This window comes from Pavona decussata, unplaced genomic scaffold (genome assembly GCF_977016875.1).
Source record: "Pavona decussata unplaced genomic scaffold, jaPavDecu1.1 SCAFFOLD_186, whole genome shotgun sequence".
NCBI classification, from domain to species: Eukaryota; Metazoa; Cnidaria; class Anthozoa; order Scleractinia; family Agariciidae; genus Pavona; species Pavona decussata.
The window spans coordinates 1,924,340-1,996,428 of NW_028145595.1; the positions used below are offsets into that span (position 1 = coordinate 1,924,340).

The window sequence follows — 72,089 nt, forward strand, 5'->3', positions numbered from 1 at the left end:
CTCGCCCAAAATATTAGACCAATTTCGATATGACAAAGTTCGTACTTGACTGCGAGGCCTGAACGAAATATTTCGCAATTTTAATTATCGAATCAACAAAAAGCTGTAGCCATTGTCTCTTAGCTTGTTATGTGATTACTACTTTTTGTCTAAAATAAAAATTCACTCAATAAGTAATAAATAAAATGTTGTTCTACAAAATTTGATGTGCCTCTCCTGAGTTCAATTTTTTTTTAACTTGAAACGGCAGGCCTTAATGACGTTCAGTACGGGCTTTCTTGTGAGGTCAATTTATAGTCTCCGAAGTTTCTTTCAAACACATTTTCCGAAACATTTTGGCTCTCACAATTCAATGGAATAGTCAAACAAATCAAGAGAAATGAGATTGAAATTGCTATTTTTCGTTTCACAAGATCCTCTGAAAATACGCGCGCGACAGTAATTTAAAGAGTTTGGCTTCAGTTTCCAAGTTGCGGGTGGGACACATGAACTTCATTTTATCTGAGTGTGATCTAAGATTGCGAGAAAGTTTAGGAGAGAAGGAAAAACTGAAAATATCTTCCTTATTCTTACTAATTTTCGCGATTTCAAAAGAATCACGAAATTTAAAACGCGCGTAAAAAAGATGACGCGCAATTTAATACCATATCATATAATAAAACAAGATGAATTGTAAATGTTTTGTGTTAACTGGGCCTTATTGTGAATTATTCTGAATGAAAACTGTAACTATCTGTCTTTCGGTGTTGTTTTCAACTAGCCGCACTCTTCCTCCGATTCACTGTTTTCTTCAGCTTGTAATTTGGCCAAACCTCTTTTACAAGTACAGTCATCAAAGGCTCCTTGTAGCTAGATTGAACCAGACCTTTGTTCCTCTCCAATATTTCATAATTCTTTATGACAAGTGCCCTCAGCTCAGGGTTTAAGAAAACAAAACACTGACAAAATCGCGCAATTTAGTACACTTTTTGCTCTTATTTTTCTTGCAATCGCGAAAATTAACACAGCCGAATTTTAGCGAAATTAAATGATCATGAGTACGCGCGAAAATCAGTAAGAGGATAAGATTACTGTTAATAATAAATTACATTTGTTGACTTATTCTTCATCGCTCTAATTTTATAGAACAGTTCCAGACGTACTTACCAGTTATCGCTTTAAACTGCCTGGCTTCACTTTGAACAAGATTGTCAACTAAATAAAAGAAAAGAGCAAAATTAATGCTATTCTTATTTGCATTAAAAAGAAAGTTTTTGACCTTGATATGCGAAGTTGTACTGTAAAACATTTATGTAGTTACATTGCTGACTGCCGATTTGAACTTGCCTGCTTCAACCTTGAACAAGACTGTGTTTACCACGAGAAAGAACAACAATATCGTTAACCTACTGACGACATTTTTCTGAGGGCAACTTTCTAGCCTTGCCTACAGCACGCCTCTTCATTTACTGTGGGGGCCAAACTATTGTCCTTCTGACAATTCCAGTAAGATTTACTAATTAAAAGCTAGACACTTGTTTCAGACGGCAGCAAGGATTTTTCCTGCAGACATCTGTTAATTATAAGCTCAATAATATATTTTTATGCTCTTCATTTTTCTTGCAAGCCATTTTGTTCACTTTGAAGCTTTTTATTCTCTAAGTCTGGACTGTCTTATGAGAAGTACAAAATATTATTGTGTACCGCTATAAGGCCTACGCATGGGACTCCATCGCCGCTATGTTGGAGTACCATCAACAAAAAGTCTCTAATTAACTTCTTTTGTCATGATCCACTCACCAAGAGATCTTCCTTGTAAAGTGCTTATTACACTCATATCAAAGAACAAATTTTCCTGTCTTGTCCCCATATTTTTTTTTTTATAAAAGACCTGAGAAGACGTTATTTAAATATCAAGAAAATTCACCTTAAGTGATCATATCCTTAATTCTTATGACATCAGCCAGGGGTTGATTAAGCATTGATATCACAAGGAGAAATTTGAGGCTGATCGCTATTGGGGTTTAAAGGGTTAAAATTGGAGATTTTACCTGAGAATTGATAGTAAAGGTACCTCTTCCTCCTCGGCTCCCCAATCCCCCTTCACCCCCACAGGAAAATGATCTTTGAGTCGATCTTCTGATTTCAACAATTATACGCCATTTCTTTAATGTAATCTCAAGGACTTAAAAGATTAACAAATGACTGTTTGAGAAAAATTAACTAGAATATTTAAGTCTTGAGGTAGATTTTTCTGAGTCTATTTAAGTTCTTAAGGCCTCTTGACGGACGAACTACAATAAACCGATCTTAACTTTACTTCAGGAAATACGGTTTTCGTGTAAAATAGAAAAGGGTATTTTTTCAGTTTAATTTCTGAATTAGGTTAAGCGATCAACAAAAAGCCAGGGAGCCTGCCAATGAACTCGTTCCATAAAGGATGTTTTAAAAAACTTCAGATTTAATTGCGATATTTATTTGTTTTGCAACATTCCTGTCCTGTTCTTGAAAATGTTGAATGGCGTTGGAACCGTTTGAACACTCCGTTCATCCAACATTTGCCAAACATCCGTTCAACTTTTGTTGAACGAATGTTGGGCAAATGTTGAAACCTTTTAAACTGGCCTTTTAAACAGAGTATAGGAGGCCCTCTGATTGTCCTAAGCTACGGCCTAAGCTATGCTTTGTTTAAATTTAAAAAAAAATCTGTTTGAATAAGTGGCCCTTTAAGTTCGCAAGGCCTCTTGGCGGGCGAGCTACAATAAATTATCTTGATTTGTTTTCTCTTATTTCTGTTTTTTTTTTCTTTTTTTTTTTTTTACTTTAGGAAATATAGTTGTTTTTTTTAAATAGCGAATGCGAATTTGTCAGTTTCATTTCTGAATTAGGTTAAGCAACCAACAACAGGCTAACGAGCCTGTCAGCCTTAAAAATGGATTCGTTGTAAAGAATCTGAAAACCTCTGAAAGAGCCATATTTAATTGCCACATTTATTTGTTTTGCAATATTCCCGCTCAAAATATTAGACCAATTTTTAATATGTGACTGCGAGGCCTGACCGAAATATTTCGCAATGTTAATTATCGGATCAACAAAAAGCTATAGCCATTGTCTCTTAGCTTGTTATATGATTACTACTTTTTGTCTAAAATAAAAATTCACTAAATAAGTAATAAATAAAATATCGTCCTACAAAATTTTTTTGTGCCTCTCCTGAGTTCATTTTTTTAACTTGAAAAACTGAAACTTTTTATTGACAAGACAATGTGATCTAATTGACGTAGAGTACGGGCTTTCTTGTGAGGTCAATTTATAGCCTCCGAAGTTTCGTTGAAACACATCTTCCGAAAACATTTTGGCTCTCACAATTCAATGAAATAGTCAAACAAATTAAGGAGAATGAGATTGAAATTGCTATTTTTCGTTTCACAAGATCCTCTGAAAATACGCGCGCGACAGTAATTTAAAGAGTTTGGCTTCAGTTTCCAAGTTGCGGGTGGGACACATGAACTTCATTTTATCTGAGTGCGATCTAAGATTGCGAGAAAGTTTAGGAGAGAAGGAAAAACTGAAAATATCTTCCTTATTCTTACTAATTTTCGCGATTTCAAAAGAATCACGAAATTTTAAACTTGCGTAAAAAAGATGACGCGCAATTTAATACCATATCATATAATAAAACAAGATGAATTGTAAATGTTTTGTGTTAACTGGGCCTTATTGTGAATTATTCTGAATGAAAACTGTAACTATCTGTCTTTCGGTGTTGTTTTCGACTAGCCGCACTCTTCCTCCGATTCACTGTTTTCTCCAGCTTTTAATTTGGCCAAACCTCTTTTACAAGTACAGTCATCAAAGTTTCCATTTGTAGGCTCCTTGTAGCTAGCTTGAACCAGACCTTTGTTCCTCTCCAATATTTTATAATTCTTTATGACAAGTGCCCTCAGCTCAGGGTTTAAGAAAACAAAACACTGACAAAATCGCGCAATTTAGTACACTTTTTGCTCTTATTTTTCTTGCAATCGCGAAATTAACACAGCCGAATTTTAGCGAAATTAACTGATCATGAGTACTCGCGAAAATCAATAAGAAGATAAGATTACTGTTAAAAATAATTTACATTTGTTAACTTATTCTTCATCGCTCTATAATTTTATAGAACAGTTCCAGACGCACTTACCAGTTATCGCTTTAAACTACCTGGCTTCACTTTGAACAAGATTGTCAACTAAATAAAAGAAAAGAGCAAAATTAATGCTATTCTTATTTGCATTAAAAAGAAAGTTTTTGACCTTGATATGCGAAGTTGTACTGTAAAACATTTATGTAGTTACATTGCTGACTGCCGCTTTGAACTGCCTGCTTCAACCTTGAACAAGACTGTGATTACCACGAGAAAGAACAACAATATCGTTAACCTACTAACGACATTTTTCTGAGGGCAACTTTCTAGCCTTGCCTACAGCACGCCTCTTCATTTACTGTGGGGGCCAAACTATTGTCCTTCTGACAATTCCAGTAAGATTTACTAATTAAAAGCTAGACACTTGTTTCAGACGGCAGCAAGGATTTTTCCTGCAGACATCTGTTAATTATAAGCTCAATAATATATTTTTATGCTCTTCATTTTTCTTGCAAGCCATTTTGTTTACTTTCAAGCTTTTTATTCTCTAAGTCCTGACTGTGTTATAAGGTGTACAAAATATTATTGTGTACCGCTATAAGGCCTACACATGGGACTCCATTGCCACTATGTTGGAGTACCATCAACAAAAAGTCTCTAATTAACTTCTTTTGTCATGGTCCACTCACCAAGAGATCTTCCTTGTAAAGTGCTTTTTACACTCATATCAAAGAACAAATTTTCCTGTCTTGACCCCATATTTTTTTTTATAAAAGAACTGAGGAGACGTCATTTAAATATCAAGAAAATTCACCTTGGGTGATCATATCCTTAATTCTTATGACGTCAGCCAGGGGTCGATTAAGCATTGATATATATTACAAGGAGAAATTTGATGCTGATCACTTTTAGGGCTTAAAGGGTTAAAATTGGAGATTTTACTTGAGAATTGATAGTAAAGATACTTCTTCCTTCTCAGCTCCCCAATCCCCCTTCACCCCCACAGGAAAATGATCTTTGAGTCGATCTTCTAATTTCAACAATTATACGCAATTTCTTTAATGTAATCTCAAGCACTTAAAAGATTAACAAATGACTGTTTGAGAAAAATTAACTAGAATATTTAAGTCTTAAGGTAGTATTTTTCTGAGTCTATTTAAGTTCTTAAGGCCTCTTGACGAACGAACTACAATAAACCGATCTTAACTTTACTTCAGGAAATACGGTTTTCGTGTAAAATAGAAAAGGGATTTTTTCAGTTTAATTTCTGAATTAGGTTAAGCGATCAACAAAAAGCCAGGGAACCTGCCAATGAACTCGATCCATAAAGGATGTTTTAAAAAACTTCAGATTTAATTTCGATATTTATTTCTTTTGCAAAATTCCTGTCCAAAATAAAACGAATTCGTATTTTGATGCGAGCCTTTTCCGGGAATAGAACAACACAAATTACAACGAGATTCAGAGATGAATAATTATTATTATTTTTTATTTTATTAACCTAAGCTTAAAATTACGATCACTTACGAAAACTGATTCGCACTTCGTTGGATATACGGAAAACTTAATACCAAATACAAAACTCAAAACATATCCTTTTCCAACTGACAACGCCATCTCTGAAACGATAAGCTCTGCAACCTTGGGACGGGAAGAGCCGAGAGACCCTGGGAACAAGGTTGTAAGATCTTGAGATTCTTGTCTTCTTATATTTCCAGACAGGAATCCTTCACTCGGTTCGTAGCTTATTATTACGCGAAAAACCTGCCGGCAAGCTCTCCCACAGTTTTCTCTATTGAGCCCTCTCCATCTATTACAACCCCTTTGTAACCACTTGTAAAGCCAATATCGAGATGTGTATGAAAGCCAAGCTGAATAACAATAGGAAAACATACTGAAGAAACCCTCTTGCAACCATGGCATTATTGATGCGCTTTTTATTCAAATATATTGTTCCCTAAATCCACTTTCTTAGGTCTCCTTAAAAACAACAATGGTTAATCAAATTCGATTGAAAAATAGGCGAGTTCATTATATATTAGACCTCTTAAGAATTAAATCTAGTAAGCTGTTTTAGTTTTCTTGACTTATTGGATTGAATTTTTGCTACAAATTTAACAAAAGAGGAAATTATTAATATTGTTCATTATATTTGTGAGAGTGTATTTGAGTTTGAGGTTGAGTAAAAATCGTTAAAACTCTAAGAGTCAATTATTAAAAGATAGTTTAGACTTTGTTTAACAAAGCTACGTTCTATAAACCGTTTTTAACTCGTGAATATAAAATATATATAAAATAAGAAAACGTTCAATTAACTTTAAAGATTCAAGACATTTCCGTGGGTGAAAGGCTGAGGGTAAAGTAGGAAACTAAAAATTAAGCTTCGAAATAAATTTCATTCGGGCACCAGAACAAATGTAAACACTGAAAGTTTGCTTCATCACAACGCTTGACGAATTTCTCTTATTCAATTATTTCACGTATTACGTTCACTTGGATAAAGCCAAAATAGCAACTTCAACAACATTAAAAGCTTCATCCGATGTTAAAAAACGCTGAAAGATTTAGGTCACGTGCTAGGCAACCAAAATTGTTCACATGTATCAAGTTTCATTTGGCAAGAATACGATGCGAGAAAAAAATTACACAGGTTCTCGGAAGATAAACTGGACGCTTTTTTGTCGATTGGCAAGCCCTTAGCATTTCAAAATCAACTAATGGCTTCGAGCAGATTTCGCCGCCATCTTGATTTTTCATGATAGAGCGGGCTCAATTATAACCTACGGCTACACAGTTAACTGTTGTATTGACAAATCATGTAATCAGTGGAACATACCCATTATTATTACCTAAACCAGCTCCCTGACATTTTAAGCTTAGTTCTTTAAGTTATTTCAGGGAGCTGGTAAGCCCTTAGCATTTCAAAATCAACTAAATGTATTAATAACTTTTCAATCGGGGTAATAAAGTCTTGTTGTTGTTGTTGTTGTTGAGAATAACTAGTGCTAATGGCTTCGAGCAGATCTCGCCGCCATCTTGATTTTTCATGATAGAGCGGGCTCAATTATAACCTACGGCTACACGTAGGCTACGCATTGGAGAACTGCTGTATTGTTAATTTTAGACCCTATAAAATACGTTCTTAGGGCAGTTAGTCGGGTAGCAGGGATTTTGGTGGGCGAAAATGTATTGAAACCGTTCTTACAGTAAACTTTCGCCCACGAAAGTCCCTACCACCCGACTAACTGCCCCTGGGTCTCCGAGGATGGTGATGTTCAAAACTGACATGTAAATTTCAATACTCCGTTCAAATTTCAAAAATACCGGTCACGCGTGACGTGAATTGACTGTAATACAGTTATCACTATTTGCCTCTGCATTCACGAGTTGGTTCACAGGAACCTTTGATCAATTTTGCCACCAATCTTATCTAAACGTTGGCTGCTGCTGCCGGTAGCAAGAAGGCTTGCATCCCAGACTAGAAAACTATTTATCTTATTAAAGTAAAACCAGATATAAACAGGTTTGGAAGCGTACTGATTTTCTTAAGGCGAAGCCTAAGTTAGACTTTGTTTAAATAACTGGCCGCAAGCCTTTCCAATAATTTATTTTGATTCATATTATTTTATTTTTATAATACAATTACCCTGAAATTCGTTGTAGTTAAAAAAACACTGCTTTTTCCTATCTTCTTCATGTTGTTTTACAATTTATTTACCACGCGTTGAACCCCGCTTTACAGGGACCCCGCTTAATAAGGACACTCGTCCTTATGGACAGTCTTGGAGCCGCTCCATACTTAATAAGAGGGAGTTTAAAAAGCTTTTACGGCGACGGCAACGAGAACGTCACAAAACAATAGGATTTAGTGAGAAAAATGAAGGCTCTGTACGTGCGTTATAAATTTTGGTACATTTCTCCTCCGCGCTCGGCAAAAAAACAACGTGAAGTGACCAAATTCAAGGTTTTGTGGAAAACGTGAGTATATGACGGCAAATTTGTCATTCTCTGTCTCAACTTGCATTGGAAGCCGTTCCTACCAATTCTGTTACTGGATAGTTCGGCCACATTGTATAAGTGCAACGAATTGGAATAATTGCGAAGTAGCAAAAGTAACGCGAACTTATATTTTCAAGCGACGTTTTCGTTGGCGTTGCCGTCGTGGTTTCTTAAAGTCCCTAAGAACATTGTAATACGGACACTTTTTCTGGTCCCAAAGGTCTCTGTAATAACGGTATTTGACTGTATCAGTCATGTTTTCAAGAGATATATTTCCTAAGGCCGGCGACACACCTACCTATAGCCATAGCTTCATAGTGGGTGCTAAATAAATACAAGATGTATACAATATAGCTAATTACAAAGCAACCGAAATATGTAGTGAACTAAATAGCTTAATAGCTTAACAATTACAAGCTGAAGCAGGGTATATTTATAACGAGTAGTATAGAGCTCTTTAAAACAGATTCACAACAAAAGGAATAATTAAACCACCGCGGACGTTTATATTGCCGCAAACGCTGAACAAACTGAAAAAACTCTCATCTTGTTGTAAAAACTTACTTTGATTGAAAGACTGAAATAGAAACAGCAGCTAGAAAAACGGTTACAAAACTCATTGGAACGTTATGTGGGTTGAGTTTGTTGTTGGGTCTCGTCCTTGCTCCAAGAGATTTTTCCAAATTCCAATTCGATCTGGAATCTGAGGGCCACAGGTTTGTCAGTCGCAATAGACTGTCACCCTCGTTAAAAAAGTTGACCTTAAAAAATGTTAATTTATTTGTATTTTTTTTTTCATTGTTCTCATGTGATTTGATACACAAAATTCTATTCAAAAAGCGTATAAAGGTATCCTACAAAACTACGGCAGTCTCTGTTCCATTACGTAGAAGCAAATACACTAGGTCTGTTGTAACTGCAAAAACTAATTTAATAAGGTAACGACGAATACAAAATCTTAGTTAAACGAACAGAGTTCAGCAATATTTCAAATCAAACAAAACGTCAAAACAAGAGAAAATATGCAAATAAAAAAAATGCGAAAGGCAAACACAAGTGAGAGCCTATTGTGTTAAAAAATAAATGCTTGAGCAAACAGTTCAAGGAGTGTTAGGAACCAATTTATATTATGTCAGTGCATATGATCAAGTTTCCTAGTTAAATTCTGCTTAACATATATTTTTTTCTCGTAACATTCCAACCCCCAGCCCGCTATGTATGCTTTGAATATTTGAGTAGCAAAGAAGTAAAGTGGGTCAACACACAAAACTTCCAACTGTCCCTAGTAAACAAACGGCAAATGGCGGCAAAGTGTGTTTGAGAACCAGAGGAAGTTAAGAAAATAAAAAAAATATTTTCTTATTTTTGGTGTCAGGCGTTAATTTTTATTGCATTTTAGAGCTAAATAGGCATTATTTTCCAACCCTACTTTCGAATGGTCAGTTAAAGAAAACAATATGGTATTGTCTGTATAAGGACTATAGTACTAATGCTTGCTCATAATTTTACCTTTAAGTTGCAATTAGGGTTATTATTTGAGAAGCATGTAGTGTGCAACTTTTTGTACTTTTATCATTCTGATTGGCCATGTTTCGATCAGAACATGTTACAAATTCGAAAATGACAAAGGGAGACAATATTGCTTTGTGTTTGCAACCAGGGTTACACTTCTCTTTCGGAAATTATTTCACAAATTATGTCTTTTCATTGTTTAAAAGAGTAGAAGACTCAAAAGCAAATCACAGCTAGTAGCGGCAGCCATGACGGCAATGTTGATCGCTTGTGCGTCTGCACTGTTTGCAAACTGTGTCTTCCTCGCATTTGTAGGTAGGTCAGTCTACTTGAGGTTATACAGTGGGTCCTTGCTTTAACGAACCTCTATATAACGAAGTCCTCGGAAAGTATAACGATATTCTCCAGGCCTTTTAAAATGTATGGAACAGAACCTCGATATAACACACTTTGTTAAATCGAAGTTCCCCAGTAATGTTTATCTGAGTGCGTGGGATACCAAACTTTAACGTCGTCATTAGTTTAAATCCTTGTACCGAGTCTACCTCGTAGAGGTTAAAGTTAGACACGACGTATAAAGATGATTTAGTTAAGCTTAAAAAACCCGGGCCCCTTGCCCCTCGCTTGCGATTTTCGCCGGCGATTAAATTCTTCGCGATCGACGTATAAAATCGCCAGGTTTGTCGCAGGCTTTACACAAGAAACTGTAAGTTAAGGCTGCGTTGAATAAAAGCACAAAACTGCAAGTTACGAGACTTGATAGTAAACTGGTTTAAACAAGTTTAAGTAAGGAGATCGATGGTCTCGTTCCAATGCTTTATCGTGATTATCGCGCGAGCGAGCCGTGCTTCTAGCCGATGCTTGAGACAAAGTTTGAGATCGTTTTTTTTTTTTTTTTAACTATTGGCTTTGCCTTTATGATACAAAAAAAAATCACAATCAGTATGTAGACGTTGGCAGGGACATCGCAACAGCTAAGTAGCCAGTAACTGCTGGCCCATAAAAAATATATATGTAAAAGAAAGAAAAAAAACACATCACATGCAGCACATTATTGGTACGTATAGAAATCTTTTGCAGTTGCATTTCAAACAGATGTTTTTAAACGTTCGAGGGTTGTCCGGATATTAGTTCATTCTGACAGCACGAGAGTAGTAGTCATAGAGGAGAGATTTGAAACTAGTAAGAGAAGAATTAGCTAAGTCCACTCTGCCAGTGAGTAAGCTCCAGATTCTGGTTGTTCTAATAAGAAAAGATTTCTGATATGTTGTAGTTCTACATCTCTTGGGGACAGAGATAGGAAATCTAGTAGCAGATGTTCGAGTCGTTCTAGCGCTTTCGCGCACGATGGGAACAACGGAGGGACTAAGGTGGACTAGGTTATGCTTAGCCTTGTAAAAAAATACCAAGTCTAGGAGCTCATGCCAATAACATACAGGAAGTCTGTCAGCGGGTGACGTCATATTCAACCACGCGCGCCAAAGACGACTTGGCTTGTCCAAGTTGTTAGATTTCTGATCAATCTTCCCAACATTTAACGGCTTCAGTTTTGAGGTTTGATGTCGTAGCATTGCTGGTAACTTTCATACTCTAACATTTTTTTTTAATGAAAGTTACGACATATTTTAAAGTAAACATGTTTCGGATGAAACTTCTTCATTACAGAACCCTATAGTGCGTGCAAAATAAATACAAGAAGTATACAATATAGCTAATTACAAAGGAACCGAAATATGTAGTGAACTAAATAGATTAATAGCTTAACAATTACAAGCTGAAGCAGGGCATATTTATAACGAGTAGTATAGAGCTCTTCAAAACAGTTTCACAACAAAAGGAATAATTGAACCATGGCGGACTTTTATATTGCCACGAAAGCTGATCAAACTGGAAAAACTCCCATCTTGTTGTAAAAACTCGCTTTCATTGAAAGACTGGAATAGAAACAGCAGTTAGAAAAACAGTTACAAAACTCATTGGAACGTTATGTGGGTTGATTTTGTTGTTAGTTCTCTTCCTTGCTCCAAGAGATTTTTCCAAATTCCAATTCGATCTGGAATCTGAGGGCCACAGGTTTGTCAGTCGTAATAGACTGTCACCCTCGTAAACAAAGTTGATCTTTGAAAAAGTTGATGTATTTGTATTATTTTTCATTGTTCTCATGTGATTGGATACACAACATTCTATTCAAAAAGCGTAAAAAGGCTAGTACAGCTACAAAACTACGAGAGTCTCTGTTCCATTGCGTGAAAGCAAACACACTAGGTCTGCTGTAACTCAGTGTAAAACTAATTTAAAGACCTTCCTGAAAATCCATTGCATTAACGTGTGAGTCAGTCGGTAAAGGCGACTGTGGAGGTGTATGCCAAGTTTGAGGCTGAGGAGGAGCGTTGTCGTCATTGGCTGGTCTAGCATCAGCAGTTGGTCCAAACAAATCGCCATCCTGGCGGTAAGGCCTTGAAAACCAGAAAGATCCAGCACAGCTGGTGGTTCTATTGGCGAATACTCTGTGATGCTAAAATTAATTGAGCGCTCTATCATTGGAGTATCCGAAACTACTTGATCGTCTGGTTGATGTGAATTGTTATCACTAACACGGGCATGTGTAACTTGATCAGGGTTAGACATGCTGTGAACATCAGTAGCTTCGTCGCCTAAAAACATGTTAACAGCTGTGTGGAAACTGGGATTTGTAAATTGTAAATTGTGTGGAAAACTGTCATCATTTGTTTGTAAAAACGCGTTTTCATCTGAAGGATTCAAGTTACTTGCGAAATTTTCAGTAAATTCTTCTGTGTCATCATTTAGTCCACTTGATAAATCGATATTGGAATTTTGTATTTCCTCATGTTGAATTTGAGTGTCCACTGGAAAATCGGCCGTACTTTCTGCAATGTGTATTGACGGCGTATTTGAATAATTCAGAATTTTGCTTGTATCAACGTTATGGCCAAAAACTGGAATATCTGTATCCTTAATTGAATCCTCTGTATGTGTGATTTCATCATAATAATCCGTCATAAACTTATTTGTTTGGGTCGCAGTAGCTTCATTTGTCAATGCAATAGTTAGTCTGATGGCCAAATGTTGGTAGGTATAACAACATTTTCATTTTCAATAATTTGTCTGCTCAAGTACTAGACATCTTCTGTTTCGTAAATATAATTGTGGCCATTTTCATCGTTATTTTGGTTATTGGGATTTGAATTAAAGTGCACATTTTCATATGTATTTGTATTTAAGTGGACATTTTCATCTTGTTGAACAACAATTGCATCAGTTTGGTTTTCAACATGTTCACTAATAACATCGTCTCCAGTTGCAACGTCGCACTTTTGAGGCAACTGTAAATTGGCCAATGTATTACCCTGAGAAAAACTGTACAAGTAGAATGCAAAACGGTACTGGCATCAGGTTGACTATAACTGTGTGGATTAGGAGTTCCCGGGTTAACTACATGATTCGAAATAGACAAGCGTGAGTCAGCGGTTCCCACATAAGAAGGATTAGATAAATGATAAATATAGTGGAAAAGAATTTAGCTGATTATCCTTGGACCAATTATTGTTGTTAGCAATGCGTGTAAAAGAATCAAAGCAAGTTAATGCATCAACAGCAGGATTTCCATCAAAAACGTCCAGTTTAATGCCAGTTGAGCTAGGTTTCTTGTCTATGCGTGTTTTAATGTTAGTTAAGTGTGCTCGCTGAGTATGGATTCCTTAGCCATCTCTTCTCGTAAGTTATTGCACATTTCAGTGAACATTGCTTGGAAAGCTTGTTGTTGTTGACTTCATTCACGTTGTCAGTTTGTGTATGGACCGATTCGCTGTGGGAGACGCGTAAGCATATACTAGTATCAGTGTGGGTCTGTGAAGCTGATGCGATCTTTTGTTTGGTTTGAGAGAGAGTGACGATTTTTTTAGGAGAAACAGGTTTATGCATGCACTGAGATTAGGCTACGTGTAAAGTAAATGTTAAAGAGATAACTAAACTAGCTAGGAAGACGCCGTACATAATGAATGGAAATGTGCCTGGCTTTTCCTGCTGGTCCTGACTAGTCCTGGCGCTGTCCCATTGTCCTGTGCTTTAACAAAACTGCAAAGTAACGTAGAAAACCAAAGAAAACGAACAGCTTAACGTCCAGCAGTTCGCCGCAGTTGAAGTCGGGCAAAACGGCACTCTAAGTGGCGAATTTGTACGTTCAACTGTTGAATTTCGAGCACTCGCAGAAGGGAGCGCGGTGGGCATAGTGGTCCGTTAGGTACAGGAAAACCTCGTCCACGGCCACTTATCCACGTACGGAAATCTAGTACCCGGTTCTGTTCACCAGCTTGTTGAAAGAGCCTATTACGGGGAATTAGCTGTGTTCACTTCAACAAATGGAGAAACGTCTTGGGGTTAAAATAGTTAAAGGAATTTTATTTGGTGTTTGGACTTATTACAAATTGTATTTCGGTTTGGGAAATATCACAGAAAAAGACCAGTTGACTCATTTCCTTCGTTACGCAGCTCTCCAGAGATAATACCTTGTAGTTCTCCTGTCATGAATTCGGTATGAGCAGCTGTACGTTTCCGCAGAATCACCTGCAATAGCCAAGATATGTTTAATTAAGTTTCCCACAAATCATAACACCTTGTTTACCTTACCGTGATGAGTTTTTGCTCAACTTTACCTTTCGTCGGTCCTTTCCAGGAAATAGCTATTGCTCTTGTTTTTAATGATTTTTAGTAGAGTTTCTAGCGTTCTTTTACCGAATTCATGGTAGTTGACGTTAATTTTAAAGATGAAGATATCTAAGTAACAATATCTGTAATTTTAAGGTGTTTTTGAAAGTAAATACTTTAATCCTAAAGTAATCCTGCTATCAACCACGTACTGAATATTTAATTTGAGCTCTACGTTTTGTTTACCACGTACTCATTTAATTTATAGAAACGTTTAACCAATCATTTTCGATGAAGAAGGCTAACACCTTAAACGAATCTACTACTTGTACAATTTTTAAACAACAACTTTTAGTGTTTTTCAGATTATCGTTGTGAGACCTTACTGTATAAGCTTGGACTTTGTAATTTTTATATTGCCTTCCCTGTTTTGTATTTACTGGACAACTCAAGCTCCATGGTGATATCTTAGTAAAATATTGTCTTTAGCTCAGCTAACAGATCGAAGACATGGATACAAAATAAGTTTCTTGTAGCCAATCACAGTAGGCTTGCGCAAGATTTAATTTATGTTGAGCAGGTGGTTGTCGAGTCAGTATAAAAATGAGTGCTATCTAGTGTAGCAGAATTGAGTGTAAAGCAGAAGTGAGCTGACTTCGTACAAGTCCAATAAAGTTCAAGAAGAGTCAGTGAAGCAGACGTTTCTCCATTTGTTGAAGTGAACCCAGCTAATTCCCCGCAATAGGTTCTTTCAACACGAAGTCTCAACAAGGTAATGACAAATACAGAATCTTAGTTAAACGAACAGAGTTCAGCAATATTTCAAATCAAACAAAAAGTCAAAACAAGAGAAAATATGCAAATAAAAAGGAGCGGAAGGCAAACACAAGTGAGAGCCTATTGTGTTAAAAATTGAATGCTTGAGCAAACAGTTCAAGGAGCGGTTTGGAACCAATTTATATTATTTCAGTACATATGATCAGGTTTTTCAGTTAAATTCTGCTTAACAGTAACATATATTTTTTCTCGTAACATTTCAACCCCCAGCCCGCTATGTATGCTTTGAATATTTGAGTAGCAAGGAAGTAGAGTGGGTCAACACACAAAACTTCGAACTGTCCCTAGTAAACAAACAATTAATGTAATTCAAAATATTTTCTTATTTTTGGTGAGGCGTTAATTTTTATTGCATTTTAGAGCTAAATAGGCATTATTTTCCAACCTTATTTTCGAATGTTCAGTTCAACAATATGGCATTGTATGTATAAGAACTATAGTGCTTGCTTGTTCTTAATGTTACATTCAATTCGTAATTAGGGTTATTATTTGAGAGGCATGTAGTTTGCAATTACTTTACTTTTATCATTGTGATTGGCCATGTTTCGATCAAAACATGTTAAAAATTCGAAAATGACAAATGGAGGCAATATGGCTTTGTGTTTGCATGCAACCAGGGTTACACTTCTCTTTCGGAAATTATTTCACAAATTATGTCTTTTCATTGTTTAAAATAGTAGAAGACTTAAACGCAAAGCAGATCACAGCTAGTAGCGGCAGCCATGACGGCAATGTTGATCGCTTGTGCGTCTGCACTGTTTGCAAACTGTGTCTTCCTCGCAGTTGTAGGTAGGTCAGTCTACTTGAGGTTATACAGTGGGTCCTCGCTTTAACGAACCTCTATATAACGAAGTCCTCGGGAAGTATAATGATATTCTCCAACCATTTTTAAATGTATGGAACAGAACCTTGATAAAACAAACCAGTTTCCCACTTTCCACTTTAATATGTTCATCTAAGTGAGTGGGATGCCAAACTTTAACTACGTCATTAGTTTAAATCTTTGGACCGAGTATTTCAAAGAGGTTAAAATTAGACACGATGTAAAAAGATAACTTATTGAAGCTCAAGCTCGGGTCTCGGTAGGAAGCCATTTCTTGTGTAATGTGAGTTGTGTGTTCGCCTTTGAAACGAGCATACTACGAAAGTCGTTGGTAAGCTACAGTTTAATGTCGGCTTGTACTAAACCTTGTCATAACGTCTGTGATCCCCAATGGTGATCAGCATCGAATTTCCCATAACAATATCACTACTCGTTTTTATTTATTTAATTCAATATTTATCCAGGGGCATCCAATTTAGCAGAGCTAGTTTAAATGGAGTCCTGACACAGCACAAGACAAAACATTGAAACATAAAAAAACTAGACAAATAATTAAGTTATTAATGCAGCATGTACCGTACTAGGCGTTAGTGCTTGGACAACAGAAAAGATAAGTTACCTTCCTGTTTGAACAAATTCAGTTCTATATAGTACCATATGGACGTCAGTTTATAAGTGAAAAGTGAGAGTATGTGTCTTTAATATGCCCTCATATTCTTTTATAGTGTCCTTAATAACTGTGAAAACTACTCCTTAATTGTCTCTCTCTAACATGCTTGCTGGCTAATTTCTCTGCTTTACATTTTGGTTTTGATTTATATTTATTTCACTGGACGAAATAAGTTTAGTTAAACTTAGTTTAAATTAGCTCTAAAGTTTGTTTTCAATTCACAGAAGGACATTCGGAAAATAATTATCACATAACTTACCCGGAGAGGATTGATGGAAGGCGAGCAAAACGAGATCTCTCAACCTCGGGAAAGGTCAGTTTGCAGTTAATTTTGTAAAGCAAATATTTCTGCCAAAAGGTGAAAGAAAACGTGGGCTTTAAGAATTGTGTTCGCAACATTCGGATAGCTTGCTTGTCACACGCAGAAATGGGTCGAAGAAGAAAATATTCCATTTTTCGAGCCAATAATTTTTTGGCATACAATGCCAAATTTTGCACAAACATAAAGCATATCATAGAGAGATTTACTAATTGAGAAAATCTAAAAATCAGAAATTCTCTATTCTGCACGACAGGTGGACACACACTTTCCGCCCGCAATAATTTGAATTTTACATTTCATCGAATTTTAAGCAGATTATTCGCGAAATTTTAAAAATTCAGCGTAGTGACTATTCAAGGAATACTTATGGTATTATGCAGTTTTTCATACCGTGAAATATTTTCCGAGTTTCTTAAAAGCGTCACGATTATTTGAATGAAGGTAGTTTTAACATTTAGCGAGAAAGCAGATAAGGGCGGGAAGCAGGGACGTCGAGTGGACGCCTTTCAGTTGCCTAGTTATTTTTAAACCAAATTCGAGGTGTATGATAATCGGATGAAACACTCTTTCAGATTTTTGATATAGCTTCTTAAACCATTAATAATTATTGGAGACATAAAAAGCGCACAAAAGTTCCCCAAATTTTTGATAATTAAGATCACTTTACCAAACCCCCTTCACGGTATTGATTTCTTTTGTTTTCTCTTCCTAAATTATCATTGAGTTGGAGAATATAATTTTCGCTCCCGTGTTGTCGCTAGGGCGCCGCGTTCCTCTATTGCAATCAAAAACAGCACTGAGTCTGGATCGGTTACCAGAAGAACAGAACTGCCACTTCTAACTCTCGTTCAGTTAGCTTTTTACTGAAGTTAGGTTGGTTTCTATTGAATTTTATTGATTTTATCTTTTATTTATTTTAACATGTTTTGTTAAAGCCATTGTAAATTTTTGCATGTGTTTTAGGATTAGTCTTATTTCCTATGATGTGCAGTGCACTAGTCTTGATCATTTTATGGAAAGTCGCGCTATATAAATTTTTATTATTATTTTTATTATTATTATTATTATTATTATTATTATTATTATTATTATTATTATAATTAAAAATAAAATCTTTCTTTATTATAATATTCCAAGCAAAATTGATATTTACAAGTTAAAAGTAGAAAAAAGAGCTATTAAAACCTATTTACAATTCAATATTTAAAATTCATTTCGATTAAAAAAAAATTATTATTATTATTATTATTATTATTATTATTATTATAATTATTATTATTATTATTATTATTATTATTATTATTATTATTATAATAATAATTATTATTATTATTATTATTATTATTATTATTATTATTATTATTATCGTCAAAAAGCAGCTTTAGCTATAGTGGTGTGGTACTCTGGAATAACTTCTATTTGCGGCAGGCAGAATCACTAAATGACTTTTGTCATCAGCTATACTCGTGCAGCCTCTAGCGACTAATTATATTCCTTGAAACAAGACATCCATGTAAAGCAGTATTTTTTTCTTTTTAAGGTAGTTTGTAAATCTTAGAGTAAAAGTTTATAGACAGTATATTTAGAATAGTTTTCATAAATTTTTATTCGATACTGGTGAATTTATAACGAGGAAAGTTATCCATCTATGCTCCCCAATCCAATCCAATATTTTTACTGAATGCGTCATTGTAGCCCGGCGCCCCTTTCCCCATCCCCCACTGTTCGCCCCTCGCCTCTTGCTCTTTGCCCAATTCGTCCGTCGCTTCTCGTCCGCCATCCCTCTCGCATTGCACTCAAGTTTTACAATTGCTTATTACCTTAAGTGACTGTCATTGTGAAGGATTTGCATTTAGAAGAAGTTCGACTTTACTGAGAGCCAAGAAAATCGATTCCCAAATAAGTATTTCCCAGTAACATCAAGGTTACCATTTGAGACTTGACAAGCCTGTCCGGCCGGAGAAAACACGCGTCATGGAATTCGGTAAAAAAAATACCACATCGATGTTTTGGAATATTGTTCACTTCTAGAGCAATACGGTATCAATGGATGGCAAAATAACTCCAGTTCAAAGCATCAAGGGTGTTGCACTGTGTCATGTATTTCCACAGTGGGAGTGGGGGAGACTAAGGGGGGTGGGAAGAGGGGTGGAGGGGAAAGAAAGCGTAGAGCTTAAAGACAATTTACCTTACAGGACTCACGTTTTGCTCCGTTGTTTTAGGGCGGCCACTTGGATGAGGCGTCCTATCGGTTGAAAGCTCTCGACAAAGACTGGACCCTGGATATCAAGAAAAATAAGTACGTGAACATATCATTCTTCCCGCATTCTTCCACTCATTCAATCAACTAACAAACATTTTAATTCGATTAATTTCTTTTAGAGAACTCTAAGCTCTCAATGCAATATGTTATCGCCAAGATTATTTTATATAATATTATGTAAACGGAGAAACAAATAAAGAAATTATTCTCGTTATTCGGTGGATTGCCTGAAAATTTCCTTGCTCAAAACATACAGCTGGTACTAAATGTTGCAGGACAGACTTTGGAAAAATTGACAGCTATAGTGTCCATAATGAAATGACTGGCGCCTAGTCCAGGCCAAGGATACTTTTATAGCGTGGGTCCGTATTTAAATAGCAGAACTCGTGATCGATGCCAGTTCGAATTTGGGACTTTGTAGATGTTTTATTTGGCGAGTCTTAAGCACTAGGCTCGTGATCGATTCTTTTTTCTTTGCAGAGAGCTCATTTCTCCATCCTTTGCCATGCGTACGTTTGCTAACGATGGATCGGAAATTATGCATCAGGTAGCTAATACATGTATTCAAAACCTTATTAATTATTCATAAGCCCATTGACCTTTCATAAAGTCGATAATACATCACGTGCAGTGACTTTATATCGATAAACCTCTTCCTTATTAGTATGCGGTGTCTTATCAGCTGAAAAAACACTCCTCATTAGCATACAGTGTTTTTCTCGTATGCTAATTTCCAACGTTTACAAAACGATAATTGTTATGAACTCTATTGACACACCCTTTTCCAGGAATTTTTTTGAAGCCGTTCAAAAAACACGCAGCACGTATTTTATCGCGTCTAAAACCACTCGGCTGCGACTCGTGGTTTTTAAAAATCCGATAAAATACTTATGCTCCTTTTTTAAACATTACTTAACACATGAAACATATAAACTAATTATAATGTACTCGCGACACGAAGGATGTTTTGCGGTTCCACGTTCTCATCGTTGTTAGTCCTTTTCTTCTTTTTCTTCTATCTTTCATATTCGTGTTTTGTCCTATCGTTGGCTGTAATAAGACAGTTATTCCTGGTCTCTCCATTCATAAAATTTCCGGTGTCATTTCCTGGCCAGAAGCTTCTCTTTATAAGTAATCATCACGTAGAAGCCTTTATATATCAGCATTCCTTCTCGTAAAGCGGAAGGTTTTTGTTTGAACACTCGATAACTTTCCTTCACTTGCACATATATCGCTTTAGAACCAACCACTCATCTCTTCCTGAACTCTTCATAACATAAACCTGCCTGACAGCAACGTGTCCTCCTCGATTGTTATATGATCTGTATCATAAAAAAAATTAAAAGTGATGAAACTCTAAGAGCAGCGTCTATTAATTAAATAACTAATACATTCAGACTCATTGTTTTACCTTTAAATGACTAAATATCTTTCCGTGTTTCATTCGTAAACCCATGAAGGGCGTGACCGATGACTGTCATTATCAAGGAACCATCCGAGGTGTAAAGGATTCTACTGTGGTTCTTAACACTTGCAAAGGACTCAGGTAAATTTTTCTTCTTTTCTCAGAAGATAATTAACAGTAACCTCTTCCATTTGTGGAGGTGTAGTGGTGTTGTGTTTAGCGCATTGTACATCAGATTATAAAAAAAGTGTTAACATTTATAACCATGCAGAAAACAATTAGGCCACTTTGGACTTGCTTTGAACTTATTCATAGTTTTGAACATTTCATGGCGTCGTTCTTTGGTCTATTAGAGCATAGACCATAGACAACTGCCGTTGGTCTGTTTTTTTTGCAACAACATGAAAAAATACCAGCGGAATTGGCTTTTACTGACCTCGTTTTTAGTATCCGTACTCTTATGTAGCTTCGAGCCAGTCAGCGCCCAAGAACGTTGACAGTTATTGTATACAGTAGTACAGTTTCTGTGAAAGTTCGTTTAGCGTGTTCCAAACATTCAGATTATGGGGATCGGAGAGGATTAGATTCCTCAAGAGAAAACATTTTATGAAACCAAAAATAAGAAGTATGCATAATGAGTTTTGTCGGTTTTCGTGTTCTAAATTTTTTATCCTCCTACCTTTTTCATTTCTTCGTTATAACAGAGGACTAATCGATGATGGACAAGACACTTTTCACATTGTACCTGAGACAGAAAATGAAGTAGGTTGTGCAAAATAATATAAATATTCAGTACTGACCGAGTAAAAGTTTAAGAAAAACGAGAAGTTTTGATTTTTAAAGACATGTTTCGACGGCTGTTCTGTCATCTTCAGATATCGTAAATAAATACATAATATTAAGTTAATTTACAATAAGTACATAGAAATGCTAATGAGTAAGAAACTGTAACTTTAACTTTAACTGGAACCTATTTACGATTTATAACTGAAAATGATAGAAGAGCTGTCGAAACATGTCTTTTAAAGTCAACACTGCTGTCGTTTTTCTTAAACTTTTAACATGCCTTCTGCCATATCCAGACGTCTTGGCATTAACAGAATACAAGATACTAAAACACGCCAAGAAGCTTGGGAGTCTGATTTGGGGAAAACTGGTTTGTTGGACCCGATCTTAAGATTTATTAGGATCTATAACATAAGCGTAAAAATTTTAAGTAAATCTACATTGGTAAATCATAAATCTACATTGCTAAATTCAATGAGGAAAAGTTCATAAAAGGGTGTAATTTGGACCTCAGCTTATATCATGGCTGAATTTCCGTCAAACTGCTGACGTTTAGTTCAACTTGCGGTAGCTTTTTTACAGTGTAAAAATGGATTTTCTTTTCTTTCTCAATTTGTAGGAGAATGGGGCTCATAAAATTTTTCTACCCAGAGAAGAAGACAGTGATATTCACAAGCATTGTGGTAAACTAATAGACCTTTATCATGGCAATATAAGTGAAGACCAGCATTGATACTGTCGGAAAGAGCACTCAGTTTCAAATTTATTTAGCGAAAAGGCCAACGGTCTCTGTATCTTCGCTATTTTAAAAGACAAGATTCTAAAACTTGGTCAGTTTACTAATTTTAAGGTGCTCTTACCAGCAGTGTAAACTGTTTTGCATTACTGGGCCTTCATATATATTTAACATAACCATTATAAGGGATAATAGACATATAACGACCGTTGATTCTTTGTTTTTGTTGCCCACGAGTGACTGCCCAAGGTCAAACTGGATTTTGCACGCCGTAGTTTTTATTTTTTAGGTGCCTCGATATTTAATTCTTTGCCTTTATGTCTGAGAAACATTAATTCTAGATTTTTATTTAGGAAAGCTTTGGACGATTTTTATCTGTTAATTTTTACTGTAGTTCTAAATTAGTGCATGTTTTGCTTTTACTTATTTTAATTATTCGTATTTGTAAGTTTTTAATTCTTAGTCAACAGGACCCCGTTGATAACAGTATTCTATACTAAAGGGTTATCCTGTATAAATATTCGATTATTATTATTATTATTATTATTATTATTATTATTATTATTATTATTATTATTATTATTGTTGTTGTTTGCACACAGAATACAAACATGCAAATTAAACTGACTGTTTGGCTTTTTAAGACTAATGTAGATAAAATGATCGTGAATTTTTTCATACAAACCACAAGACTTTAACTCACGTAAGCCACAACTTTGTACGTTTTTAGGGCTAGCTTTTTGCCAGAACACCCAAATGTCCTATGATAATATATCATTCAAAGCATTTTTTCGTGTTTTGTTATCTGACAGTAGTTTTTAATTTGTTGTTGCTGCCTATTGATGTTGCCAAAAATGGCGGCCATGCTTTCAAATTTTCCATAATATAACTGCTCTCTAGAGAAGGGGACAAATATACTATACCGAACAGGACCCACCATACTATAAAGTAGATGGTGGTCTCTTCCTGCACCGCCTTCCTCAACCTCAAAAGATGGTGTCTTTATTGCTCAGCCACCCCTTAATCCAGTAGGAAAAAGTGACAGTGAGATTCAAGATTGACGTTTATCTGGCAAAGCTGACTCTTGCTAGCTGAATATTTTTGTATCAACCCACAATTTAAAGCCAATAACATTTTGTCGGTAATGCTCATGAGTCAGGTGGTGTCTTCAATAACCCCCCTACCTCAGACAAGGTGGTTCCTCTTCAAACAAACTTGTTATGACCAGTTCCTGCAGTTCCCTTATAAACAATCGACAAATCAGTGCTAATTGTTTAAACAGTTTATTACTGATTCTGATTTCATTAGGTGCATCCAGAGAGGCACTTGTAGATTCTCATCGTCTCAAAAGAGAAGATAGCCCTGGGCCATTTTCCAAGGTACTTTTTTTTTTTATCTAGAATTGCCTAATAGTCTTAAAGTGTATATATGAAGCAAAATCGTTTTAGGCAGTTGTAAAATATAACGTTTGAAGTGTAAGATTTCAAAGTTTGCGATATCTGGGGTGGAATTTGACGATTTTAGAAGCGCCTAAATTTGGAATATTTTAACCCGAAAAATTGTTCAAATCGCGCGGTCAAAACACCACGTCATAACATCCGCTGACATAATGTTGGGTACAATATGGCGGATAGTGGGAAAGAGAAGGTGGATGAGAGAGATATTGTATTAAAACAGTGGGAAAAAGAAGAGAGTTAGAATGCATCAGTTTCTTTCGTAATAAGAAATCAGTGAGTGTAAACAATTCACTATTGAGCCCAACATTAAGTCATCAGGAGAAAATTCGCATTTAAACGAAACTCAGACTCTAGAGACCATTTTTTGGGTTAAAGTAGTGTAACTTTCAAGGCTGTAAAATCGTCAATTTTCACCCTATACAACTCAAACTTTGGAATCTTACATTTCGTTCATTTTATTTTATAATTGGGCAAAAGTAATTTTTCCTTCATATGCACTTTATATGCTAACGTGATCGAATTTCCAAATTGTATGCGAAAAGGAAAAGATTTTCTGCACAGCCCTTACATGCCTGCCATGTTGATACTTTTTCACAAACAGCGGACGTGAATAGAGTTTAAGTCAGAAAATATAAACATAATTAATGTAAGGCTTGCTCCATTGCAGCGATTAAACTGTTGTGTTAATATAAGTAATTAAGCTGCCCTTAAGTTTGTCCGTCAACTCAGTATATATTGTCATAAAGATGACTCGGTAGGGTAAAAAGTTACTGTATCAACACACATCGCCAATGTAAGCGACGAATTCGTTGAAGTCTTGTAAGACCAAAGCTCTTCAGTAATTATTTCACTTTAAGACAAAATCAAATGAATTTCCTACCTTTTGGTGCCTGTGACATAGTGGATTTTCGTCTTCTCGTGAACCAAAAAGCAGATAAAGTTCTCGGAAATCTAAACGCAAGAGACAGTGAAATGGACAAACAACCGATTATGCAAGAGAAATGAGTCATTTACTATTTCCCAAGGGAAAACGTTTTTGCAAAGGTATAAAAATAACAAGGTTCAATCGTGACAAAGGTTGTCGCTGTTTTGATCAATGATGATCATTGTTTTTTGTTGTTGTTGTTGTTTGTTTATTGCTACTTTTGTTTTGTTTTGCTTTGTTCTTAGTCGCTTGGTAATTATTCCTGGAACATTAAACTCCTACATAGAAATAAATAAACATACTTGTCATATACCTAGACTTTCACTCAACAAAACGAACACTGTGATTGGTTGATTCTTGGTCACGTGCCCCTGATCAAATACAAATGTATCCCGACCGGGATACAATTCCGCAGTTGTTGCACTCTCGGTTTTTTGTTTGTTTGTTTTGTTGTGATTGTTGAAGACAAAGTCTGAATATATAACAAAGTACTTAATGTATGGTCCCTTGGGAAACTAGTTAGTTTTGTTTTCCCTCGAGTCCTGATGTTTCCCGAAACGAAACATCAGGACTCTTGGGAAAATATAACCATACATTAAGTGTATAATGTTTGTTAAATTTCCTTTTTTTGTGTCCTCTAAGCTTGGTGGTTAAGATGAATATTAATATCTCAAAAAAGGCCTATTCATTTGAGTTAACTTTAGTAGTCTTCGAATTTATTAGCTATAAACAAAGGTATATTGCGATTACTTTCGTAATCAAGTTTTAGCTAAATAAACTAACATCCCTAGTCAGGCTCTAATTTTGTGTTAGATGAAATGAAAAATGAAAACATCCTCTTATTTCCTACTAATAATAATTTATTGTTGACATTTTGTTCCATAGTTTTTTTTTATTGCCTTAATAAGTAACGGGGCCTTTTTTTGTTACTGCGCATGCGTTCTGCGCATCTCGTGATACTCGGGTTTGCTGTCGGTGGTGCTTGCTAATACAGGGATATTTTTGTGCGGTTTAAAACTATGCGGAGAAAGCAGAACTTAGTAAGTGCTCTTGGTATCCAAAAGGAAAATTAGGGATAACCATGCATTTTTCAGAGATAATAAAGCTTCAATTTGGCAAAAAACGCCATACATTACTTTACATTTTACTGCATTTTAGAATAATTGTTGCTTAATTATCTCTGAAAAAATACCCCATTATCCCCAATTTCCTTTCTGGATTCCAGTAGACCGTACTAAGATCTACTTTAAATTTCTCGCAAAGTCATAAACTATGCAAGAATACTTCTGTATTAGGAGGCACCGTCCTTTTAAAGTAAGCTTTTTTTTAATGTACTTTATATTTGTGGCAAATTAAAGTATGATTGTTGTTGTTGTTGTTAGTATGACTCCTTGTGTGTTTTATTCCTTTGTTTTAGGCTCGACATACCATAGCAGGTATAGATGACTTCTACATACCGTATCTGACGACAAATGAAACACGATACAATGAGCTTGCGATTGTCGTAGATCAGAGAATGGTTAGTTAAAGAAAAATTTAAACACAGTAAAGTATAGGTCTTCAGGGTCTTCACACAAAAAGTTATATTAGGGAGTGCCCCCCCCCCCCCCCCCCGGGGGATTAAACGTCACGGGGAGATACGTAGGATATTTTTGGGTAGAAAATTTTGGGAGGGATTTTGCTATCTACTAATTAAATGGTTAATCATTTAGTATTCGGTCATTTATTCCTCCATTCCGTCATAAAAAAAATAATTGAAACGAAAAACACATCAAAGGAAATAAAAACAGACTTCAGAAATAGAAAGCAGAAATTAGTTGCAACTGACATAAAAAATATGTATTATTTAAAAATGTTCAGGTTAGCGGGAAGTCAAAAGGTTCGTCAACAATATGCCTTTTTACTAACATCAAATTATTAATGCACTTGCTTCAATGTTTGTTCATTTGCTTCATCTTTAAGTATCTGAAACATGACAATGACACAGATTTCATAAAGGACCGCGTCATCACTTTGGTAAATGCCGTTGATGCGGTAAGTTGTTTTGTTGTTTTTTAAAGCGGTTTTCAGTTGAGTGTCGAAAGTAATTTCGCATTTGCTTGGTTTTGAATTATTTAGCTCTGTGATTGGTTAACAAAACTCGCGCCACTTTCTCAGCCAAAGAGAATCCAAACCAAGATCAAATGGGTTTTGGCCGCACCCGTTTTTCCGCGCTTGGCGCCAGCTACATGTATTTCCTTCGAATTCTGATTAGCTCGTTGAGTAATAACTTTGGTTTTGGTTTTACGACACTCAATTGGAAACCATTCTAAATGACCTAAAACCTTTCATGCTAGTAACTAAAATTCTGCCTCTGGTGCTTAAATGTACTTGAGCGATGACAGCACTAGAACAAAAATAACCCTGAGAGCACGAATTGACTAATCTAGCCAACTGGTTTTCCCGGCGCTTAAGTATTGCCAGATCCCAATATGACTTATGACTTACCCTCACGACGCATGCTCAAGAACACTTGCTTGAGTACTAGTAGTGCTTAAGCTATGTTGTGGTTCGGCAAGAAGAATTTTGTTAGTTTAAGTTAAGTAAGTCGAGTCACGTTAACCTAAGTTAATGCTCGAAATTTTCGGACTTCTTCGGTTTGTTCGGGGTATCTGACAATCTTCGACGGGCAGTTCTTCGTGCGGTACAAAACCTGGTTTATCCCCGTAAGCACTCATTCGTGTTTTCTAAGAAAAAATCAAGTTGAATAATAAATTTCGTTTACTTTGACTCGCCATTTGCATTTGACTCACTTGTTCAAGGTCGTTGAACGGAATAGCCAACTATAAAAGGATTAAGGCCGATGGCTGAGCATAGGAAGGAAATTGCGTTCTGCATTTGATATTCAATCAATCAATCAATCAACCAACTAACCAATAACTCATTCAATCAATCAATCAATCAATCAATCAATCAGGTCGACCTTAATCTGCAATCAGACTGGACGTTCTCCATAATTTCCTGTACCATATTCTATATTCAATTCCGCTACATTGCATCTTGTGATCACATTGTATCCTCCATAAGACAGTCTATGTACATGTAAGTTCTGGCTAGTCTGCTTTTTACCAATTAATTTCAGCCATGCAATTGTTTCCGTCATATCCAGCGCTAGCAGAGCTTGGCGTTCGTAGAAGGATACTACAAATATAGTAACCTTATCTGAACGTGGACTACTACAACGCTTTTTGCCGTTTTGGGTAGCAAATATCATTTTCTGAACTGTTCCGCTTGCTTTACTTTTACGCTGGAAGACTTGAGCCATGAAAAAAATACACCGCAAAGTTCGACATAAGCGCGCGGAAGCTAAATTCGCGTACGTCCTTACTCGCTCATGCTCGCCATGAATCTGAAGCTCTTAAACCGTCATGAATGTGGTCGTTAATTCAGTTAAATTTCCTTTGAAGAATCACATTTAGCAATCACTAATTTTTTCCTATGCACGTGAAAATCTAAACACTCGGATTACGCACATCTAATACGCATAAATCTCAGTTATACCCTTTTCGTCGTCATCATCATCATCACCATCATCATCATAATTATGGTTATTATATAATCATTTCTTGCTTCATTGTTTCTTTACAGATCTATCAGCGAATAAACATCAGGATTGTTTTTAAAGCAATGGAAATCTGGACAAATGGTGATAAGTACGAGCGAAAGATTGGAGCAGGAGATGATTTGTCCATGTTCCGGGAATATTTATCGAAAGAGTTGATACATACATTTGAGTATGATAATGCACAATTATTGAGGTAAAATCTGTTTCCAGTTATCAGGGACTCACTAATCGATGATTGCAAAATCAATTGATGGCAATCGAGTAATATTTAAAACACGGGCAGCAGTGTTTTTGCGGAATTTTTTAAACACCACGAGGCACAGCCGAGTGGTTTTAGACCCGATAAAACTCGTTCTGCGAGTTTTTTTGAACGGCTTCAAAAACGTTGCTGAAAAAGCATGTGTCAAGAGAGTTCATAACAATTATACTTTTGTGGACGTTGGAAATTAGCGTACGAGAAAAAACACCGCATACTAATAATGAGGAGGTTTTATCGGGATTTAAAACAGCTGCACGTGATGTTTTATCGACCATATGATAGGTGAATGGACTTATGAATTATGAATTAGTTTTGAATGGCTGTTAAAAGGACAGTGTCACCTATATTTAGGGTCGCTTTTAAATAGCCAAAAAATATATTTGTATCGCTAGTAACATTAAAATAATCGTCCAGTTTTGTTTCATTAACTCTGGTAGTACACAGAAACTAGTATTGATCATCTTTGGCTGCAGATGGCTAGGATGGAAATGGATTGCAACTTGAAAAATTGGCCAATATTTTCAGGTTTCTTCTGAGTCTTTGAGAAAAATGGCTAAAAGCGGATTGTATCAGTATTCTTCCACGGAGAAATCATTTCTTATTTTTCTTCCGGTGCTCAAGAGTAATTTAATGTTAGAAAAAAGGTTTTTGGGCCATATGTTGCAGCATGTTGCCAGCAGGTGTACTTTGCGCAGGTGCGTTCCGTCACCTAGAAGTTTGGTTTCTGTTAAGGTGATTCTTAACCCTCCTGGCGAAATAAAAAATTTACAAATTAAAATAGACTAGAAAAGGCGGACTTTGGAACTTCAATGTTGTTATAACGCTGTTGCGAATCATTTTGTCTCGGTCTAAGTAGAGCTAAAATATCGCTTTTATAAAGGAGCTGGACTGTGATGATTTCTGACAAGGCTGTCTTTTACACAAATTGTGGTTTAATGATCGTAAACTGCCGCTTATAAGCCCTGGGCTTATAAAACTTCGTAAGGGATTTTTGATGGGCTTATTAACAGAGGGGCTTATATCCGAGGAGGCTTACAAGCCGAATAAAAAAAAAAGTTTTTGAAACGAGCTAAAGTAGTGTTGATCAAAATATATTTTTCATTGACTGGTCAGCTTATATCCGGGGGGCGTATAATCGGATGTAATTTTTGGTTTACAGGTACATGGGGCTATAACCAAGAGGGTAGCCTGCGTAGCAGTCGTTTCCGCGCGCGAGGGCATTGGGCAAAAAGGAGCAAAAAAGTAGGAGAGGGGGGAGGGGCGGGGAAGGAAAAGAAACGCCTGCCGCTGAGCCCAGACATTTTACCGAACGCCCCCAAATGGCTTCGCTTCCTTGGGGCCTACACTGTCAAGTCAAATGTCACATGAGAACCAATCATTTTTAACTTCTGGTAAATCTCAGCGAAAACAGAATCGCAGCGGCCTCTAACTTCAAGTTGTAGTATTTTAGAAGATTTTCTCGAACTTTATGTCGCTTGAACAAAGCGTAGATAAAATTACCCAAGACAAATTTTACTTATGTTTTAGAATATCAACTCATTTGCTCACAGTTGGAATTGCAGACAGAATGAGCTTGTCCCACATGGCTAAAATAAAACTGATACTTCCTCGCGTTTCCAGGATAACTTTGTATTTCGCGTAGCGTGAAATACAAAGTCGTTCTAAATATTGAAAACTTCCTTTTCAGATCTAGGTTAGAACTGAAATTTTCCTGCAAAGTATTTACTTGAGGCCTCCTCAATCTATTTATGATTACAGAGTTTGAATAAAAATTTCTTTGTTCGTACGCGAAACAAGCTTTCAGACCAGCCATTTTTGCTTCCAGCTTTTCGTGTGTTTGAGACCGCCGACAGCCAGAACAAATTTTCTTAAATTTTTAAAAATCTCGGCTGGATTTCGGAAAACGAATACCAAAAAAGCAAAGCGCAATGAAAACTATATTTTGAGCTTGACTGAGAATTTTGATTTTGCTTGATGTTACATGTAATAGACATTCGCTCTTAAAGCAGTCCTTTGCTCCTGTTTCAACTGAATTGACGTATATCCCTGCGAAAGTAGTTTAGTCGTTTCCAAAGCAAAACAAACTCAAAATTGAAAGGACACTCGAGAGAGTTCTTTTCCGCCTCGGCCAAATTTTCATCTTTGATAAACGGTTAACCGGATGTCGTTTTGGTCTATGAGTTTGATTGACAGACGATTGGCCAATGGTAATATATCATTGCCTCCCGTTCGCTGACGAACGGCGTTCGGTAAAATGTCTGGGCTCAGCAGCAGGCGTTTCCTTTCCTTCCCCGCCCCTCCCCCCCCCCCCTACCGCTCCTACTTTTTTTGCTCCTTTTTGCCCAATGCAATCGCGCGCTTACCCCGCTTGGCTTGAAGGAAACGGAAACGACTGCTACGCAGGCTACCAGGAGGGCTTATAAACGGGGAAGCTAAGATTTGCAGTTTACGGTATCCCTTTGGGCAAAAGGACAAATTCTCTTTTGAATTAACATTGGCGTCTACACACAAACCATTTATAACGTCCCCAAATTCCGATCATTGAACCAAAGAAGACAGTTGACGTCCAGCAGGCTCAGTCTGCCGATTTGTCCACTTGTAACATAGAACGCATGCGTAGCCCGTTTTAAAATTATTTAACCTTTATCTTTTTTTCTTTACTTCAGCGAATGGCAGTGGACGGACGACGTTGCAGGCATGGCTTACGTTTATGGGATGTGTACTTCTACTTCAGCTGGTGTAAACAATGTAAGTTACACTATTTAATTGTATAAGAGGGTAGAATGCCAAATATCATTTGCAACGCATCGAGACTGCCTGCACGATAGGCATCAAAAATCTTATTTCTTGCATGACTGGTCAATCTCTTTGCAAAACTGTATTTTTTCCCTTAAAGTGCCTATGAAGCGAGAATTGTCTTTAGGTAGTTATAAAATTTACCCTTTCAAACACGGGATTTCAAAGTTTGAGATTGCTGGGGTAAAAATTGCCGATTTTGTGAGCGCTCAAAGTTGGGCTATTTGGCCTTCAAAAATGGTATTCGAATCACGCGGCCAAAATGCCAGGTAACAATTACCGCTGACGTCACGTTGGTGCCAAGTATTGCAATTCATCATGGCGGAAGAGAAGAAAGATAAGCGACAGCGAGGGCGATATTGCGTTGCTGGCGTCCGTAACAAAGAGAGTTGCCAGAATCGATCGTTCACAGAATCGCTAGACATGCTTTTCTCTTTCTACAATCCTTTTCGGCGGCAAGAACGGAATGGAAGTAAACAAACTTTTGGCACCAACGTTACGTCACAACTTGGAAGGCATAAAACTCGACCCAGTCCTCTGACCATTTTTTTTTTAAAGCAAAATAGCCCAAGTTTGAGCGTTTGTAAAATCTAAACGTTTTACCCCAGTACTCTAAAACTTCGGAATCGTATATGTTAAAGTGCAAATTTTAAAACTACACAAAAACAATTTTCGCTTCATAGGCACTTTAAGGTTTAATAACGGAAAGCGAGCGAAATAACATTTATTTGGTTGGCCATCCAAAAATTAAACGTTAAAAGCACCTTGCAGAGCTTAACATATTAAAAATAACGAAAGAAAAGCACTGAAAAAGTAAAACGAATAAATGTTAATGTTTTCTGTTTAAAACTAAATTCTGTACATTTATCTAGTTTTGTCAACTGTTACACTGATGGCTCTGGAATTCTATGCCCGTGGAATCACACATAAAATTGAAAGGGCTGTTTAATTAATTTGATATGAAGTTTAACCCAATATTCTTTCCTTTTATAGGCAGGTGAATAACATTTTGCTACTTCCCACCCCTATAAAAATGAAATGTCCTTAATCTCGGAGGTTGTTTATTTTGATGCCATTTAAGGCATAAACTGAAAATCTTATCAGCATGATCCTCAACTTATCTACTATCAATATTTTTAACCCGTATTTGGGACAAAACTGAAATCGTAACCAACCCGCAAAACGCGCTCTGAAAGGGGCTTCCCAGGGGAAACAATAACAAAGGCTTATTTGTTAATCAATACTTATCAAATTTTCATTTCTCAATTACCATGGGATTGTCTTTGTTATAGTGGATAATGGGAAGTATTATTGGGCCTTATGTTATACTGGCTCATGAGATGGGTCACAACTTTGGATTTGCACATGACTCAGGTGAGTTTCACAAAAACAGCAAAAGACACGTTTAGTGAAAATAGTGTCGGTGGTGTTGACAGTGCTGGTGGCGATGGTGGCAGTGGTGGTAGTGTTTTGGTGTTGTTGGTGGATGCATTGACGGTGATGATTGTGGTGTTCCTGTTGGTGGTGTAGGGTGGTGATATTGGTTATGGTGGTTGTATGGTGTGGTGGTTTTGCGGTGATCGGCATGTCTATGGTGGTAGTAATTGTGTTGTACGGTGGTATGGATGGTGATGGGCTGGTGATGCGGATGGTGAAGTTGCCGATAAAAATTGATAAGGAAATAGTGATACTCAGTAGAAAGCAACCTCTCGAGGGCAATAGCAGGAAACTTGAATATCTTTGATAAAAAAAGTTAAAGTTAAAGCAAACCCGATGCTTGAAAGACCTACCTACCTCGCTGGTTTCTTGTTATTTACATTTTACGATAACTGATAAGCCGGAAAGCGCTTTGGTTTTTGGTCGCTTTAATCTTTACAGCTTTAGTTAGATTGGCACCAATATCAATTAGATCATATTTGTGGTATTTTGTGATCATGTTATTGGCTTAGCTGTATCGTTATCTTTTCAATCCTTAGGCAAATGCAAATGTTTAACACCTCGAGGATGTATCATGGGCGGGCACAAGTAAGTACACAAAACTGACAAGTTATGGAAGGTATAGCTTCTACAGTAGTATGTACAAAATAGGGAGCTTAAGCAACGACGACGGCAACGGCAACGAAAACGTCACCTGAAAATATATCTTTATTTCATTTGTGTCACTTCGCGATTATTTCAACTCCCTCAACTTTTACAAAAATGGCGAATTATCCAGAGACCAAATTGGTAGAAGTAGCGTACAAGTTAAGAAAGAAAATGAAGCATTCACAGCCGTACGTTCATGTTTGGCCACAAAACCTTAAATGTGGTAACTTCACATTGTTTTTTTGCAGAGGACGGTAAATAAATTTACCAAAATGTAAAACAAGCGTGCAGAGCGATTGTTTTTGCTAATTAAAACTATTTTTTTTGCGGCGTTGTCGTTGCCGTTGCCGTTGCCGTCGCCGTCGTCGTTGTTTACGCTCCCTAATACCTGCAATTCCTACTGTGGATTTCAAGCCCAACGGGTTTACCCTAAAAATTTTTGGGTGGGAGTATACCGCTGGGACTCCGAAACCCTTACCCTAAACCAGATCAAGCTCAGTTACAGTTTGCAACCCTATTAGACTAAAGACCAAAATTCCCTACCCTATCCCAGACCCGCTATTTTGTAGAAACTCGGTCACTATATCACAGTCCAGCCACACCAAAATCTTTTACGTGAACAGCAACAACTAAAACACGTTTTTTAAGTGTCCATTCTCGAGAAACCTAGTCTACACTAAATTCTACAAGCAATTGATCAGTTTCCTGGAATATGATTCTCTACTCTAGACCAAAATCCCAGAATAAATTGCTTGAAAACCATACCCTTCACAACCGGCACATATACCTACATTGCTTATACATGAGAATATCCCCAAGGGGGGGTGGGGGGGGGAGGGGGTTCAAGAGGACACTGGAAGACAATTGGAATTGAAAACTTACCAAAAAGAAGTAATCTTACGGCTGTTACTGGCCACTTAATGGAGTGATGCAACCAATCCCTAGAGATTCAAATGACAATGGCGTAGCGCCGATGTTGGTGCACCATAACAGAAGAAGCTAACAAGAAACCTTTTATTGACGGAACGCTAACAGTCTATAAAGTCCCAACTCCTGACGTGAATACTACAGCGCTGCCTGGTCGTGCCATGACCTTCAGCCAAATGCTTTATTGTGTACTTTCAAGCCTTCGGTACAGACTATACAAATAACGACGTTTTAAGCTATGTTTAAATACACACACTGACTATACCTCAAGGGTATATTACATGTAACACAGCCTCTGATAGACTGATTTTAACGACGTGGGTCCACTGGAAGTTAAATCACATGCGTTGGCCTGCTTCATAAGTTAATAAACGATATACTTTGCGAACATATCGCGGACAGGATTTTTTGGTTTTAGACCCTTTGCTCCTTCATATGAATATTAAACGCTAAAAGGTATATTGGAAACAAACGGAACCCCAAGATTATGAATAAGTTTTTTTTTTTAAATGGTGCTCGATAAATTTTCAAGTGGCTTTGGGCAAGATGTCCAGAATAGAAAATGGATTACTATTACAAGAAATATGGCAAAATTGATCAAGTTCTTCCCCTTGTCTAGAAAAACCACTAAAAACGTCTTATAGTTAGTTTCCTCTTAACAAAATCACTTCCTATCTTTGTCCTGGTGTTTTACGAGCATTTCATGTCTTGAAGTAGTTTTAATGGTTGAACCCAAGTCGCTAGAAATCCTTATGACATAGACCCTTAATTATCCATGACAAAACACCCCGCTCCCCTCCCCCAATGTAACATGGTTGCACACGGATTCATATTTTCTGTTTATGATTCACAGAACCAGACTTCCAGGATTTTCAGACTGCAATATGGAGAGGCTTAAAAAGGTCGATGACTTTTGTCTGTACAACAAGCCAGCTTATCAGGTACTTCAGAAACTCATTAATAATTCATAAGCCATTGACCTATCAAATGCTCGATAAAACATCACGTGAAGTGTTTTTAAAACCCGATAAAACCTCCTCCTTATAAGCATGCGGTGTTTGATGTTTTTATCGTATGCTAATTTCCAACGTTCACAAACGGCATCATTATTATAAACTCTCTTGACACACGCTTTTCCGGGAATATTTTTGAAGCCGTTCAAAAAACTCGCAGCACGTATCTTATGGTGTCTAAAACCACTCGGCTGCGCCTAGTGGTTTTAAATCCCGATAAAACACTGCTGCTCGTGTTTTAAACATTACATAAAATTATGATGTCAGTGTATTATGTATTTCGGTTTCTGTTACCCATTGTTTTAAAACAGATCTGAACAGAAAATTGTCCTTCGACTAGATTGATCAACAATATATTTATTGAAACAAGGACCCGCACTAACTTTATATGAAAGGGATAGCTCCTCCCACTTTTGTCACACTGTCAAACAGGAAGTAACGTGGAATCTTTTTTTTTCTTTAGATAAAACTAGTGAACAGCACGTCTGCGAACTCTTACAGTTTTAAAACGATTTATTTTCTCCTACGCGTTTCGTGTGACTAACGCACACTTCGTCGGGGAGTTTTACAATACAGCATAAGTGACCTGTATATATACCTACATAAAAGACTAAAATGAATTTTACATTACGTAAAACAGCACCTACGCTAGCGGATTTACATGTAGGAAACAGGCGAAAAGGTGTGCAAGGTGTTACATATTTTGTGCTTGACATAATTTTGGGCCCCACAGTTTTAGCTAAAACTGTGAATTTTTTATATAAAACTAGTAAGCAGCACGTCTGCGAACTCTTACAGTTGTAAAACTATTTATTTCCTCCTACGCGTTTCGTGTAACTAACGCACACTTCGTCAGGGAGTTTTGTAATACAACCTATCGTTTTACAACTGTACGAGCTCGCAGACGAGCTGCTCACTAGTTTTATCTAAAAAGGATTTAAAAAATACCAAGGTTCCTTTTACAGTGCAACTCCGTGTTTAAAGCAGTGCTCATATTATTTAAAAAATAGTCAAGAGCATTAAGCATGAGCTACAGGTTTAATAGTGAGTGGTAAAAATGTCAAGCTAGGTAAAATTGACGAGAACCTCAGAACGTTGGTGATGCAAGCAACTTAGACAGAAACTTAATTTCGACTTCGCCCAGTAGGAGTTATGAGAAATGAACTGTCAGTAGTGTAATTTTTTGATGTAATTGTTACAACTGCAGTGTAATAGTTAATATAGTAGTTTAATGATTGTACCACGTAATATAATTATAAATTACATATTTAAAATGGAAAATAAAGTAAATGGGTTTTCCCTGTGCTTACGCCTGCGTTTTCTCAGAGTGTTTGTATGCAAAGACTCTTGGGGTTGCACGCATTCCTGTGAGTTCGGTAACTTACTCTTAATTAGCCAGTAAGCGTTCACTGACGCATCCTTTTTTGATTTTTCAAATGAACTAAATGTATTTTTTATTTTGTTTAATGGAATTCGAGAGGCGGATGAAGAATGTGACTGTGGTTCACCAGAGGTTCGTGTAGACCTCGCTACTGTTTTAAAGAACTAGAAAAAAACATAAACAATAATCTTTATTTCGCGCTACACAGATTGATGTTCGAAGTAATTATCTGTTTAGAGAAACGAACAGTTTCCGTTAGTCAAGAAAAAGTGTGGGCTACAAGGAACAGGTTATGTCTAACGGCAATAATAATAATAATAATAATAATAATAATAATAATAATAATAATAATAACAATAATAATAATAATGGTTGCAAATTAATTAATGTCATCTCGTTTTGGCAAGAAGAATTGTTACACAACTATTTACAATTGACTTCTCACACATGGTAAAATAGCTGATATCTAACGCCAGCTAAGCCAATCAAAATCCACTTTTTAATAACACCAGATATATGCCTCAGTTATACAATACAATACAAACTTTTATGATACTTACTGAAAAGGGCTTTTCAGTGACAAAAATAATTAATTTACAACATGGTACGTCAAAACGATAGTAAATCTAAAATGATGATTTATACAAGAAGAGCAAAAATTAAGCTAAAGAATGGTCGCTAAAAATAACAAGATAAACTCTTTATGTAAGAGCTAAGACAGACTAGAAAGGAAAGCGGCGAATAAATTGGCTCGAAGTTTACGCTTAAAAATAAGAACAGAGTTGCAGGGTTTAAAGGAATTGTCTAAACTGTTTCACTACTAGACAGTAATAGAATGTCCTTTGTCCAGATTTAGATTTAAATAGGGGGATTTGATAAAGCTGAGAGCTTCAAGTCATGCGACTGCTTACTTACTTATAGGTTGAGCATATTGCGTCATGTGTCTCATATAACCAAAAAAAAAAAGAAACTATTATAGACAATAGACAATAGACATTTTACTAACAATAGACCCACGGACTTTTTGCCTAACAAAAGACGGATCGAAACGCACCAATCACTTTTTACAGTCTTCACAGCCAATAACATCACGGCTTACTGACAAACGACCAATAACATCTGGACTTCGTTGACCAATCAGGTTAACAACCAGACACGTATATACCACCTACTGACGTTCCACAATTCACTTGACTCTGAAGTTGACTTCCGCTCAGGTTGTCGAAACGTCAGTCAAAGTCACCACAAACAGTCCTTCTCAGGACTACACTCACCCGGATGATCATAATTTACGTACTTATATTATTTTTCTATCCACCAACCGCAGGTTGCTAATCTCATTTCATTTTTCCTCAGATGTGCATGGCCAAAGATCCATGCTGTGAGCCTCACGATTGTAAACTAAAGGCAGAAGCCCAATGCACTGATCTGCACAACGAATGCTGCAAGAATTGCCTGGTAACATAAATATTATATACATGTTTTTCTCTCCCTATCACTTTTTGTAAACATCCATGTTTAAAGTGGAATAGCCTTCCTTTGTCAGTAAGTCAAGCTAAGAACACTGACATTTTAGCTAAGACTTATTTATTTCCTAGGGTTTTTTAATAAGATTTTAAGTATAATTTTAATTTTTAAGAATATTAATAAATCAGGATTTGTATGTTGATGTATATATTTATTTATTTTACGATTTTAATTCTTATAGATTATATTAGTTCGTAGGTTATCAATTTGTAATTTGTAGGTATTATATTAAAGGTAATATTATTATTATTATTATTATTATTATTATTATTATTATTATTTTTATTATTTTTATATATATTATTATTATTATCATTACTATTATTATTATTATTATTATTATTATTATTATTATTATTATTATTATTATTATTATTATTATTATTATTATTATTATAAAGAGGACAACCTGACGAGAGTCCTAAATAAGGATTTTTTCGCTTTTCAGTTCAAGAAACAGGGAACCTTATGCCGTGAATTAAAAACAGATTGTGATGTACCAGAATACTGTACTGGCGAAACTGCATACGTAAGTGTATAGATCTCGTATGAATCCAGATCTCGCGCAACATTTTCCGATTCAACATTTTCTGATGTACTAAAACTAAGACGTTGGAAACAAGGCATTTTTGTCATATTTCTAGGAAATAGATGAGTATTTAATCTATAGATAGTTTTAAATCTAGAAAACATTATCAAACCACGGAGGTAAAATAAATTTTGATGCTTTTAAACACTTTGAACAGGCGGACACATCTGACGTCATATTTTTCTAAAACTACCACTTTGGATTTCTTCCGAAAATGGTCTTCTCTAAGCCAAAATTCTTAACTTTGAATTGACAATGCATTCAAACTCAAGGTTGCTATTTTCACGTTCAAAATAATAAATGATCAAATATGCCATGTTTTTGCAAACTCTATTTCCACAGCATCCTCTCGGCACTCGTACAATACCCGATTTTCACCTCGACAAAATTTTAGCAGACCAAAAATACGTACTAACTACGGTAAACACACTTTACAATTCGCAGCATCACAAATATGGGAAACAATAGACTGTAAAATTATGCAATCAAACTCCGCTTCTCCGTTTATAACCAACCACAGGAAAAATTTGCTTATAAACCAAAAGTAATGTAGAGTTCTTCACCGTCATCCGTTCGCTAAACACGCTCTTTTCCTTTTCAAACCTTTCCAAATAATTGTCTCTTCCACCGAAATAATTTTCTCTTCCATCGTAAGCAGTGCCCAACTCGAAAGCAGCATGCTCGTTTGGGCACTGCTCACACTAAACAAAACAAATTTATCCTAATTCTTTTTATTCCTCCTTTGTAATATAAATGTTTATTGTTTTTTATATATTGTATTGAATCTCGTTGTACGTGTGAAAAATAAAATCGAATTGAATTGAATTGTAAAAATATAAAATGATGTAAAACTGCTGTGCACTTGGATTTGTGTCATCGTGCCATCTTTCCACTCAAAATTTGTATGTGTCTGTAGTGATCGAGTATTTGTTTTGTCGTTAAATTTTAGTGTCCGGCGGACAGCATTATCGTCAATGGATACCCGTGTAATCAGACCGAAACGGTATATGTTTAAAACAATAAATATTTCTTTGGCTTTATTCTTTTAATTTTTAGGCAAGTGTTAATTCAAAATAAAGTGGGAATATCCTTTCTCAGAACCTCTAGGTTCACGCTGTTATGTTTTATGGCGGGTATTCTTTTTCGATTAAAAAATAAGCCATGGCTATTTATTTTAAGGTGGTGGAAGGAAGCACTAACTACTACAGCGTTTTTGTCAGAGATTTGAGCCCTAATATCAACGCTCGATATCTACGTATAAGTCCTCAATACTGGAACAAGTATCCATGTCTTAGGGCTGACTTCTTGGGTTGCAGTTCGAATGAAGGTATTGGTAAATCATTTCATTTCATTTCCCTCATAATACTACCTTATTATAGGAAATTAACTTTTCATGAAATCATAGTTAACTGAGGGACTGATTATGAAACCTTGCCATTAAAACAATGGTGCTGCAATTTATGTTGGAAGGGCCCCAACCCTGCACGATCCTTTGTTTTAAAGTTCACATCACAGTTGAATATCTTAACAAAAACGTTTTGATTGGTCAGTTGCTCTAACACATTCCAAATTCTATTGTTGTTTGTACAGAGTCAAGGCCAAAAAGGCAAACAAAAACATACAACAAAGAAGTTTGTCAGGTTTCGTAACCATTGCCTTTGATTAACTTATTATGATGACATCAACGTAAATTTTAAAAATTTGCGTTAATGTAAGTGGCGTTCATTTATGTTATCGTTAATTACCGCGTCATTAATCCATTATTTTCGCTCCAAATTCTCTCTACACTCCAGAAAGGAAATAAGCATTGTTTTATCAGGATGGAGATCCGCCTGGTATCATGGGCACTGTGAAGAACGCTAGAAGTGATCAGATTCCTCAGTTTTCACGAACACTGTTTGCATTTCGGATCGTTACACTTAGTGTTAAAACAAATTCGTTCCTGTCAGTTGTCTCAACAAATTCTGGTTTTTTGTGTAAGTCGCGTTACAATACAACACAATACAATACAATACAATACAATACTTTATTTACCCACGCTACATCTAGGAGCGATAAAAACTCGCTAAAACATGTGCGTGAAACGAAAAGCATCAAAAAGAAAAGAAATAATTTAAAAATTACTTAAATCTTAAATCTATCTAAAAACCTCAGGCTTCTTCAAAAGACATTTAAAAAAAAATATTCTTGAAATTTCTAACATACGCAGGTAACGAATTCCAAAGTTTTGCGGCTAGAAATGAGAATGACTTATGGCGCCATTCTAGATTAAAATTGGGTAGCGTTAAAAGTGTCCCCGACCCTCTTACATTGTACAGATTTTAATCTCAAAAAAATCTTCTATGTACCTCGGATACATAGAAGAGAGAAACTAACTACAGTGAGTTCACTGTCTTGCACGGTACTTAGATGAACATTTAGCAGAATTTTACCAAAAAAAAAAAATCAAAGAAAAGAAAAGCGCACATCTAGTAAAAATTCGAGCAAAGAATTCAATCGCTAACGTAAATGCTGGAATTAGCTACTTCATGTGAAGGAAAATGTTTGTAATTTTTACACACAAACGAACAACTTCCTTATAATCACGACTTTGTGAATTTTTATCTTCTGATTCGGCTGGAGGAAAAATGAAGCTCCGATTGCTTAAAGAGCACTTTAAACACATGTTAGCAATTAATGGAGGAGTCCCAAAAAAGACTACACCAAACTGAACAAAAGCTGTATTAGTCCTGTAAATCTGACGTGTATTCATATCAAGCAAAAACATATTCTTCCTTCAACCTATCCTCCTCCTGCTCCAAATTTTCAGTAGGTATTCTAATAGCATTATTACAACAATTCCCTCTTGTAGTCAATCCAACCGCTCAAACACCATTGAAGTCCTACAAACTGAACTTGTGTCTGGTGCCAGCGACCAAGACTTGCTCGCCAAACGACGACGATCAACTAGAGTGGATAGCTGGGGATAAGTGCTCAGAGAGCCACTTTCAATTCTCATTGGGCGCAGATGGTGTGCTACGTCACAGTTGCAGTGGAAAAATGGTGTGTCCCCAAGGTAGCGGCAACGGTGCAAAGATTGTGGTCAGCAGTACATGCACAGCTGATAACTCCAAATTTGAGCGCACATCAGGTTGGAATCACGTGATTACTATAGACCATTTAATTCTAAAGAGTGTTAAAAAGGAGCTATGCTACGAGTTAAAGTAGAACTTTAGAAAACCAACGTAAGACATTTGAATATAGGAAACCGGTCTGTCACATCAAATCCAACATTTAATTTTGCTTAAAATTATTCTACTAGTGCTTTGAAAGAAAAAAAAAACACTGGTTGGTGTATTTGTAAGAAGATGGCCTGGATAGAGTTGCATTGAAACTTGAAACCATGTGGAAATTGTACCTTTTTAGGCTGACTTGATGAAATCCTTAAGTGCGACTTTTTACGTGGACGCCATTAATTAAAAGCCACATTTTTCTGATGCTGTACTAAGTGACAACACACTTAGCCTACATTTTTAGACTGTCAGATGAAAGGTCGCGACAGTCCTTTTTGGTGTTCCTTCTTTTTAGGGGGAAGGGGGGTGCACTTTTACGTGAAAGAGTCAACAAGCGTATTTTTTTGCAGGTCATTCTCTAAAGCATGTACAGACTAACAAATGTATACACACCAGCGGGTATTGGCCTGACCCTGGTAAGAAAATGGCACTATGGCCAGGATGCGATGAAGGAAGGTTAGAAATCTGGCTTGTGAAACAAGGTAAGCGATTCAAAGAGACTTCTACATCACGATCCCAATATGTTTCAACTGAGACAAGACGTTTTTGTTAAGAGATCATAATTTGGGTCCCTATGGTTTTATGGATAAACGTTTACTGTGTCTACCAATCAGAAGCCCGTTAGATTGCATACAAGTAGGATAGTAAAGTTCTTAAAGTACGAAATCCAGAGATTTACATGTGCTGCAATTTTCGTGCTCAGATTATACAACTGTAAATGGTTTGAATCCTAGAGTAACACCACAAATAAGTAGAAACGGACTCGTCCACCAGTATTGGCTTCAGCATAATTGGCCAAGAGGGAGCGAGTGAGTTTTCGCTGACATTTGAAAAAGTTGTACCTTGATTGACATCTATTACGCAACGTGCGGAACATTTAGCAGGGGAACTTGTTATGACCTTGGGGTCTCTTCCTTCCTTCCTTCCTTCCTTCCTTCCTCCCTGCCTTCCTTCCTTCCTTCCTTCCTTCCTTCCTTCCTTCCTTCCTTCCTTCCTTCCTTCCTTCCTTCCCTTCCATCCTTCCTCCCATCCATCCTTCCTTTCTTCCTTCCTTCCTTTCTTCCTTCTTTCCTTCTTCCTTCCTTCCTTCCTTCCTTCCTTCCTTCCTTCCTTCCTTCCTTCCTTCCTTCCTTCCATCCTTCAATCCTTCCTTCCATCCATTCATCCATCCATCCCTTCTTCCTTCCTTCCTTCCTTCCTTCCTTCCTTCCTTCCTTCCTTCCTTCCTTCCTTCCTTCCTTCTCTCCTTCCATCCTTCCTTCCATCCAACCTCCTTTTCTTCCTTCCTTCCTTTCTTCCTTCCTTCCTTCCTTCCTTCCTTCCTTCCTTCCTTCCTTCCTTCTCTCCTTCCTTCCTTCCTTCCTTCCTTCCTTCCTTCCTTCCTTCCTTCCTTCCTTCCTTCCTTCCTTCCTTTCTTCTCTCCTTCCTTCCTTCCTTCCTTCCTTCCTTCCATCCTTCCTTCCTTCCTTTCTTCCTTCCTTCCTTTCTCTCTCTCACTTTCTTCGTTTCCTTCGCTCTTTCTTTAGTTCTTTCGTTCACAACCACTTTACCCACAGAAGCACCGTACCAAGGCTGCCAATGGATGATAATTGTAGTTAAAGGCAATCAGATTAAAAATTCTCTTATAGAATGTCACTCCTTTTTTGCTTATTTTTCTTTTTAGATTGTGTGGAGCGTCTTGGTATGGAAAATGGTGACATTAAGGACAGTCAAATTACAGCAAGCTCGTCAAGGACTGGTGATTTACCTAAATATGGGCGACTGAATAGCAAGAAACAATGGTGCCCCGCTGAAGCATCTAAAGAGGAATACTTTCAAGTTGATCTTGGTGAGGTAAGGCAAAGAAAAGGAACAAGAAAAAACACGATCCAATAATAAAGGTACTGGGCTCGGTTGTTTGAAAATCGATTAGCGCTAATCCCCGATTAAAAGTTAATAGGAAAAAAATTAAAAACTTTCTTGTTAAAAATGTTTTTAAAAGCTTATTTTATGCTAGTGGTAAAGGAAAGGTCTACGCCAAAACTGATGGATAAAACTCTTTTCCAAAAATCTTTACTGTTAGTAATTAAGATTGAATCAAGGTTGGCATTAACCCAGGATTAGCCTAATCGGGCTATGAACAACTGGACCTTGGTGTCGTGGAAAACAAGAAAATCACAAGTTGATCTTTCACTTTTATTAGGGCAAGACAATTAACACGAGGCAGAAAAAACAATTTAGGATACGCGGCCGTTTTACTTTAATTGTCATACGAAACTTTTTCTGTGTTATTTCCAGATGAAACCTGTCCGAACTTTGTCAGTTTTAAAACCTGAGATCTTTTTATGTGTTTGCACGTTTTTATCGAAAAATGAAACAAAGCAGACGACCACAGAGCATATTCACAAAATGAAATGATGGGTACAAGTGGCTTTCTTGTGCGGCTTCCGATTCAGGTCAAGATTCTCCCAACGCCTTTGGTGTACCCTGAGGGAAAGGGGTTTGGTGGCTTAGAATGTAATTTAAAATGATTCGCATTTTTCCATTGAATTATCAAGACGATTTGGGATTTCAGATGAAAACTGTCAACAAAGTCATGATACAGGGACGCTCAAGCTGGTATGAATGGATCACTGGATTCCATTTGTACCACAGCGATGATGGTCAGCGATGGACGGGCTACTCAGAGAGTGGAGATAAAACTCATTCAAACGTAGGTAGAATCTTAAAGGGGCAGTGTCGCCAATTTTAAGTGTCAAAATGTTTAGCCAAAAATCGTAGTTGTTTTGATTGAATTGTTAAAATAATTAATAGCACTTCTAGTGCACAGAAACTACTATTAACTATCTTTGACAGCGGATGGCTAGAATTGAAGTGATGGACTGCAACTTGATAAAAAAAATTAGCCACCTTTTTCAAGTTCTTCTTTTTATTTTAGAGAAGTCTCTACAAACTGATTATGGTTTTTTCTTCCTACGAAAAACAAAACTTGATATTTTCTTCTCGGTGTTGTAAGAGCAATTTAATGTTTGACCAAAATACAGCAAAATCACGGTGACAGTGCCCCTTAAACCTCCCACTTACATCAATTAATATATTTTTATTTCGTGTGAAGCTTTATTGGACACTGGGCGGACGTTCCATTAACAGCGATGTCTACGATAATAGTTCGGTACGATGCTTTGGTATCCCAAGGCTATGGTTTTCCTGTCCTGTGCAAGTCTGTCTTAGACAGAAAATTTATTTGCAGTTGCTGAAGTTGTTTTTTTATGTTTTTACTCTCAGTCTATTTGCTACCTTGGAAAATGCAGCGAGATTCATGAAACACAGTGCAAGGACCTCTGGGGGGCAAGTAAGTTCATAGATCAAACCTAGTCATACGGAGCATTGTCATAACGTCATAAATTTGGGTTTACCTAAAACCAAGAATCCGGAATCCGGAATAAAAAAACAAAAACAAAAATTCGTCGACATGAAAATTTCAACGAAGGTTAAAGTCACTTGGGAAACAGTTTTTATAGCACTTGACAAATTATATCAGTCAGGAGCCCAGTGAAATTTCCAAAAGTTTGCCTTAGATTTCATTTGCTGCAGTTAAGCCTACGGTGTTAGTATTCTAAGGCAGTCCCTTTAAAGCGTAAAACTTTAAAAGACACAAGAGCGACACCTATCTATGTTTATAAAATCAAATACACGGAATCTGTCAATCAAGAAAGACTTTCTTTTCTTTCTATTTTTCTTTTTCTGTGTAACTTGTCGTATGCTGATTGGCTTGTGAGTAGGGGATTTTCGTTCTTTCGGAAGAGCCAGGGGAGAAAGATGTGTACGATTGGTGGTGTTTGACAGGTACAGTAGGCAAATCAACGCATTCGCAATGGTGACGATGGAAATATATCTTTACACGTGTCATAACATTGTGACTATCGTATATTACGGCTCAGCAAATTGTTTGGACATAAGAGTGGGAATGGGGCTTAGAATATTTAGACTTATTACCTCTAAATCAAAATCAATAGACCTACGTCTTCCAAGGTACCTGGAATTAGAGGATATAAATAGAAAATAATTTGTTATCTACATCCTGCTATTGTGATTACTAAATTATAAGAAATCGTTCACAGACTCCTAAAGTTCTCACTGTATTTCAAAAAAGGCCATCGACATAAAACGTTTTCTTTGTACCGGCAGCTCGACACTCTTTTGTAAAAAGGTGCATAAATGAATACATCCATACATGACTGAACGCACGAATGTATTCCGGCAGGCATGACAGAACCACGAGCGAGTGAGTGAGTGAGTGAACGAAGGAACGAAGCGGGGAATAAATGAATGAACGAACGAACAGACGGACGGACGGATGAGTTGATAAATGAAGAAATAACTTTGCCCGCTGTCTATCCAGGGTCAGTGCTAATTCGAAGCTTTTTTCAGATGAAATCTAAGCCACCAGACATACCGACTTGTTTCAAAACTTTTTATACTATTATGCAAATACAGTGAGCCCTGCGAAGAGTTGATGAGTGATAAACGCAACACTGACTCTTTTCTCTTGTTACCTTTCATTGTCTCTCTACGTGCTATGGCAGTAGGAAGCGTTAACGAGTAGGAAGAGGTGTAGGGGTATTTAAGAGTACGTTTGAAGATTGGGAACCTTTATTCCAAAAGCGCCATCTTGGATTCTTTTCCCTTAAAGGACCCTAGTCAGCCTCTGCCATTTTCGATGCCATCGAAATTATTGATATTGAATGGTGAAGTGAAATCTTATTGCTTTACTGCAAGTTGTGTTCCTGAATGTACGTTTCATTATCTTTAGTAGTTTTACAATGATTTCGTTCATTTCGACATGCTCCGAATAAAATATAATAGCCAAACTCTCGCGTATAAACAAAAAACAAATTAGGAGTGGCTGACTAGGGCCCTTGAAAATCAGGATCGTAAAAAAGCTTTTTGATGGAATGTTAATGCAGTGAGCAATAAAGATTTCATCTGGCTGTTTACTTTAATCACTAGACATAAGTTGATCTTTCACGAGTTAGTATTAAAAAAAGTGAGATGTTGATGCTTACGTTGTTGGCTCTTTTTGCTTTTACGATTGTTTACTGGCTGTTTACTTTAATCACTAGAAAATAAACATAAGTTGATCTTTCACGAGTTAGTATTAAAAAAAGTGAGATGTTGATGCTTACGTTGTTGGTTCTTTTTGCTTTTACGATTGTTTTTAGCCGCCAAGAACGGAGCCGATGCATGTTACAACGAACTGAACACAAATGCTGCTGGATATGGTACATGCAACCCAGTAAAAATTACCCCATGCCCTTTGAGGTACATTGCGTAAATCTGAGAAAACTTAAGGGCCTGAATTTTTGTTAAGTAGTGTAGTAAAATGATATTTTGAGATGTTTTAACTGACCTATTTTTACTGATTTATCCGTTTGCCTTATCAAGATGGGACACTTAGAACGTGTTCGAAGTTGAGGCTTAGTGCAAAAAGTTAGTCGGGAATTCAAACAGGCTAAAAAAAATGCTTGATTTAAATATTTCGATAGAGAAGTAAACAAAATTAAAAGCTCTTCTGATCGACATCGATGTAATGCATGGAAAGGACTAAAAATCTAGTTATTCACTAAAAGGGGCTATGTTATGGTATTTTGTATCATTCAACTTGTAATTAGCAACGCCAAATTCCTTTAGTTTAATAATGAAATCATGGCCACAAACAAAGATTATTCTGAGAACTTCCCATTACATATTACACTTGAAAACGTCGGGACGAATTATTCTCAAGTTTATCTTTGATCTTGTCGTCTTTGTTGTATTTCTTTTGTTGTTCAACAATCTACAGTCCCAAGCGGTAAAGATGAGGTTTTCATTGCTTTCTATTCCCTAAAATAACGCGACATACCACATTTGAACATGGAGAATATTTACCTAAAGCATTTTTTACATGTAGTGACGTTAAATGCGGCCAGCTTCAGTGCCAGAGCAGTAGGGGTTCCCCAGCAGTTGTTAACTATGGAGGAAGGTACACTAAACTCAATGTGGATGGAAAACAATGCAGGTTTGTCTTAGCTCGTACTCATCATCATCATAATTATCATCATCATCATCATTATTCGGATTCCCCCTACAGAACTTCGCAACTATAGAAGCTACGACAATAAGGAAGGTGATGACGTCATATGATGTGGTAATTTAATGGCGGCCATCTTGGATCCGCCATCATGGAATTCTAAATTTCGACATAACTTTAGGAAAGCTTCGAAATTAAACAAAATTAATCAAAATTAAAAAAGGAACACTAATATGAGCTAAAAATTTAAAGTTACAGTGAGAAAAGTATTTTCTGAAAAAATGCCTGTCAAAAACTGGTTGCCATTGTAACATCAAAGTCAATGAACAACTACCGACCACATAAAGTTTTTTTTCAGATAAATTTCCTAAAAGTTCCTGAAGTTTTATGGTGTTTGAATAAAAATAAAAAAAGTTCTTCATGGTCAAAGTCTCCGCAGGCGGAATCTGCCATCCCCCTCAGTCTACAGTAGGTTGAAGTACCAGATTATTTGAGTGGAACGAACAAACTTCGAAAAATGTTCGGAAAATAAGTATTTCATTGTTTTTCACAGATAATTAATTGCCTCCTTGTTTATGTCATTTCCTTTTAATTTAGTGGTGCAGTCTTAAAATCTGCAGATGAACCTGGTATTGGGATGGTCCGAGACGGAACCAAGTGTGGTGACGGCAAGGTTAAGTAGTACTACTGATTTTCACTCAACAAATTTTGCACTGTGATTGGTTGATTCTTGGTCACTTGTCCCTGATCAAATAGAAATGTATCCCGACCGGGATACAATTTCGCAGTTGTCGCCCTCTCAGTTGTTTGTTTGTTTGTTTGTTTGTTTTGTTGTGATTGTTGAAGGGAAAGTCTAAATATATAACAAAGCACTAAATGTATGGTCCCTCGGGAAACTAGTTAGTTTTGTTTTCCCTCGAGTTTCCCTGATTTCCTTGATGTTTCCCTCGACTTTGTCTCAGGAAGCATCAAGACCCTCGGGAAAACAAAACTAACTGTTTCCCTCGGGTCCATACATAAAGTGTATACTGTTTTAGCAGCAGGAAAATAGTAATTCAGTCTACAGAACATTTTCATAAAAATGGACGAGTAACTGGGATTATACATATGATACATATGGTACAAAGATTCTTATATAAACCAGTTTTCGGCTAAGAGACTGCAGCCTCTGACGAAGGATGAAAAGCGTTACAGGAATATATAAGCATAACAAAGTGCGCCCCAACTAGTGACGAGTAGCTTAGGTAAAAGAAAGGAATTGTTATCTGCATTTAATATTAGTCATGGCAGTATGCTATGATTCCAGAATTTTCGCACTCGGTGGTCAACTTTATCAGTTACCCAAGTGTTTTTAAAGTTAATTCAGTGAGTGTTATAGAGGTTGCATCTTTGAAGGCAGCTCTTGACATTTGAACAATATATTAATGATACAAATCGGTCTTTAACTAGTTACTATCTTCTCGCCGTAAGGCTAAAAAATAAAAAAAAATCACCAATGGTGATGTTAAAGAGGCTTTCAAGCCAATCATCTTCAGTTGTATATCAACGGCCGAAAGCATATTGGAAAATAAAAAGTGTCCTTTCTGCAGCCTTTACGTTTGAAATATAATTTGATGTGACGATATTTTGGTAGTTATGTGATTTTTAAAGTATATTTGTTATATAGTATACTGGAGTTATGAACTCATCCTGTCTCTAAGACGCATAAATTTACATTTCACGTTCGAAAGATGTAAAATGATTGACCAGACTGTCACTATTATAGTATAAATACTGCTTCCGTTCAACTCATCTGGGTTACCAAGACAAATGGCTTATATTATACTATTTATTTATCATTATTATTATTATTATTATTATTATTATTATTATTATTATTATTATTATCATTATTATTTTTCTTTTTTACAAAAAATGATGTTATTTTCTTCAGGCGTCCCTTTTTTTACTTCTATGATTGTAGTTAGGTAGATAGATAGTTTGTTGATAATGATAATTATGTAGCTGATGGAATTACATGTACCGTGTCTAAATAAAGTTATCGTATCGTATGGTATGGTATCAGGTCACTGATAGGCTGACGTATACACTCTTTTGTTTTTATTTCACTACAAACACCTGTAGATGTGTTTCGCCCAGGAGTGCAAAACATACACCGAGCTAAACATCACATGCCCAATGGTAAACGGCAAAGTGTGTGATGGTAAAGGGGTGAGTTTAACTTATTTCTAGGACTCAACGGGGTGGGAGGAGGGGTAGTTATTGGAAAGAGGACGCCCAGCGTTTTTTTTTTTTTTCTAACCTATTTAAACCCAGAGTGACCTCACTGAGAATACAGACGATTGTACGTGCATGTGTGCAACTCTCAGAATGCACCACAGGCAGCCCAAGTTCGCGTCACTAGAGAGCGTGTGATGATTAATAACTAGTGAGACGATGACCTTTGAGTGCAAGCGGTATTGGGTTACAGACAGCCGTTGAGAAATTTGAAAGCATTATAAGACTTTGTATGGGAAATAAAATGCCGACGATTTTTACGCTAAAAAAAACCCGCTGAATTTAACTTTTATTCAATGAAATGAATAAAACTGACTCACCTCTGGTGTATCCTTGTGAATTTAGTAGCCTATTTCACCGTTTCGAGCGTTCTTTGAAATCACTGTCATTCCCCTACAGACCGTTGAGAAATTTGAACGCATTATAAGACTTTGTATGGGAAATAAAATACCGACGATTTTTACGCTTAAAAAAACGCTAAATTTAACTTTCATTCAATGAAATGAATAAAACTGACTCGCCTCTGGTGTATTCTTGTGCGTTTTGGGGTTTATTTTGCCGTTTCGGGCGTTCTTTGAAATCACTGTCATTCCCTTCACAAGACGGAGTCTCCGTATATACAGTGGGCCAGGAGAAATCCCTACAAGTTAGCGAGGGAGATAATTCTTCCCGGTAATGGTTACCTTTGTTTTTTTTTAGATCTGTACAAACGATCTGAAATGTCACTGTGAAGGCGGCTACGATCCCGACACTCTATGTACCTCATGTAAGACGCATATTTCACGCACTTTTTTTTAGTACAGTGAATAACAACATTTATACTTAGTAAGAAACATGGAATTTAAACTCACTGTGACAGTATAATGTATTTATATAAAAATGTCCTTGAATTTCATGTTTGCTCACACGCCGGTTCTTACTCATGTATAAACTACAATTTGTTGAAATGAACTCAAAATATGGGGAATTTGTAATTCTAAGAAGAGAGGGGTGGAGGTTGGGGTGCGGAATCCAGGAGTGAAGCATAGCAGCATTCGGTTTTATAAAATTTTGAAATTTTGGATAGTTCTACGTTTGGTAAATCTGGTATAATTTTTGATGTGGATGAGGGAAAACCTTTAGCATGATCTGATGAAATGATCGCTTTAATTTATATTAACTAGTGTTGGTACCTAAAGATGGAGCCTGGAGTGAATGGTCTCCGTGGACTGTATGCGACAGGGGTTGCAACGGAGGCAAGAGAAAAAGACATCGATTCTGTAACAGTCCAATTCCTGTACACGGAGGAGCTGATTGCCCTGGAGATCGACATGATACTGAGGACTGTAATACCGAGAGTTGTCCTGGTAAGTGCAATAGAGTTCATGGTCTCCCGTTCCCAGGAGTTATGGCTTTGAAATTTTGGTAGGTGAAGCTCATGCTTGTTCTCGAGGTCCTGGCGCTTTTTCAGATCAAACTCGATAGGTTCTATGGTGTTGTATCAGGCATCGCTTCTTAACTCCAGACTTAGACGTTTAGACTTCTAATAAGTCCTTAGCCTCTTATCAAATGCAACAGTATTCTTCTAATTTATTCTAATATTAATTTGGTGGAGTCAGCTATTTATTAATTAATTATTTATATGTGAATTAGTACATTTTATCTCAATTCATGTTAATTATACTTTGTAATATTTGCTTTTAGATCATATATCAGTTAGATTCTTTGTAGATTTTAAGATATCTAGGACCTTCTCGAAAACCACAGTATTTGTAACAGAAGCTTCAAAATTAATACGTAAAGGTACCTTTATAACGAGAACTGATAAAGGCTTTAAAATGGTTAAAACCAGTGCATCTAAAAGATACCTCACAAAATAAAACGTACAGTACCCTGTATCAAAATGTTTTTAGCCTCATATTTTCGGCCTTCTGGTTCTTCTTTCCTTCAATAAATTTGTTACTTGATTCTTCCTCTCATTCTTCTCCATTTCTGATTTACCTTTTTATCGATACTACTTGTCAAACTTAAACGACAATGTATTCAGTAGGAGTTGCTCTTTCGGAAAGCGTTTTTTCTTTTTGAATTTCTGTTTTTTTTTTAGTCGCAATGTCATGCAGGCATTTACAAAAAATTGCCGAGGAAAAAAAACACTTTTACCCGGACGGTGTGTACAAGATTAACCCCACAGGTTCCCAGGAAATCATGGCGTACTGTGACATGTCACGTGATGGTGGCGGATGGACGCTATTGGTTGCGAGTCATACTAATAGCTGGACTGCACAGAACGTTCTTTTAAAGAATGCCGGCTCTCCACAGCTGTATGGCGATTATTCCATCCTCAAACATGCAGACAGTATCAAAGATAACATCAACGTCGCCGGATTAAAGTTTCAATATCGACTGGAAGCTCAGGATCGAGGTGATCTATTACACTTTAAAGACTTCCAGATGGCTTTTTATTATTAGTTACTTTTAATATTTTAGAGACTGTCACAAACATTTGTGCAATTTAGCGTGTTGGAATCCATTCAACAAAAGTGCGAAAAAGGTCCAATTTTTCATTTAACGAATAACAACAACTTTATTTTCACATTTCCTTTTAAGATTGTATTGATACATATCTGGATATTTAGTTAATTTAAAGTTTTAAAAACATTAATACGGATAACTAAACATAAATATCTAATGTTGAAACGCCTAGCGCCTAAGTAAATCATATAGTTTATGTAATAACAATATGTAATCCTGGCCCCTTGAAATGATTAGAATCACGGCGTTAAATGGAGCATTTTTCATTTGCTGTTGTGTATGATGCCTTAGGACGATGGGGAGGTATTTGGGAGGCACTAAGAAGCTATACTTTTACGGCTACAAACAACAATCAGACTGACATCGAGCTCATCAAAAAGTCTGATGACTGGGAGTATGCTGACAATGGCGTTGAACAAAGAATGCCATGGATTGCTGATGCCAGGTTAACGACTTCAAAAGATGCGTTCTCTAAGTGGTGGGGATCGATAACAGGTAAGTGCTGAGAAATAAAGGAAAAGGATTTTAACCTTCTGTTCCGAAGAATGCCGAAACAAATAGGTGGACTGCATTGCTACCATGTTGGTGGCCAAAACAAAAGAAAATATTCTCACATAGTTTGCATAAAAATTGAAGTAAACTCCCAGAAGACAATCACCCAAATTAACCGATAGAGGGACACTATAAAATTTTTCAAGAACATGAAAGCTACCTTAAGAAAGGTAATTTTTGTTCATTAACGACAGGAATGTTCCAATTTTGGGAAATTTGGCCTGTCATAATTTGGTTTCCATAGTGACATCATATTCAAAAAGCATTGACAGACCACAACAAACTGTTTCCAGATACTTTTTCAAAAACGCTTCAAAGTTTGATAGTGTTAGGTTTCATATTTAACAATTTATAACCGTTCAAAGGCCGCGCGGGCAGAATCCGCGCCGCACGTCCCTCCCTCCCCGGTTTAGGTAGGGTTAAGCTGCACAGCTAAGTAAACCCATGATACTTCGATATACTACAAGAAGGTATCCCCTAATAACTCTCATTTGAATGTTATATTTTAGTATTTCGTTCCAAAAACTGCCTCATGAAGATTTCATCCAAAAACCCAAAAATTATGACGTCCCTTTCAGGAACAAAAAAAAAACGGTACCACATCAAAACACCACTGGGCATTAGTAATGTGCATTTGAATGGTCACACTTGAGGATTTCATCAAAAGATATATAATAAGCTTAGATATGGAGAAAATGAAAGACTAGGTAAGGGGATCAAGGCAAACTTCAGAAATTAGTTAAAATAGGGCTGTGGTTATGACGAAGAACAGTAATGCATGTTATGTAGAAATTGTATAAGAAAGCCCATTATCAAGATTGACCAACTCATTAAAGCAAATTGTTTCTCGATACCTTCTTGTTTCTGCATTCATTTAGGTGATGATAAAAAGTATCATCCGGCACCGTGGATGGATGGTCATCTTCAGGAAAGCCAGCCATCGTATATCTGGTACTGGATGAGGGAAGGGCCTTATGAAATCCCAAGGTCCTGTATGGAAGTTTACTTCAGGGGACTTCAAACAAACCCACCTTCAGGTTAATGAGAGAACTGCATAAATTATTACTCCTGTTAAACTACACTGAGGTAATGTTTAAAACACAAGCAGCAGTGTTTTATCGCGATTTGAAATCATGAGGTGCAGCCGAGTGGTTTTAGACCCGATAAAACACGTGCTGCTTCAAAAACATTCCTGGAAAAGAGTATGTCAAGAGAGTTCATAACAATGATGCTTTTCTAAACGTTGGAAATTAGCATACGAGAAAAACATTAATACCGCATACTAATAAGAAGGAAGTTTTATCGGGTTTTAAAACCACTGCACGTGATGTTTTATCGACCATTGGATAGGTCAGTGGGCTTATGAATTATTAATGAGTACTCATAATTGCATTTTGGTGTTATGTTTCCCCGATCAGACGGCGTTTTTACAATCAAGCCGCCAGGACTTCATAAAGTCAAAACATATTGTGACTTTACAACGGAGGGAGGGCCTTGGACACTACTAGTCACTAGCAAGACTCACAAGGGGTGGGACAAGGACAACATTAAGCAGAGAAACATAGATAATCCGTCATTACAAGATGACTTCTCTATTCTTGGATTTGCGGACGCCATGAAGGACTTTGATAAATCTCAGGTGAGCAGGAAAGCAGCTTAAAACAGAATTAATCCTACTGCGGAATGGGTTATGTCTTCTGTGGTAAAATGGAAAGTGGGCGGTCACAACTTTTCGATTCATTGCTAAGACAGCGCGAGGTATCGAATTATTTGCTTTTGCGATAATTTCTCTTATGGTCAAGATCGTTTGCTTCTTTTCTACGTGCAAAGTTGTGCACCTAGCAATGAGCAAGCATCTCAGTACTCCAAATTACTTCAAGCTCAATATCCTGCGATGGATTTGCTTCTGATCAAGGGGGTTGGGGGTAGGGAAGCAGTTATACTAATAGTCGTGTTATGCTGGCTATCCTGTGACGGAATTTCATCCCATTAAGCGAGGGAGTAGTTATACTCCTAGTCACTTGATGATGAATATCATGTGTTGCACTGACATCCCATCCAAGGACTGGAGAGGTACCACACCTTGCCCCATCCTGCTGCACTTTTTCAATTACCATGTTGTTTATACAGGAATACTTCCAATATCGCATTGAGGCAGATGGCAAGAACCGTTGGGGAGGAATCTGGGAAGCACCACGTGACTACACATTCCTTTCGACTTTAGAAAAACAAACCCAAGTGAAAATTGTTAAGAAGTTCGGCTCCTGGGACGAGAACAGCAACCTGGGAAAGCGTATGCCCCGGCTGGGTTTAACAAGTAATCTATGCTTAAGCAGCGCAGCTATGGCTGATGACACTTCAGGAGCTATGGTATTCAACAGCGGTGCTGGATCACTAACGTACTTGAAAGAGAAACCCAAACCGAGTGTGGTAAGATACTGGATGAGAGAAGGAGCGAGGTAAGTACACCAAAAAACATATTCTCTTCAAGTATAAAACAACTATAACAGATATTTTCTCGAATTACACCTCAACACAAACAACAATGGGCCGTTTAAATCAGTGTATATACAAATATGATGCACTAAATTACGTAATGTAGTACTTTAGAAACTGTAAAAATTTAATTTAATTTTTTTTAAATTTTTAATTTAAATTTAAAAATTTAATGTGAACGGGACATTTAAAAAGTTTCGTTATTTTTCGTACTGCCAATCTACATTGCACGACGTAAATGGTTGGAATAATTGCGAAGTGGCTGAAATAACGTAAATTTATATTTTCAATTGACGTTTTTGTTGGCGTTGCCGTCTTCGTTGCTCATTATAAGTTCCTCAGAAAAACATGACGACAAATTTATTGTCTAGTTTCTACCGAGTCGTACATAAAATTAAAATGAAGTGATCGCAAACGTAATTAAGTTGGGGTAACATGACGGGTATTAATCTCTCCATTTAGATTGTCGTGCAATGATATAAAACTGCACGGAGTGAGAGCTGGTAACAAGTACAAGGATGGCTTTCAAATGATAAGAGTTAGTGGTGTCCAGTACCTCCCCGTCTATTGCGACATGATGACATCTGAGGGCGGGTTCACTTTGATTGTCACCAGTGCCCACAACGGCTGGACTCGGGCTCAGGTTCCGCGCAGGTAACAACAATTAACTTGCTTAAAACTTTTCTAAATTCAGATCTATCATCAATGAAGGAGAGATATATACAAGCAGGAGTTTTTTTTTTTAATTTCGACGTTTTCATCAAATCCCTTAAACATTTCATCATTCCCATTGATCCAGATCCCTTAATTAATTCATTGCCGACTGATCACTTAAGTTCAGTGCCAATAAAAGATGGGGCCATTTGTCTTCAGTTAATTTGGAACAGACTAAACACCTCTTTAAGAGAAGCGGAGTCTCAGACTGATTTTAAGCGTGGCCTGTCGAATGCCATATTATGATCTTCATAACAGCCAGCTAATTAATTTATCTATTTAATGTTTTTCTATTTTATGTCAATAATTCTTTGTATTTCTTACTGCGGCTAGTTTTTAGTTTTAGCTTATTTTTTTTCTTTAATCGAGGACTCTTCTGTAAACCACTTTTTATGACATTGGTATCCTCAATAAATGTTACTGTTATTATTAAAAGCAAGGATAGAAATCGAAAAACATTGAGACGAATAAATGCTATTTCAGGAATCAATTTCGCCCGGCATTGCACGAGGACTACTCCATCTTGAATCTAGCAGACAGCATTAAAAGCCTTAGCAATAATGGCTCGTTCCAGTACATGTTGGACGCTAATACTCGCCGTCACTGGGGTGGAATTTTTCAGGCGCCAAGTTATTACAGGTTTGGTTAAAATGCTTCAATATCTCGGAGGAACATAAGCGTACTTAAAAACACCAAAGGCTCCTGTGAGCCAACTCGTGAATGCAGAAGGTAACAGTGGTAACCGTAAAGCAGTGCTTGCATCAAAATACGCTACAAGGAAATATTGCGGAAATGCCTTATCTATAAAGTTCTTAGCTTAACGTGCAAAAAAATAAATTACAGATGCACTCTGAGAAGTTTTGTCTTGGGATGAAATCAGCCCAAAATAATGAATACCCACGAGGGACCTTCCGTGGCACGGCTACTTTTTTATTTATGTATTTACTTGCTGTCCGCTATTGTCGCGGTGAATTAACACACCCTCCAAAGATTTAAAATGGTCTGACCCGTAGTTGGATAATGCTTATTGTGGGGAGCAGGGTTGGCGCAGTGGTAGAGCACTCGCCTTCCACCAATGTGGCCCGGGTTCGATTCTCGGACTCGGTGTCATAAGTGGGCTGAGTTACGTTTGTTGGTTCTCTACTCTGCTCCGAGAAGTTTTTCTCCGGGTACTCCGGTTTTCCCCCCTCCTCAAAAACCAAATTTGATTTGATTTGATTTGATTTGATTTGATTTGATTTGATTTGATTTGATTTGATTTGATTTGATTTGATTTGTGTTGTGTTGAGTTGAGTTGAGTTGAATTGTTTTGATTTAAAAAAGGGGTTTAAAAAGTTAATTCTGTAACTGTTTATTTTTCATTAATTTTTTTAATGTTATGTTCAGTTTTATGTCATCAAATAGCGAAAAGGAAGATGTGCAACTAATACAGAAGTTTAACGACTGGGAATACGTCTGGTGGAAGTCCATAAACATGAGGATGCCCTGGTTTGACGCTGACGGGACTGGTAAGATGGCAATACTGACCACATCTAGTAGCCCCACCTACTACCCCTCGGGTTCAATTTTATGGGCTGGTACGGACCGGCATCCGGCTGATTGGATTCGGGATGGTGGCATGAGAGACCCTGGTGTGATCTGGTACTGGGTGAATGAAGATGACTGTGATGCCGATAGAAAACCAGGTGGGGCAACCACTAAATTTGCCTGCATAATTTGCATAAATTAAATACAGACCTAAAGACATGCAAAAATTACAGAGAGATTTAGGGCTCGACGTTTCGGACTCATCTTGATTCCATTATCAAGAGAAGATCAGTTTATGAACGCGGATATTTCAATAGGCTACAGCTGAAAATTAACATATTAATAGATGGTTAAACAAATACTTTAGCGCGAATTGAACCAGTTTGCACGTTCAGTTCTGGTATGAGTATGTCTTTGCTTCAGCAAATCCATTTGCAGATGGAAATACAAAATGATGAAAATAAATAGCATATACATCAATTTGATGTTTACTATTGAATACATGAACAATGGTAAAACAAACAATAAAATTACTAGATTATTGAATAACGCGCTATATTTCATGCCTGATATTTCATTACATCGTCTTCTGGTGTTTCTTGAAAAATAGAATCAGTAGAATTGAAAAGCAAAATTCTGAGACTTACTACGCTTTCTTGAACGCTTTCTCATAGTGGGATACTGTGCACCTAATGCGTTTGTTTTTTTTTTTTTCGTGAAAGGCAGGCTTCAAAGTAGTGATTTCAACGTAACATGGCCTTAGCACCAACGAATCTCCTGTAGCTCAGTGATAGAGCATCCGAACTAGTAATCGGAAGGTGATGAGTTCGACTTCTGATTGCAGCACTCGGATTTTCTTTTTCTGAGTTTGCCTGTGTCACTCGTCCAATAACATACATTCACATTACTATCTTTTATTCATTTTAGTGGATGGTGGATTGGCGGAGTGGACTGAGTGGGGACGATGCGACAAGCTGTGTGATGGCAAGCAAAGGAGGGTTAAAACATGCACCAATCCCAAGCCGCGCTGTGGAGGAAAGCCGTGTGATACCAGCATTGTTACTAAGGAGGAACGATCTTGCAAGCATTGTCCCGGTGAGTGCTGGGTTACTTAAGGCTCAGATGAAACCTTATACTTTTGTTAAGGACGGTGCCTCCCGAGATACTCGGGTTTCCTATGGGTGGTGTCTACTTATACAGCGATATTTTTGCGCGGTTTAAAACTATGCGGGGAAAGCAGAACTTAGCAAGTGCTCTTTGAAGCCAAAAAGAAAATCTGGGGTAACCATGTATTTTTCAGAGATAATTAAGCTCCAGTTTGGAAAAAAAAAGCTGTACATTACTTTGTATTTTACTCTTTCTTAGAACAATTGTTGCTTAATTATCTCTACAAAATGCCAATTTTCTTTTTGGGTTTCAATAGCCATTGCTAAAATCTGCTTTCACCACATAGTCATAAGCCGCGCAAAAATTCTTATTTATGAGTATGCCCTTTCAATATAAATTCCAGCATCATTGTTGGCATAGCAAGGTTTCATAACCGATTGCTCAATGAATTATGGTTTGGTTTTGCTGTAGTTTTTTCTGCACTACAATAAAAGATTGCTAATCTGGATATTTCATTCATGCTTTCAAAATATTTCTAAATGTTCAACACATAAGTTTCTTTAATGCTGTTTTACAGAACCACCAACAGAAGACTGACTGTCATGGTGAAGGTGAAGAAAGCAAACTTGGACAAAATTGTATGGGCAAGAGATAAGGGGATTTAGTTGAAAACGACTTTCCGGGTAGTATAAACTTGAATGTGGAAATTTGAATGCTTCAATAGAAAGCAAATAAATAAAGTTTGGGATATAAAAACTATGAATCAGTTTTATCTTTACTTTATACGCGAATAAATTATTTCCATACATACCGCATGCACTACACTGTGCAGCAACATTGACATTCTTGATATCCCTTGTCAACTAGAAGCATCCGATACATGTCCTTCAGACCATTAATCATGATTCCCAGTCCCTGCATCTCTTACCCCTCGTCATAATGAGAAGAGATAAGAAGAGAAGAAGCCGGTATTCTTCCTACTTTGCCTTAAAACGACACAGTGGACTGCAGTGGACTCGAGGAAAAGCTAATTTAGAATGGTAATTTCGTTTGGTTGAAACAAGGTCCCGCACTATTAAAGGGACAGCTCCTTCCCCGTTTGCCAAGTAACAGGGTTTCGTACTCTTTTGGGATCAATAACTTTCAGTGACCTTTTCAAGTTTTCCATGAAAAAATATTCCAATTTTATAGTGTCAAAATGTACAGTGTTTATTTCTACTGAGTGAAAATCTGTTTCTTGGTTCCTTTTTTTTCTTTATTTTTTTTTTTTTTTTAATTGTTCATCTTCTTCCTTTTTTATTCCCTAAAAATAATGCTTACTGGGTGATTTTTCTCCATAAAAATAATTTTCAACGACTTTCCATGACTCACAATTAAAATCCATGACTTTCCAGGCCTGGAAAACTAAATTACAAAATTCCACGACTTTCCAGGTTTTCAATGACCCGTACGAACCCTGAGTAATCGTTGCTTCAATGTCTCATTAGTGGTGGCAGATGAAATGAGAAATAAGGATGCGAACGGTGTGGAATCGGTATTTCGTTGGGGAATAAAGCCAAACGTGTCGTTTAAAAATAAATCTACGATTAGACGATTTTTGACAAAAAAAATTATTGCAATGCAGCCGTAATAACTCATAACTCTTTCTTTTTTGAGTAACAGATATAAAAATCTTTGTTTGGTGTACTTTTTGGAACCGGGGAAAGTAAAACAGGGTTTGAAGGCAGGAAAATGTCTCTCGGTAAGGACGCATTTCCAACGAGAGTTGCGACCACTTCATTTCTCGGAACAGCTTTAATACGTAACAAGAATGAAATCAAACAAGGAAAATTACTTGTTTTCCCTAAAACCTATCGTTATAGGAAACCTCCACTCTTGAAATAAATTAACGTTAAATTGTTGAAAATACAATCTAATTTCAAATTTTGTTGGAAAACACGGAAATAATATTTCTAAGGCGGACAAAACAGAATTTGATTATCGCCTTTTTTTCATTTTAAATTTACCGGGCGCCGCCATCTTGGATTTTATGACGTAAAACGGTTGCTCAATTGTTTCTCACAAAAGAACTTCTGCTTACTGACAATAGCAGCAACCGTATGACGTCATGAAATCCAACATGGCGGTATCTGGGAAATTTAAAATCGAAAATAGGCGATAATCATATCTAATTTTTAGCACACTTGAATGTCATTTCTGCTATTTAAAATAAAATTTAGAATTTAGGCACTATTTCCGACAATTTACTCTCAATTTATTGTCGGAGTGGAGGTTCCCTTTAAGATGTCTAGTACCATTTTTTTTTTTCGCGCTTCCTCCATTTGTGAATACACTGTAACGTAGCTGTTGTATAAAATTAGGTACCGTACTCGGCTAAAGGTAAACTGATAGGAAAATGGTATAATACGCTAAGGATTTTATATTGAACCAGAAACTTAGAGTGAGAAAGATATTCGTCTAAATATTATTTATATGCAGTCCTAATCATACGGTCACCCGGACATTTTTAAGTCTGTTTCATAGAAGGTACCGAGGTTTCGTTTACGATTATCGTTACAAGCTACAAATTCATTAGCAACAGATACGAGGCAAAGTTTGTCTGTTCTCTATTTGTGGATATGTTAAGTACTGTCAGATTGCTAAATCCATCGTGTCATTGTCGACCGAAGCCACGCTTCCACGTTTCTCTCACCAGCTGCACTGGTTGCCGAATTCACAAGAAGAAGTGAACAGATCGTGATGATTTCATTAATCATGTTCATACAAAGTTTTGATTTTAATTAAGGTTACCCTATACCTTCAGAGGTGTCTCGCGTTCAAGTAATGTAGCGCGTCTAGTTTAAACTGTAGATACCTAAACCCCTATATGAAATTAAAGCTTATAGAGCTGGCTATCAAACTATACCAAGAATTTTGAAATCAAATGAATTGTCGAATTTTTCACCACCTCTAAATGCAAGCGTCCGAATTACCTTTTTAAAGCTACAAGTGAAAGCGAATTTGGTTTTTCGCTAATTTAATTTGCTCCTCAGTTTTCGGACCCAAAGCGCTAAAAAATCTGTTTGCGTTTTGCTATATTCAATCGCAATGAAACGTTATAGAACATTTTCGAAATAGGATGAAAAAAATGTGGAGTGATCGTACAAAAATCGCTCTCGGAGAAAAATATTTCGAAAGAAAAAATTCGCAGACACGTTTTTGTTGCTTAAATGTTAAACTAGCTACTGTCCAAATTTGAAGGCAAACGAACAAATTCCCTTTGAGTTTTAGCTCTTTGAAGTGGCTACTCCAAGTAAAAAAATTGATTCGAGAAAACAGCGCTAAAAATTCGGCAATTCATTTTATTCAAAATTCTTGGTTTAGTTTGATAGCCAGCTCTATAAGCTTTAATTTGATATAAGGGTTCAGGTATCTACAGTTTAAACTGGACGCGCTACATCGCTTGGACGCGAGACACCTCTGAAGACACTTCTGAAGGTATACGGTAATCTTAACATGCCATCGAAACAGGTAAATTCTTCGTCCTTCAGCAACAATAAGCATTTAAGTGAAATAAAACAAAATGTTATTTTTTAACCATCCAAAAAGTGCTAAAGCTCCCCAGCCCCAGCCCTTCCGCCTTCCCTGGTCGCTATAAGAACTGATATAGATCGTATACACCAAGCCCCTATAGATTCAAACGACAATGACATGGCGGCCATGTTGGTTTACCATAAGAAAAGAAGCTATGGAAACATTTTGTTGCTTGATGGTACACCGGCATAACAGCGATGGCGTCACATGCATACACGCCATACAATAATGTTTAATAGATGGTTAAACAAATACTTTACCGCGAATTGAATCAGTTTGCACGTTCAGTTCTGGTATGAGTATGTCTTTGCTTCAGCAAATCCCTTTACAGATGGAAATAGAAAATGATGAAAATAAATAGCATATATATCAATTAGATGTTCACTATTGAATACATGAACAAGAATAAAACAATGATAAAATTACTAGATTATTGAATTACGGGATTTTAAATATTCCAGACTTTTGATTGGCGTGGCAACCGCAGGATATCAACCGCTATATTTCATGCCTGAGAAAAAGCGACCATTACATCGTCTTCTGGTGTTTCTTGGAAAGAAGAATCAGTAGAATTAAAAAGCAAAATTCTGAGTCTTACTACGCTTTCTCATAGAGAGATACTGTGCACGTAATGCGTTTTGGGCGGAGTCGCGAAGCGACGGAGCCCAATACGGAATATATTTTCTCCCAGCGCCGTCAATATAAAGTCGTATTGCCGTCTCAAAATCGAATTTAGTTTTTTATCGCGATACTGACATTTTGTTGAAGAGAGTAAACGGATAAAGTACAAATCGTGCGCTGATTGAAAGATAAATTCTTACTTCAGTTAAACTGTAGCCATGGTAATATCCGTGAGCGAAATTTTTTTCTCGGGGCGGGTTATTTGAATTTTTGGCTTTAATTTTTACGTCAAAACAAAGAAAATGCAAAAATTTACAGTCCATAAAGCACCTACCATTGATGAAATAGACGAGTTAGTAGGTTTGAACATTTTACCAGCAAATGTTATTGAAAATTTGTTACCGCCGAGACAAAAACAACAACATGAAAACAGTGATGAATAAACCTCACAACCAGAAGCAACGATGAAAAGAGCAACCATATTAGTACCCAAAAACGAAAACATAGCATTGTTATCCTAGCTTAGATGCCGTGGAGATTTAGAAATTTGAAAGAAACCAAGCGGCGAAGAATACTGTAAAAATTACCGAGTCTGCCGTTCGGCGCTACGACAAGAAGATCAAATTGACAAACCTGAGCCATGAAAGAGAACGCAGCAGCGCTCTTGGAGCAATTTTTTCTAGAGATAAGAGACATCAAATAAGAAACAGATCCTTTTGATTTGAAAATGCCATAATTTATTGGAATTTAAGCTCATTGTGATTTACCGTGGCCGCTTTCACACTCAAGAAAGTCTTTTAAGTAAATTTCTCTTCGTCGAATTTATAATCACTCTTTTTCATGTACCATGGTACATGTTCACCACAAAAAAATATCATAAGTGGTCCTTGAACAGTGTCAGAAGCTTTGTAAACTTAAATGAAAAGAAATAAACAACACCATCCAACGTCGCATGTTCATTCACAGAAGTAAAATTTTGATCTGTGCGCGCCAAACCCATTTAAGTGCCGTCCTCTGTAAATATCGACTATCGTCGTTTGGACGAGAAAAAATGAAATCCCTCAAACTTTCTCAGAAGAATGGTCTACATAAGTGATTCACATAAATATAACTTTCAGCTCAGTTCGATTTGTATTTTAGCTGTACTGCGACCATCTTGGTTTTACCGCTCTGAGAGGGCTTTCAGCGGCCATTTTAGGCCACACTTTTAAGAATTTGCCTTACAAAGAAAACGTTACAAATCCGAACAAAATCTCATTATTCGAAACAAGCAAATGTTTGTTGTTGTGTTGAGAAGCTTTTTTGGGAATTTGATCGAAATCTGATTTTTTTACAAAATCATTTCTTCCCTATTGAACTACTCTTCAAGTGCCCAAAAAATGGCCGAGTTTAAAGGAAAATATCGCTAAAGATACATTAGTTGGCATCCTAAAACAGCATCCCGGTTAAAGAGCAATGTCTCGTCTGTAAGAATATGCAATAAAATTTTTGGGCAGTTAAAAAGAGAAAGTTATAGAAGAAGAAGTTTTAACTGTACTTTTGTCAACAAACACCGCCTTCCTAATTAGCATAACAACATGAAAATAACGATTTACTAAGAAAATAATGATAAATTCCACTTACCTCGTGAAATATCGAGAACTGGATATTTCAAAATATATCAATTTATAGTTTCAGTTGGATACAGCCGCATTTTCGATGATTTGTTGTGCGAAATCACTGTAATACACCGCAGCCGTTAAACTGAGTTGAATTCTTCAAAGTCCGTCAGGACAACCATCGGCCGAAAAAATTGCCTTCCGCCCCATAACCTGCCGTGTGCAAGGTGTCAAATATTTCTTTGTTATCCTTAATGACCAAAACTTCTTTCAGCAACCATTTAAATCCTGCTTTGAACTGGAGATTCTCGTCAAGAAATCAGTTATGTTCCGTTGACCTTCCGCCGTGATTAAACAATGAGATTGCGTTTCAGAAACGCGCGCACATCCAGACGGGTTGGGGTGGGGGTGGGGAGGAAACAAAAATGGAAATGCTCACAAATTAAAAAAGGGCCTTTCAAGATTACTGTCAAAGCTATTTTATGGATTTCGGGTACTAAATAGGAAACTACTGTCCCAGAATAATGTGGAATATGATAAGCCCTTGTGCTGTATTTTTTAGGCTGGGGCGTGGGAGGGGGCGGGGGGTGGCAAGTAAAACACTAATTTACAGCATCAGTTGATCGTTGCTCTTCTGTTTAGGTTTTATACATGATGTTGGTCAATGATTCTCGTCAAGAATTTTTTTTATGTTCTGTTGACCTTTCGCCATGATTAAACCATGAGATTACGTTAAAGAAACGCGCGCACATCCGGGTGGGGTGGAGGTGGGGAGGAAATAAAAATGTCACGGACTTTAGCTTGTAAGATGCTGCGAAAGTGTTAGCCATTCTTTGCCTATTCGGGGCTATAAATTAAACACCTATCTTGGAATAATGGAACATGACTAGTGACTTTGGGGAACGTTGAGAAATTTGTGTAGGTTATAATTTTTTTCTGGTTTCTGTCGTAGTAGGAAGTACCCTCTGTAAAGTCACGGTCTCTTCTTTAGATGGGTACCTTTTCCAGCGAGTTCAAATATTTTGTGGTAGATCTAGGGGCAAAAATGGACTTCTGAAACTTTCGTCAACAATTCGTTTCATGTTTTCTTTCCCTCTCTCACTGTGATCAAATTGCCCTGCGGAAAACGCGAAGCCGATCGTTAAGTAGATTTATATAATGACTACATCAAATTAAATTTCATAGGTGTGGCTACTTTTCATTTCATTTCGTGGGGGAGGAAACGCGTGACGAACCCCTAAGGACGTCTGCGTTGTTTAATATTTCAAGTCGTTTGGGTCGCAAAAGAGAACCATAGAAATATGATGCGGCAATCAAAACGTATTGTTTCCAGTTTTAATATATACATTCTTTTCGTGACACGCGTAAAGCGAATGGCTTAGTAGCCGAACTTTAATTGGTCCATGGAAAATTCCTGGTCATGGCCAGCTGTGGATACTCGTCGTATGTTGGAGGTACCTGTGGATCCAGTACCCAAAACGATAAAAATGTGCAGTCTGTCGTACTGAGTGACTGCCGAGGGGTCGTGAGTGTCCATTTAAAAGCACTGCACGTTTGGGCAGGTATAGGATGAGTATTTTGATATAATTTTATTTTAGCAGTTTTCTCTTAAGAAACACCAAAGTACAAATCATAAGTATTCATTCCTTGAAGCGAATACATTTATTTTGAACTCCCCCACGAATTTTTCCCATGCCATTTCGAATCACAAGTTATCACCTGCAATTGCACTTCATTACACCTTTTCACACGAAGACGCTAAAAATAGAAGCATTTGCGGAGCGAAAAGCGTGTAACTTGGTAAGAAGCAAACTGTCCCATTAGATCGTACTCTCTAAACTAATGCTTTTGAAAAACACGTATTTGAATCTCATAAATTCTTCCTTATCAGATTTTCTTCCTTATCAAATTTGGTCTGAGGCACATATTAATCACGTGCTAGGAGACCGTGGGAAAGTGCGAATTTTATTGACGCCCATACAGTGTATACAAAAAAATTGTACTAATGTATTCACGCACGGTGAGGGTAAAAGGCCGAAAGAGTTTGCGGAATGGTATGTGGAATGGCGTGCGGAATTTATACGAAATACGATTTACGCGGGGAATAAATTAACGGAAGAGCGCATCCTGTTTTCGCGCCAATTTTATAAGAGAAGCAGTTTTTTCGATGTTGCGGACTATTAAACAACCAAACAACAGATCGAGGATTAGAAAATATACGCTTGGGATAGAACATGTCTGATCGCTGGTTAGGAAGTGACAGTGAAGAAATCGATGAAGTTTCGCATTCAAGGAACTAAGAATAAATTAAATTTCTAGTTGACAAAAAGAACGTGGCAGCGAGTAGCCTAGACAAAAAGCAACACCAGACTGGAGAAATAACATCAGTCCAACAGCCAAAACTATTATGTGAGAAATTTTAAATTTAAACTCGGTCATTTTGTCAGACTCTTTGACGGTTACAATTCAAGTTGTACAACTCATGGGAAAAATATGTTCTACTTTTTCTCACCTTACATTTTCGTAGTGCGACGAGTATGCAAGTCACTGTTGAGCTGCTGAGCTAGCTACCTAGCTATTTAATACGGCGATTCAGGTAGCTATAGTTCAGTTACGCGTTATATATCGACCTAAACATATCCATCTTTAATTAAGGTCTTTCGGTGCCAGACGTCCCAACCTAAAATGAGATTTAAAAGCGAAAAAGCCCTAGAGCAAAAAAGCAGATGACAAGTATGGTGTCTAATTATCGACACTGGTTGTTTGAAACGGTTGTGAAACTATTCTTATCACAAATGCATTTTGGTCAAATTGTTGTTCATTTTCCCGCTCATGATAAATGAATCATCGAGCATACAGGGTATGAGAATTGATCTTTTACCGAGGGTTTTAAAAAAAAGTTATTTGCCCTCGGTAAAGGATCAATCTTTGTCCTGAGAAGACTTCACGCTGCCACGTTATTTTTGTCAACCGAAGTCGCATGGCGTTAAGTGAACATGAAATTTAATTTACTACGGATTTACTCATAGTTCCTTGAATGCGAAAAACTATAAACAGTTTTCATCGCTTTCTTTACCCTCACTTCTTCCAAATCAATTGAATGATCAAATCCTCGAATTGTTGTTAATATTTAGCAAGAGTCCGCAGCATCAAAAAAGCTGCTGCTCTTATAAAACTTGGCGCGAAAACATGACGCGCTCTTCAGTTAATTTATTTCTCGCCTAAATCGTATTTCGCATAATTATGCCATTCCGCACGCCATTCCACATACCATTCCGCAAACTCTTTCCTCCTTTTACCCTCACCGATTCACGCACGGGTTCCATCACTTGTCTGAAATGTCAGCCGTCTCCTCCCCCTAACCCACAGGGTTAGGGGGAGGAGACGGCTGACATTTCAGACTAGTTCCATCACCCGTCACGCTGCTTTTTTATGGACCATCACGCGTCGCAAAAAAACCCTTTGCCACTCTCAACCTGTAAAACCGAGATGGTCGCAGTACAGCTAAAATACGAATCGAACTGAGCTGAAAGTTATATTTATGTGAATCACTTATATAGACCATTCTTCTGAGAAAGTTTTAGGGATTTCATTTTTTCTCGTCCAAACGACGATAGTCGATATTTACAGAGGACGGCTCTTAAGTGCCATGCTGTCATGCTTACATGACAGTTTTTGAGCCAATCAGAAACCGTCATTTTGAGACGGCAATACGACTTTATATTGACGTCTCAGTGCAATAGGAAGATCCCCCAGGATCGCGATAAAACGTAACATACCATTTTTTAATGGCCTTAGCACCCACGAGTCTCCTGTAGCTCAGTGATAGAGCAACCGAAATAGTAATCGGAAGGTGATCAGTTTGACTTCTGATTGAAGCACTCGGATTTTCTTTTTCTGAGTATGCCTGTGTCACTCGCTCAATAACATACATTCGCATTACTATCAATTCAATTCAATTCAATTCAATTCAATTTTATCTACACTTATTACAACGAAAGAGAGTATATTTTACGGTAAGAAAAAAATTAAACGTACAGAGCATTTACTTAATGATTTTACTTTCTATGGAGGAAGTGCGTAGTGGCCAAAGGAGCAAGGCTTTCGTGTTGGCCCCTACCTCTGTGCAGTTAGATAAAAAAGGGGGAAGAAGAATTTATAATAATGGTTAAAGAGCTCTGCTAGTTAAATAAGAATTGGGTTAAGAAAATACAACAGTAAGGAAAAAAGTGTTTACAGCAATTATATAAGTATATAGTATAAGTTCATTTTTTTTATATTTTTTTATGTTTGGCTATCAAGTAGAAAAAGTTTGAATTTCTTTTTAAAACATTGTAGGGCAGACACTTAACTTCCATTGGAATTGTTTCCCGGGTTTGTGATGCCACTACTCTAAAGCGTGCTAAACCATAATTAGTTCTAGAAAATGGTCTGTACAGGTTTTGACAAGTGGCAAATCTGGTATTATATTTATGGACATCAGAAGCTAGGGAAACAAGATCATGGAGGTAGGGGGTGTTTCTTTTTCATTGTATTGTAATTTATGCACAAGGGGTCCAATTTTCAACTAAAAAATGTTCTAATAGAGTAAAATATGGTGTTGCATTTTCTCTTTTATGTGCAAAGAAGATGCAGCGAAGGCAGTTATTATGACTTATATTATAACTCTATCTCTTATTCATTTTAGTGAATGGTGGATTGGCGGAGTGGACTGAGTGGGGACGATGCGACAAGCTGTGTGATGGCAAGCATAGGAGGGTTAAAACATGCACCAATCCCAAGCCGCGCTGTGGAGGAAAGCCGTGTGATACCAGCATTGTTACTAAGGAGGAACGATCTTGCAAGCGTTGTCCCGGTGAGTGTTGGGTTACTTAAGGCTCAGATGAAATCTTATACTTTAGTTAAGGACGGTGCCTCCCGAGATACTCGGGTTTCATATGGGTGGTGTCTACTTATACAGCGATATTTTTGCGCGGTTTAAAACTATGCGGAGAAAGCAGAACTTAGCAGTTACTTTTGGGTGTCCAAAAAGAAAATTTGGGGTAACCATGCATTTTTCAGAGATAATTAAGCTCCAATTTGGAAAAAAAAAGCTGTCCATTGCTTTGTTGCTTAATTATCTCTACAAAATGTGTGGTCACCCCCAATTTTCTTTTTGGGTTTCAATAGCCCTTGCTAAGATCTGCTTTCACCACATAGTCATAAACCACACAAAAATACTTCTGTATTAGTAGGCACCGTCCTTAATTAAGAAACTTAAGTCGCCTGTCAACAGGGCAGCGATCGTTTGCTTTTAGAGGAGCCAAACTCTGGAACTCTTTGAATAACAATATTAAGTCCTTAAAATGTCCTAAGAATTTTAGGCGTCATTTCGCAAATGTTTTATTAGGTTAATATATACTTGTAATACTCTTTAATGCTGTTTTGCAGAACCACCAACAGAAGACTGACTGTCAAGATCAAGGTGAAGAAAGCAAACTTGGACAAAATTGTTTAGGCAAGAAAAAAGGGTTTTTAGTTAAAAACGACTTTCCAAGTTGCCCAAACTTGAATGTGGAAATTTAAATGCTTCAATAGAAAGCAAACAAATAAAGGTTGGGTTAAAAAAAACTTTGAATCAGTTTGATCTTTACTCTATACGCGAATAAATTATTTCCATAAATATAGCATGCATATACACCACATTGAGCAGCAACATTGACATTCTTGAGATCCCTTTTCAACTAGAAGCATCCAAGTTAAAAGAAGTGTTTGAACATGTCCTTCAGACCATAATCAGGATTCCCAGTCACTGCAACTATTGCCCGACGTCATAATGAGAAGAGATAAGAAGAGAAGAAGCCGGTATTCTTCCTACTTTGCCTTAAAACGACACAGTGGACTGCAGTGGACTCGAGGAAAAACTAATTTAGAATGGTAATTTCGTTTGGTTGAAATATGGTCCCGCACTATAAAAGGGACAGCTCCTTCCCCGTTTGCCAAGTAACAGGGCTCGTTTTCTTTTGGGATCAATGACTTTCCATGACCTTTTCAAGTTTTCCATGAAAAAATATTCCAATTTTATAGTGTCAAAATGTACAGTGTTTATTTCTACTGAGTGAAAATCTGTTTCTTGGTTCCTTTTTTTTTTTTTTTTTTTTTAATTGTTCATCTTCTTCCTTTTTTATTCCCTAAAATAATGCTTACTGAGGGATTTTTCTCCATAAACATAATTTTCAACGACTTTCCATGACTCACAATTAAAATCCATGACTTTCCAGGCCTGGAAAACTAAATTACAAAATTCCACGACTTTCCAGGTTTTCAATGACCCGTACGAACCCTGAGTAATCGTTAAACGTTGCTTCAATGTCTCATTAGTGGTGGCAGATGAAATGAGAAATAAGGATGCGAACGGTGTGGAATCGGTATTTCGTTGGGGAATAAAGCCAAACGTGTCGTTTAAAAATAAATCAACGATTAGACGATTTTTGACAAAAAATTCCTTTTTTATTCCCTAAAATAATGCTTACTGAGTGATTTTTCTCCATAAACATAATTTTCAACGACTTTCCATGACTCACAATTAAAATCCATGACTTTCCAGGCCTGGAAAACTAAATTACAAAATTCCACGACTTTCCAGGTTTTCAATGACCCGTACGAACCCTGAGTAATCGTTGCTTCAATGTCTCATTAGTGGTGGCAGATGAAATGAGAAATAAGGATGCGAACGGTGTGGAATCGGTATTTCGTTGGGGAATAAAGCCAAACGTGTCGTTTAAAAATAAATCAACGATTAGACGATTTTTGACAAAAAAATTGCAATGCAGCCGTAATAACTTATAACTCTTGCTTTTCTGAGTAACAGATATAAAAATCTTTGTTTGGTGTACTTTTTGGAAAGGGAATATAAAACAGGGCTTAAAGGAAGGAAATTATGTCTCTCGGTAAGGACGCATTTCCAACGAGAGTTGCGACCACTTTATTTCTCGGAACAGCTTTAATACCTAACAAGAATGAAATCAAACAAGGAAAATTACTTGTTTTCCCTAACACCTTTCGTTAAGATGTCTAGTACCATTTTTTTTTAGCGCTTTCTCCATTTGTGAATACGCTGTAATGCGTAG

At 36.9% G+C, this 72,089-nt stretch overlaps 1 protein-coding gene across 1 annotated transcript; it reads left to right on the top strand.

Moving 5' to 3' along the window:
• The first annotated feature begins 9,858 nt into the window (after positions 1-9,858).
• Positions 9,859-59,927, top strand: LOC146462646 (uncharacterized). Its single transcript, XM_085085427.1, has 41 exons — positions 9,859-9,928; positions 16,833-16,921; positions 19,153-19,229; positions 19,674-19,740; positions 20,654-20,739; positions 21,303-21,360; positions 22,007-22,110; positions 22,479-22,497; positions 25,920-26,021; positions 26,465-26,536; positions 28,130-28,299; positions 31,032-31,113; positions 32,454-32,535; positions 33,138-33,186; positions 35,027-35,143; positions 36,645-36,699; positions 37,924-38,025; positions 38,543-38,623; positions 39,633-39,686; positions 39,863-40,010; positions 41,535-41,813; positions 42,306-42,437; positions 43,619-43,788; positions 44,510-44,647; positions 45,220-45,286; positions 47,157-47,256; positions 47,885-47,992; positions 48,602-48,677; positions 50,129-50,215; positions 50,981-51,047; positions 51,445-51,627; positions 52,365-52,682; positions 53,084-53,287; positions 54,223-54,381; positions 54,763-54,983; positions 55,475-55,803; positions 56,303-56,494; positions 57,038-57,193; positions 57,941-58,239; positions 59,009-59,176; positions 59,766-59,927. Exons 1-41 carry the CDS (start codon positions 9,862-9,864, stop codon positions 59,783-59,785), a joined length of 5,154 nt encoding a protein of 1,717 aa, XP_084941553.1. The 5' UTR covers positions 9,859-9,861; the 3' UTR covers positions 59,786-59,927.
• The last annotated feature ends 12,162 nt before the right edge of the window (positions 59,928-72,089 follow it).

Bases quoted from the DNA above. Each gene is read 5' to 3' on its own strand.
- LOC146462646 (XM_085085427.1), top strand. From the start codon at position 9,862: ATGACGGCAATGTTGATCGCTTGTGCGTCTGCACTGTTTGCAAACTGT. The intron at 16,922-19,152 runs GTCAGTTTGCAG...CCGTTGTTTTAG, and splicing joins ATCTCTCAACCTCGGGAAAG to GGCGGCCACTTGGATGAGGC. The intron at 41,814-42,305 runs GTTGGAATCACG...ATTTTTTTGCAG, and splicing joins CAAATTTGAGCGCACATCAG to GTCATTCTCTAAAGCATGTA.